Source organism: Impatiens glandulifera, unplaced genomic scaffold (assembly GCF_907164915.1).
Source record: "Impatiens glandulifera unplaced genomic scaffold, dImpGla2.1, whole genome shotgun sequence".
Taxonomy (NCBI): domain Eukaryota; kingdom Viridiplantae; phylum Streptophyta; class Magnoliopsida; order Ericales; family Balsaminaceae; genus Impatiens; species Impatiens glandulifera.
In genome coordinates this window covers 24,681-96,769 of record NW_025919311.1, presented here as the reverse complement: position 1 = coordinate 96,769, position 72,089 = coordinate 24,681, and the positions used below count along the sequence as shown (strand labels likewise).

The 72,089-nt window shown below is 33.0% G+C and overlaps 1 protein-coding gene, 5 non-coding genes and 1 pseudogene across 6 annotated transcripts; 1 reads left to right on the top strand and 6 right to left on the bottom strand.

The window, feature by feature from the left end:
* Positions 1-49,126: 49,126 nt before the first annotated feature.
* LOC124917776 lies at positions 49,127-49,212 on the bottom strand. Its single transcript, XR_007097233.1, has one exon. It is a non-coding gene; the product is annotated as a small nucleolar RNA Z102/R77 (small nucleolar RNA).
* Positions 49,213-49,347: 135 nt separating this feature from the next.
* LOC124917781 lies at positions 49,348-49,432 on the bottom strand. Its single transcript, XR_007097237.1, has one exon. It is a non-coding gene; the product is annotated as a small nucleolar RNA Z102/R77 (small nucleolar RNA).
* Positions 49,433-49,609: 177 nt separating this feature from the next.
* Positions 49,610-49,694, bottom strand: LOC124917778. The gene has a single exon (XR_007097235.1). It is a non-coding gene; the product is annotated as a small nucleolar RNA Z102/R77 (small nucleolar RNA).
* Positions 49,695-49,853: 159 nt separating this feature from the next.
* On the bottom strand, positions 49,854-49,947 carry LOC124917784. The gene has a single exon (XR_007097240.1). It is a non-coding gene; the product is annotated as a small nucleolar RNA SNORD96 family (small nucleolar RNA).
* A 310-nt stretch (positions 49,948-50,257) lies between these two features.
* Positions 50,258-50,350, bottom strand: LOC124917775. The gene has a single exon (XR_007097232.1). It is a non-coding gene; the product is annotated as a small nucleolar RNA SNORD96 family (small nucleolar RNA).
* A 1,413-nt stretch (positions 50,351-51,763) lies between these two features.
* On the top strand, positions 51,764-52,324 carry LOC124917772 (peroxygenase-like). Its single transcript, XM_047458092.1, has 2 exons — positions 51,764-52,085; positions 52,165-52,324. Exons 1-2 carry the CDS (start codon positions 51,856-51,858, stop codon positions 52,322-52,324), a joined length of 390 nt encoding a protein of 129 aa, XP_047314048.1. The 5' UTR covers positions 51,764-51,855.
* A 311-nt stretch (positions 52,325-52,635) lies between these two features.
* Positions 52,636-53,761, bottom strand: LOC124917773 (annotated as a pseudogene).
* Between the last annotated feature and the right edge of the window lie 18,328 nt (positions 53,762-72,089).

The following is a 72,089-nucleotide window of genomic DNA, read 5'->3' as shown; positions in this document are numbered from 1 at the left end:
TTTTTAAATAATATAAATTATTAATTATTTTAAATATATAGTTATAAATATTTACAAAATTTGTACGCTAATATTTTCAAATATTAAATAATTAATGATAGTAAAAAAGAAAAGTTAGGTAATTAACCCTATACAACTATCAAAGCAATCCGGATCTTCTGCTACCGATTCCCGTGTTCCCCTGTTGCGAACCAATCAAATTGCAGCATTATTATTATATTAATAAATCAATCTGGGTAGGAGACGGAGGGAGGGAGAATCCGGAATCCGGGTTTCATTCCGGGTTAACACTAGACGCCGTTAACGGAAGAGCAAGCTAACGTCAGGAAATAATATAATATTCATATGATCCGGATAAAATATCTTCGCTCCGGGCACCATGTCATAGGGAAGGGTGAGAAGCGAAGGGAGCGAAGATTTCCACGCCTAGGAGCCCTGACCCTCATGTAAACCCCCCAACCCACCCATGAGAAGACCGCTTGCCTGTCATGGAAATACACTTACCCGTGTATGTAAAGACCAAAATGAACATGGATTTTATATTTCCGTTTATTAAATATTAATTCAATTTAATAAAAATCACATGCAGCGAATAAAACTTCGCTTCAAGTACTTCACTCTTTATTTTTTTTGTTTTTTAATTTTTTAACATGGATTTTATATTTCCGTTTATTAAATTTTAATTCAATTAATTAAAAATGACATCCCGGAAACGAACAAATATTCGCTCAAATTACTTCATTCTTATTTTATTTTTTTAAAATTAACATGAATTTTATATTTCCATTTATTAAATATTAATTCAATTATTTAAAGATGACATGCAGCGAACAAATACTCGCTCAAATTACTTCATTCTTATTTTATTGTTTTATTAATTTTTTTTTGCTGGGAGACGCTCAGGAGCGAAGACTTATTCGCTTCAATTAATTTTAATAAAAAGCTCATGTAAATCCCCCAACTTACCCATGAGAAGACCGCTTGCCTATCATGAAAATACACTTACATATGTATGTAAAGACCAAAATTAACATTGAATTTTATATTTCGGTTTATTAAATATTAATTCAATTTATTAAAGATCTCTTGCAGAAACCGAACAAATCTTCGCTTCAATTACTTCACTCTTATTTTTTTTTAATAATAATTTTTTTTAAGAAGAGACGAATGAAAGCGAAAAAATCTTCGCTTGATTTATTTTTAACCTGATCTGCATGTAAACCCCCCAACTCACCAATGAGAAGACCGCTTGCCTGTCATGTAAATACACTTACCCTTGTATGTAAAGACCAAAATTAACATGAATTTTATATTTCCATTTATTAAATATTAATTCAATTTATTAAAAATGACATGCATCGAACAAATATTCGCTCAAATTACTTGAAATTTATTTTTTATTTTTTTATTTAGTATTTTTTACGAGGAGACGATTGAAAACGAATACTTATTCGCTTCAATTAATTAATTTTCATAGAGAATACCCCTTCGCCCAGATTCAATGGAATGAATAGACGCTTTGTAGGAGAATATTTGTTCGCCTAGACCATGTTCCATATAAAATGGAATGAATAGTCGCTTTTCGAGAGAACACTTATTCGCCCCTGGTCTAGGTGTCATGTGAAATGGAATGAATAGTCGCTTTTCGAGAGAAGACTTGTTCGCCCAGGTTCCATGAATATATATACACCATAATATGATTATTTTATAATCATTTCCGCCAGATTCACCTCTCTCTCTTCAAGCCTGCCTCCTTTCACGGCGATTCGCATCCGGCTCCCCGTCGACCAGACCAGAAGCAACATCTTCACTTTCCACAATGGTACGTACTCCTAAATAGTATACTTTTCATATTTAGGATTATGACTTGCACTAAACCCTAGATTATGTTATGAGATGTCGTTCTCTCGTTAATCTGTAGGGAAACCCTACTCTCCAAATGTCACGTTGAATGAAAATCCATCTTATTTAGGAAAACTTACATAGTGTTAGGGTTTAGGATATTATTTCCACGAAACCCTATTAAATACTAAGAAAGACTGTTTTTTTTCATGCATGTGCAGGCAACCGCAAATGCATCCGTCCAAAACTTTAGCAAAGACTGGATTTTATGCCCAAATCAATTAACAAGTGAAGATATAGTACTATTCTTGACATATATCCCTTTTTTTCCATATTGTTTAAGTTTTCATCCTGTTTATCTGAAATATTTATGATTGTTCTTAAATAGCACTTGATGCAACAATATGCTAACACATGTGGTGCCACAGTGACAATGAGGTGGCGAGACGATGTGACCCACGTCATAGCATCCACCGATGCTAATGGTGGATGTGGTCGCACTATCAAAGTATTGAAGGCAATATTGAACGGGAGTTGGGTCCTTACCATTGATTGTGAGACTCTGTTATTCTTAACTGTTTACTCAATATTCATTTTCACATATATGAAATTAAAAATACCAATTGCTTTTGTACAGGGATAAAATTTTCAATCAGATCTAAATGTTACGTCGACGAGGAACCGTACGAGGTGCAGCGAGATAATCATGGGACTGTGGGCAGTCCAAGAGCTGGCAGAATGCGGTATTTGAACAATGTAAGTTTTGTTTGTCTAATTCCTCCTCCTCCTCCATATGATATTCAATTCTCCATGATAACTAAAAATGTTTTGTATTTTCTTTCAGCTGTCGAAACTGTTCGACAGTTACACCTTTATATTTGTAGGGGAATTCATCCCTGCTTACAAACAGGATCTGATGGGGTTTGTAATTTCTGGAGGAGGTACTACTAAAGAAATGGAGAATGCATTTGTTGAGCCCGAGGACGACAAAACTATAGTTGTATACGACAAGTCTCGGCACGATGTTAATGAACTTGTTTAGGTATTTGAGGCAGTGAATCCTTTGACGACTTATTTGGATGTATTTGGTGTTCCTCACACAAGTTTGCTTGAATCCATTGCTGCTTGTGATTTGCAGCCTTTGTTGTTATAATAGACATGTTTTTGTTTTGTTACTGAATATTTGAATATTTTGCATTATTGAATTTGTTAATTTTATTTTTGATTTCAGATTTCTCTTTTTTGTTCTTAGAATTGTATTTTTTTTAAACAGCAACATTATCATAAACGAAATCTTTTAACATGAAATAATGTATAACTTAAAATATAAATTTGTATTGTTAATTTATTAATACATAGCAATATATGTAATAAGCGCCCCACATTAGTGATAAAATTAAATTTATATATGTTTTTCAATTGTCAAAATAATATTTTGAAGCAATCTTCGCTTTCTGATGAAGCGCTTGATTGATTAATATTAATTCATAATAATGTTATTCATTTATTTATGAAAATGAAATATTTTTTTATCAAGTCACCTCACCGCCACCTAACACCCCACCTTTTCATTAAATGCTGCCATGCAGCTATGCAGCCATGCTGCTAGAATTGTACTATTTTCTCTCTCACCTGTCTGAGAAAAAGTCGACCATTTCTTCGCCGGAGTGATACTCCATTGTCTACCATCGACCTTTCCTTCGCCGGAGAGTTCATTCTAATATCAATCCATCTTCCTAAATAAAAATGGTACATTTTTGAATGTCATCTTCCTTCTCTACTTTTCTTCACAGTTTTTTTATGTTTTTTGAATACTCGACATGAAATGTTCTGTTCTTGTTGATTATCAGGAAGGAATAGACATGAACGAGAATGATATTAATGATTTAAGGTATATTGTTTAACTTCTCAAATTTTTTTCGTTTATATTTAAACGAAGATCTCTTCACTTATATGATTTTATATAATAGCTTATAAAGCGAAACTCCCTTCGCTTAATGTATAAATTTGAATAATAGGGAAGTGATGCGCTCTTCGCTTAGATTTCCTTCATTTCACAATCATCTACAAGTTTTGTTGAGATGAAGATTTGTTTTCTACGTGTTCTAAAATTTAACAGCGAATCTGCTAGTTGTCGTCGTCAATTGAATTTCGATGAAAACGGTCAACCTTTGGAGGACATCGAAGCCAACTTAATTCCACATTTAGGTAGGGAGTTTGAGAGTGAAGAAGAAGGCTACGTATTCTATTTAGCATACGCTAAACTAATAGGATTTGGTATAAGGCGCAATTCAAAACATTTTGACAACGATGGTAAAATACTGGATAGATGTTTTTGTTGTAGTGCACCGGGTGAAGCGAAATTGAGGATAAAGAGGGTAGATAATGGAAAGTTCCAAGTGATAAATTTTATTAGTGAGCATTGTCATCCTCTTGCAAGTCCAAAGAAGACTCACATATGTAGATGCCATAGGAATATTTCTGTAGTTGCAGGCTTACATATCGAGATTGCCACTAACGTGGGAATTCCTCCTAAGGCATCACATGCTCTAATGTCTAAACAAATCGGTGGAAGGGAGAATCTTGGTTTTCTTCCCGAGGATTACAAAAATTACTTGCGCACGAAAAGAACCAGAGACTGTAATTTTGGGGAGACAGGGGGTGTATTAGAGTATTTGCAGAAAAAACAATCAAATGATCCAGGTTTTTATAATGTTTTTCAACTTGATGCGGACGATTTGATAACGAATATTTTTTGGTGTGATTCCAACATGCGGTCTGATTATTCATACTTCGGAGACGTTGTCAGTTTTGACACGACCTATAAGAAGAATAAGGAAGGTCGTCCAGTTGCGCTTTTTGTAGGTGTGAATCATCACAAACAATCAATTATTTTTGGTGCAGCTCTATTATACGATGAAACTGCAATGACTTTTGAATGGTTGTTTGATACTTTCACCAAAGCTATGCGTGGGAAAAAACCAAAAACCATTCTTACAGATCAAGACGCGGCCATGGCTAAGGCCTTGACGTCTACATGGCCCGAAATAAATCATCGTCTATGTATTTGGCACATATTTCAAAATGCAGCCATACATCTAAGCTCCGTGTTCCATAATTTCAGAGAATTTTCGAAGGATTTTTCTTCATGTATATATGATTTTGAAAAAGAGATAGAGTTTGTTGAAGCTTGGAATCAAATGTTGACAAACTACAGGCTTGAAAACAACGACTAGTTGAAACGTATGTTTCACATTAGGCGAAAGTGGGCATTAGTCTATGGACGACAAATGTTTTGTGCTGATATGACGACAACACAGAGAAGTGAGAGTATGAACAGTTTGTTGAAAATGTACTGCTCCTACAAACACAAGTTTTTAGAATTTTTCAAACACTTTGAAAGACTAATCGATGAAAGAAGATATGATGTGTTGAAGGCTGATTTCAAATCAATTACCAGCCAACCAAGTTTGAACTATCTAGTTTTGATCTTAAAGGATGCTTGCAAAGTTTACACACCCAAGGTATTTAAGTGTTTTGAACAACAATGGTTTATGTCGCATGATTGTGGTGTAGAAATGTTAGAGGATGTCGACACACACAGAAAATATAAGGTAACCCCCCACACTAGGAGATGCTCTCATACAGTTACAGTTCATAAGAATGATGATAAGAATATCAAGTGTAGCTGCTGTAAATTTGAATTTGGCGGGATTTTGTGTGCTCACATCCTAAAGATTTTCACTACGATTGACGTGTTGAAGATTCCTCCTGCATTAATATTGAAGAGGTGGACAAGAACAACAAAAGATGGATTATTTGGAACTGATCCAATCGTGGACAATAGTAATGTTGATCCGAGTGAGCTTCATAACATAAGATACAGAGATTTGTGTGGCTTGTCCATGCATTTATTTACAAAGGTAGCCGAAAGAGATGACACATATAGGCATGTCAAAGAAATTATGCTTAGCCAGTGTAAGTTTGTGGATAAAAAATTACAGGAGAGTATAAATATGCAAACTCCACCAACCGGTGTATCATGTTCTGCCGAGGGTGCCCCTGTTCAAGCGAAAGGAATCAAAACTAAGAAGCCAACAAAGTTTGGTAAGAGAAGGAAATGTGGACTAGAGAAGAACTCAAGAAAAAGAAAATCAACAAACAAGAATAACAAGCGAATCACAGAATCCGGTATGAATTTGCTTACTTAACTTCTTTACTAATAATTGGGTTATTACTATTCATTTATTAACATACTTTTAAATTGATATACCGTTCCATCCATCAAATGCAATGCCAACGACAACTCCTCAGTTCTCAACTCCTCAACAATGGGACGAAAGTTTCAGCATGGAAGCCGATACTCCGTTCACTGTTCTTTTGTCATCTCAACTATCTAATTCCAGTTTCATGTGAAATATGATATGTTTTTGTATGTATATTTGATTTGAAACCAGGAAGAATGTAGAATGTATGCATGCGATGTTTTATGTAATACCAAATGAATGACAACACTACTTTATTTCTAAAAATAAAACCACTTAAATCAAGCGAATAATTATTCGCCCCCAGTCGACTCCTATTAATTATCATTTTAATTAAAAATTGAGAATTTAAAACCTAAAACTGAAGGGAATATTTATTCGCTTCAATAAAAACAAGTATTTGAGGCGAATATTTATTCTCTTCATATTTCTTTCATGAAATTGATATTTTTGTAGAATTTGGTATTTACATGTTAGGGTAAGTGTAATTACATGTCAAGTAATCCGGCTTCTCATGGGTGGGGTGGGAGTTTTACATCAAAGTCAGATTTAAAATAGCATTAAGCGAAGAATTCTTCGCTCGAATTCGATTACTCTAAATTAAAAGTTTTCATATAATATTGTCAAACTAAAAACTAGTAATTGAAGTTAAAAATTATTCGCTCCAATTCGACTCCTCACATATAAATTTTATCATAATTTATGAAATAAACAAAAAGTATTTGAAGCGAATATTTATGCGCTTCCTGTTTCTTTCAATTAATTTCTTTATTTAATACATAAATGAACAAGTATTTGAAAATCAAATTTCATTAAAAACAATCTGTATATATACATCTTCATTATTGTAAAAATATGAAGTAAAATTTTTTGAAAATTTAAATTACTCAACATCTTCATTATTGTACAAATGTGAATTAAAATTATATGAATCGTTTAATTACCCAATCTGTATGCATCTTCATTATTGTACAAATTTCAACTAAAATTATTTGTAAACTTTAATTACACAATCTGTATACATTTCCAAATTCATTGACTAATCCATTTACTGCAGGAATTGTAAACCTTGCTCCTGGCTCTGTTGAGCTCCGAGCCAATGACACGCCAACAATATTATATCCTCAAGGTCTTTATTTGCTCCCGTACATTTTTTTTAACGCCAAAGCCACTTTTCCAACCCTTCACCTGACCTTCATACGTCTCCATGTGTCTCATGCAAAAAATGTCGCAGTCAGTGTAATTCATAGAATCCTGCCATGACAATTTCAAACATGTCTTCTCCAAACTGCCATATTTTGTAGCAAGAACGAGGTCTACGTCGTTCATATATTATTGAATGTAGTCATCCTGATACATCATTACAAACAACATGATGTAATGTAATTTAGTGCTAATAGAATTAAATCATTGAACTAGTTGAAAATCAAATTTTAGTGTCATACCAAGATTTGGGCATTCTTATATCTTCTGTCGAAGGGCGATTGCATAGGTGACTCCCTATTGTCGATTATTTGAAATTGCTTTTGTATGAAGTTATAGCAAACCAAGTAGAAATGTCTGTCATCAATGATTGGGAAAAACACATGTGAATAGAATTAAAACAAATTAGATTTTATAGAAGTGTACATGATATTATAAGATATCACAGCGAGAGATGTACTTACGAGGTCCACATCCAAGAGGTCCCTTTTCGAAATGTCGAAAGCCCGACCTTCACGACAGAACCTTTCATTGAATTGGTTTAGGGTAGTTATCCCACCTTCACAAAAAATCTGTTTACAACATAGTTTTTAGTCTCACACGAATAGCATAATTGATAAACAATAGTGCTAGTACAACTTACGGTGAGCGCGGTTGTGTAGAAAATCTTATTGTAACGACGTTTTACATTTCTCATACAAAGGTCGTTCAACATGTACGACCAAATGTCAATAATCATACTGTCTACCCAGGTTTTATCAGCCATTGTAAGCATGTCCCCGCACGTCACGTGTAGACTTAGTCTCTCCCCAAAAAATAGCATTTCACTGCATAAAACCAGAAAAACATGTTTCAGATTGGGGTACAAATTATATTTTTTAGGAATAAGTAAGTATGTCCATGAAACATTACCTTTGATCAAGTCCTGTAGCAAATATGAAACTCACAAAAATCTTCTGAATGTTTGTAATTTGTTTGACATCCATAAACATTTTACTGTAATATGGGGTTTTCAATACTGGAGGCAATTCCAATGCTTTAAGCCATTCTTTCAATTGCATTTGTGGACGAGAAGAGGCAGTTTGAAGTGGCGGTGGTAGACTAGAGATGCATTCTTCTGGTTCAATTTTTACTATCGCCAAAGAAGGGGAGTTGTTGTTGGTTTCGGTGTTGATGACATCGGTTAACCAATCCGTTTTCAAATTTCGGGGGACTTTTCTGCAGACATTTAAGGCCTTTGATGGTCCAGCTTCTTCTGTTTTTGGGATAATTTGGGTAGGAGGCAAAGCTGGGGTTGTTGGAGTGCTGGTGTTCGTGTTGGTTTCTGTTTTGGGAGGAATGGTGTTGGCTTTGGGTTGGGCGGTTGGAGTGATGGTGTTTGTGTTGGTTTCTGTTTTGGGAGAAATAGGGTTGGCTTTGGCTTGGGCGGTTGGACTGAGGGTGGTTTTGGTGTCTATTTCTGTTTTGGGAGGAATGGGGTTGGCTATGGCTTGGTCGGTTGGAGTGGTTGTGGTTTTGAGGTTGGTTTCCGTTTTTGGAGGAATGAGGTTGGCTTTGGCTTGTGCCATTGGAGGGGTTGTGGTTTTGGTGTTGGTTTCTATTTTGAGAGGAATGGGGTTGGCTTTGGCTTGTGCCATTGGAGGGGTTGTGGTTTTGGTGTTGGTTTCTGTTTTGAGAGGAATGGGGTTGGCTTTGCTTGTGCCATTGGAGGGGTTGTGGTTTTGGTGTTGGTTTCTGTTTTGAGGGGAATGGGGTTCTTGTGGGATTGGGCCGTTGGAGTGAGGGTGGTTTGTGTGTTGTCTTGGGTGTTTAGAGGAAAGGTGTTGGCTTTGGTGTTGGTTTCGGTGATGGGAGGAAGGGTGCTCTTGTTGGCTTGGGCTGTTGGAGTGGTGTTGGCTTGGGCTGTTGGAGTGGTGTTGGCTTTGGTGTTGGTTTCAGTGGTGGGGGTTAGGGTGTTCTTGTTGGCTGGGGCTGTTGGAGTGGTGTTGGATTTGGTGTTGGCATGGGTGTTGGGAGGAAGGGTGTTGGCTTTGTCTTGGGTGGTGGTTTCGGTGTTGGGGGTAATGCCTTTTCCTCTTGGCTGCTGATGTTTTGTTTTGTCCAAGCTCCTTTGTAAGCCTTCCCTCAGGATTGAATGGGAGTTTAGTATAGTGGCCAATGGCTCAAATGCAGATTGTACAAGTTCCATTGCGTTAATCTGATGCATCTCATTTAGATATTTAGCCCCTTGTGCCAATTCGTCTGCAGAGGCCGCAACCTTCCTCAAACATGATGCAAGATTTTTTGGAATTGGTGGCTGCTCAGTAAGATTGTCATCCCCAGATTGTGGTGGTGTTGGCTCCACATTTTTTTGAATCGGTGGTTGCTCATTCGGAATGGCTATGCGAGCAACCACCCTACCATGTCCAAACCCCCCCTGTGCAGCCTCATACTCAACCCTTTCGTACATCTTCTTCTCGTCCCAACATCCCAAAATAGGAAAATTCCTTGAGATCCGACTGTTTACCTTGAACTCAACCACACGGTCCAAGTAGCACAACTGATACATTAGCATAAACAAATATATGTTACGTTAAAATAAATGAAAAATTATGAAGGTACAACCTACACCAAATAGATTTCTACACTCACCAAAAGAAACGTTAATGGTCTATGGAAATAGGATGTCTTTTTTTTCTTTCCACTTATAAACACTGTCAACTAGTCCGTCTAACGTAAACTTGCACCAGTTGTAGTCTTTGATTTTAGATACATCCTGTAGGGATTTCAGTACTTTGAATCTGTAAATAAAAAATGAGTGACTCAAATCAGTTAAAATGACATTGAAGTTCTAAATGATATTACAGAATTACTACTAAGTTGTTTGGGTATACCTGCACTGTGGATTTTGGGATGTCCACAAAAAACTGGACACAACAAACACCACGAAGTCCATCTTGAAGTTACTGTCTCCGGCTGTATTTTGTAGAATTTTGTCCGGCATTTGGTAGGTCAAAGGACCTCCACTGTTCTCGAATCCCCATCTCCTTCTCCACGCCGTGAGATGGTCCTTGTACACCTTGTCGTCCGTGTGAATTCCTAAACACTCTGCCACTTCTAATTCCCCTCTAGGGATGTTCAATACACATTGAACATCCTCTTCATCAATCTGCATCTCCTCTCCACTGTGTAGGACGATGCTCCTCCTTCTGGGATTGAAGAGACTCACAATGCACCGTGAGAATTCAAGTGGGCATTTTGATATGCCTAGTGAAAGAAGGGAACCAAATCCTATGTCCCTCACAGCATCCTTCTGTTCTTCGGATAACCTGTTAATCAGGTAATGAAGGCGCGATGGAGAGGTTCTGCTCTTGAAATCAACATCAGGGTCACGAGTCTTTCTTCTTTTCTTCTTAACCTGGTTCTCATTAAGTGCTTCATTAGCAGCGTTGGCCAGAATATCCATTGGTGTCGTGGGCGTGCCTGATGCCTCGAGTTTTCTTTTCCTTTGTTGAACACTACATTAACATGGTGCCCACGTTTATTCCAAAAATTCGATGAACTACATAATCCAAAAAGAGGCAAATATGTACATTTTCTAACATTAGCGTAATTACCTCAGTGTGTTAACTTCCGTCGTCGATTCAGTATATGGAACTATTTGCTTATCGGAATCCTGATTCTGAAATGATAGAGTCACATTTAGATTCAAACGAACTCAAATAAGCAAACGAAAAAGACCCACGCATGTAACCGTAAACATTTCTTACCATTTTCGCAGCAGCAGAAGATACTAACCGGAAGAGAAATGGATTTGTAGTCGAACGAGCGGAGACGACAACGCTAGGTCAATTAACAGAGTAACCTGGGGGTATGACGGCCGGAGTCGGGCTTGAGATATTATATTTTCTTAATTCCTCTATTAGTGTGAATGTATTTTCATGAGGCCGTATCAGTTTTTACAAACATGAATAAGGAGTTTTTCATGAACTTCATATGAGTCGAAGCATTATTCGCTCATGACATGTAACATATAATTCTGCATTATGAAAATAAAACATACTAGAATAGGCGAAGATTTATTCGTATTGAATGCCAGATTGTACGAATATATCTTCGCTCAGGAAATCTTTTACACGATTCAACATTATAAAAAAAATAAATTCCAAAAGGTGAGCAACTATTCACTTCTAAATGCGGAAGAAGCGAAGAAATCTTCGATCAGCAAATCTAACGTATCGTATATAATCTGAAGGATTGACATTTGATTGGATGGTAGCAGTGGAAATGACTTGCCGTAGTCACAATGCCTGAGACTATGTGACAGGTGAATTGACATGACAAAAATGTTTTGGCCCTTCATTTTATTTATTTAATTTAATATAATTTACATGTTAATTATATTTAATATATTTTTCTTTAGATATAAATAATAATATATTTATTCTAATTTTACACGGATGTAATAAATATAATGTTTTTTATATATGAATAATTTAATATTTAATATAATGTTAATTAGAATATGGAATTATTTGATTTATGATTAGAAGATTGAGCGTGTATTTGGAGAAAATTTTGGTTTTTATACAAAAACACACCAAGATCAAACAACACCTAATTTTTGTTTTTACTTTTTCATTAAAAATTTATAAATTATGATTGATGTTTCCTGTCAAAAAGGCTGTAGACTGGTCCGATTTGATATTTCATGATTACTTTAAGATATGATATATAGTAAAAAAACATTTCATTAGTGAATTAAAAATACGAATGAAGTGTGAATAAAAAAAGAGTTTAAAGTGATTTAAGCGAAGATTTATTCGCTGCATGTCTTTTCCAATAAATTTCATTAATAAATGGAAAAATAACTTTCATGCTAATTTTGGTCATTACATAAATGCGTCGGTGTACTTACATCAGAGGTAAACGGTCTTCTCATGGAAGGGTAGGGGTTTTACATGAACGTCAGGTTAGAAATAATTGAAGCGAAGATTTATTCGCTTTAAATATGCTCCTCATAAATTACAATTTTCATTAAAAATGAATAAATATATTTCAAGTAATTTGAGCGAATATTTGTTCGCTGCATTTCATCTTTAATTATTTGAATTCATATTTAATAAATGTGAATATAAGATTCATGTTCATTTTGGCCTTTACATACAAGGGTAAATGTATTTCCATGACAGGCAAACGGTCTTCTCATGGTTGTGTTGGGAGGTTTACATGTAGGACATGTGAAAAATAATGAAGCGAAGATTTCTTCGCTTCCGAACGACTCCCCTTAAAAAAAATGTTTGGAAAAATTAAAACGAAAACATTAGGTAATTTTAGCGAAGATTTCTTCGCTGCATGTCATTTCCAATTAATTTATTTAGCATTTGATACACGGAACTTCAAAATTCAAAATTCATGTTAATTTTGGTAATTTGTGGGTTATTAAATTGTTTTGACGCCATAATTGAATTTTATGAATTTTTTTAATTAAATATATTTTAAATCTTATTTATATTCGATATAATTTTGTTCATATAGAAATAATATTATATTTAATATAAATTTATACTTATTTATTAAAATAATTTTATCAATATAGAAACAATTTATTATTTAATATAATGTTAATTACAATATTGAATTATTTGTTGTAATGGATAAAATTATTTATATATAGGGTTTTATACAAAAACACATAAATGTTATTGTAGTAATACTTTATCAATAATGAAATATAATTTATGTGATGTGACCAAAGGATTGCATACTGTTCCGATTTGATATTTGATCACGGGCTGATTACTTTTTCTGAATCCATAGATATGAAATAATTTCTACATAGGGTTTTATACAAAAACAGAAATGCTATTGTTATTACTTTTTCAATAATGAAATATAATTTATTAATGATGTGACTAAACAAAGGACTGCATACTGTTCCGATTTAATATTTGAGCACGGGTAAATTACTTTTTCTGAATCCATAGATATTAAAAAAAATTTAAGAAACCATATTTTTTCTGTTTGCTATAAATGTAGGGATTACATAAACAATCTTGGTCGACATGAAATATTTCGTGAGCATGAACATTTCTGTTGAGAGTGTGTGTTTTTTTAAGAGATTTTGTTTGGATTTATCCTTTGGGAGATTCTATGTGGTGGAAAACTTCTTCAATGAAGATCAACTGGTGGAAAACATATTGAGTTACTACAAATTCTTCATACTTCAAGTAGAAACTACTGATGAAATGAAGATCATTCGTGTCCACTGCTGGTGGGAAGCGCCAGCTGTGGGAGATTCCCTGGGATGGAAAACATTTCAAGAGATAACTCAACAGGTGTATGACCCCAGTTATGCGTGAGAGATCCGCTGTGGTCGCTTCAATGGAGATGCATTGAAGCTGGAGATGCAGATGAATATTGTTATAATGTACAAATGTTTATGAAACGTAGAAATGTTTATGAAACGTTGTAATGAAATTTTGATCATCGAATTATAAAAAATATTTGTTATATATATTTTCATTCAGATTTCATTAAACATATTTAAAATAACGAATTTTTTATAAATAATAAAGTATTATAATATGTACTTCTGGCTAAGTATACGTTTCCCATAATTGTAATCATTGCCATAATTGTAATCTGAAGTGACATGTAATGTAAAATGTTTTGACGCTTCTTCACAATCATTTAACCATGGATGGGATTTAATATACAAGCGAATCCATATTCGTTCAATTTTGTCGTTTTCAAATATCATTATCAAGCGAATTGTATTTCGTTTCCTAACACGGGTTGGTTTAATGAAGAAACTAACAAGTGAATGAATCTTCATTAAAAAAATATTTATAGTTTTACATGAACATTTCACAAATACATTATTATTTAAATAAAATTATCAGGCGAATTAATCTTCGTTTTCAAGCACATGGTTTAAGGTAATACACTAACAAAGAAACGAAGATATGTCCGTTCGATTTACTGATTAGATACGGTGTTATGAAGTGAACAACGCTTCGATATATCATTGTAAGGGGTTTACATGAACACATTAGTTGTTTTACATTATACTTTGAATTGAAAATGACATCCAAATTGCAATCAAACAATCAAACATAACGACAATAATTCGATTTATATAACTCCAGAATACAATTACTGTACAAGTATAATTCCTATTTCAAACATAAGAAGATATCTCTAAAATCTTGATCTAATTGTATTCTTTAACTTAAACCTATTGACATTGTGCTCAGACATAAGAATTCTGTATAAATATTTGATCCTCAATGTACTCAAAGCTTCTTGGGCCTTCAAAAGAACAAGAGAAAGTATAAGAACATCTAAAATTGTTAAATGTCATAGACTAACATATGGTATAACACTTACATTATTTTCGTTGATATCAATACCCCAATCCTTCAACGCTCCTCTATATGTTTCCATATGTCTCATTAAATATACACCACAGTCTTTCTTATTTGAATTGTCTTGGCAGTCAAGCTTTGGGGCCGTTATCCTGTATTTTTTAACCTTTGAAGCAATTTTTTCTAGGCCTTGCCTTTCCAAGAAAGTCACAAAACTATCGAGTTGTTTCCTTAAATTGACATACTTGTCCAGAATTTTTATTCTATGCGGACGACCGGAGTTGTCTAGTACATTGATTTTGGAGGCTTTAATATTCACACATACAAGAAAGAAATGTCTGGAAAAGACGACATGTAGGAATATCTGTAAAAAGAACACAAATATTTATTATTTTATTGCATACTCGTTACTTGGAATTGAGGGATATGTACATACCAGGTCAGCGAAGATGAGGTCTTCTTTTGTGACATGGTAGTTTCTCATGTCTTCTTCAAGGGATTGGCAAAATAAGGTGGAATCATACTGAAGACTAACCTGCAAAATAAGGGTAGAGTATCAAAGTCATGAACATTGAAGGATACATAGCACAAAACAAGAGAAGCACTTACATGTGATATTGATGGAAAACAAATTATTCGTGGTTCATGCCTTGGCAACCTACGACATTTGTCGTGCACAATTATGGACCAAGCGTCCACCACTTCGCTCGCAATTTCTTCACCCAGTTTCATTGTTTGAAATAGTTGACGGGTGATATTACCCGGTGGACCTTCGTACAGAACGTCCCTACAAAATAGATTCATTTAGAACAACATAACTAACTAATTTCATATTTCAAATTTCTAAAAGCATGCAAAGTAACTTACCTTGCAACCAGGTCTTCAGCAAACACAAAATCGGCTAATCTTTGTTCCTTGTTGGTTATTTTGTGGTCCAACATATCCGCAACCTCTTTCATGTAAGGGGATCGAAGGTGCACAGGAATTTTTGTGATCTTCATCTTAGGATAGTCTCTAATGTTGATGCGTCCCCCCTCATCATCTTCATCTTCATCTTCAGAAGATTCAACGGCTTTAGAAGCCTCAAACTGTTCCTTCCCTTCACCCTGATCATTTGGTTCAACAGTGAGTGACTGAGCTTTGTGTTGCTCAACCTCTTCCTTCCCTTCACCCTGATCATCGTCTTTAACAGTGGGTGACTGAACTTTGTGTACCTCAGCCTGTTCATTCCCTTCACCCTGATCAGTTGGTTCAACAGTGGGTGAGTCAGCTTTGTTGGGAAGAACTGCATCCTCAAGTTCTTCCTGTTGAAAAGGGGGTGACTGAGCTTCAATGTGCAGAAATGCGGCCTCAACATCTTCCTGTTCAACAAGGAGTGATTGATCTTCAATGTCCTGACCTACATCCTCAAGATCTTTCTGTTGAACAGGGAGTGACTGAGCTTTATTGTGCAGAACTGCATCATCGAGATCATTCGGTTCAACGTGATCTGAGCGATTTTCTTAATTTTGCAGAACTGCATCCTCAAAATCATTCCGTTCAACCCGTGCTGATGGATTGTCTTCATTGTCCCTAACTGCATCCTCAAAGGTGTATTCAACCGGGGGACTATTGATTTTCAAGACCTCACTCTCTAAAGTGTCCCCAAGTGCCTCACTTGGAGGATCTTCCACACCTACACGAACCTCACCATCATTCACCACCTTCAAGTGTTTCATGAACCCTTCAGACTCTCTTAGGTTCAGGAAACCGGCCTCAAAAAGAGGCTTCGGATTGATATGTTGCGTTTCTCCAACTCCCCTGATAGGTAAATAAGCTGTTGGGTTGTATCTTTAAAAGTTTGCAGGATTTTGGATGTCAAAATCTGTAGATTATGAAAAACAGATTTCATTAGTCTTGAAAACAGGAAAATATAGACAAATGTGAGTCAATTTCTTGTTTCCACATACCTCATCATCGTCTTCTTTTACTTCAACTGAGTCAACTGGATGCTCAGGTTCTTTAGCTGCTAAGCGCGCCCTTGCCCGACCCAGCCCAAAACCACCGGCACGACCTTCTAAGGTGGTAAACTCTAACACTATGACGTCATCCCAACAAGAGATTATTGGAAATTTCCTTTCGTAAGGCAGACGTACACCTTCCACAAAAACACCATCTATGTAGCAAATTTGGAGTAAAGGAATGGGAAACATGTTAGTAAATATTGGATACCTATAAAGCATATACAAGAGAGGAATTATTTACCAATAAAAAGGTTATAGGTCCATCAAAATATGAATTTTTATCTTTACTTGCTTTTTCTTTCCAACTTCAACCAATCGTTGTAGTGTGAAGTGGCACTAGTTCGGCTCCTTTATGTTATCAACATCCATTAAGGATTTCAGAATTTTGAACCTGAAATGAATAAAATACATGTGTGAGTAATCACAAATACAATTAGATATATAATAGGTTTGAATACATGTTTACATGGCTCGTGAATTTTGAACTGGACATAAAAAACTTGAGACGACAAAGACAACAAAGTCGATTTTGAAATTGTTGTCTGCACTTATGTTACTTAATATATTGGGTATCATAGAAAGTGTTTCAGGAGCTTTTGAGTCTTCCCCGGTCCATCTGGTCTTCCAATCCCTCAAGAAATTAAAAAAATTAGGGTCCTTAGACTCAACTACGTTCATTGCCCCTCTAGGGAGGTTCATCACGAGCTGTACGAGATCTTCATCGATAAGGATCTCCTCACCATTTGCCAATACCAGAGAATTCTTATCCGGGTCAAAAGATTCGATTACGTGTCTCGAAAAATGCCCCGGGCACTTGGAGACACCCATTGTAAGAAGAGAACCAAACCCGATTTGCTTCACGGCTTCCCTCTGTTCTACGCTCAATTTAGGAATCAGTTGAGCGAGGCCATGAGATGATGATCTTGTTAGAAATGCTACTTTCCTTTTTTTTGATGGTTTTGGTTTTTTGGGGAGATGGTGGTAAATCTTCATCGAATGGTGTAGTACACGGAGAAACATTAGTGGTTTCTGGGGGTGGTGCTGGTAACTCTTCATCGACTTGTGGAGTGGATGTAGGAATAACATTGGTTTTTTTGGGGGGAAAAGGTGGTGGTAAAATCTCATCAAAATGTGTAGTACCTGCAGCAATATCAGTAGCTTCGACAGCAACTATGGAAACTGATTCAGCAGTCGATGACTTCGTATTCGTCTTCGTATTTCTCTTCCTCTTCCTTTCACATGTAACCAAGTTATTAAACCTCGAAGTCATTATTTTCGGTGGGATAGCATAAATTAGTATTCAACTAAATAAATGGAATAAACATGTGTAAAATTAGTAGAAAATATATAAACACAATAAGATTAACCTACCTCTCTGGTTTATTGCGGGGATTGACGTTGAATGCAGGATTGGGGGCAGTTTCGTTTTCGTTTATGCTCTTACAAACTGACAAGACGACCTCTCAGGAGTCGATGGTATCCACTTCCATGTTATTGCCTTGGTTTTCTGACATTTTCAGAAGAAATCCTTGTAGAATAGAAGAAATCTCTAGGGTTTCAACGTTGAATATTTGATGATCGCCGGGAGATAGAGAGAGAAGAATATGAACAGTTGCTTATGAAAATGAAAATGATGTAGAGTGGGATTGTACCGGGAAATTGAAATTATATCAATAAGTAATTGAAGCGAAGAAATATTCGTTCTATATCGTATCCTCGTAAAAAAATTCATAAATTATTTTAAATATCAAAATAATTATTTGAAGTGAAGATTTATGCGCTGCATGTAAATTCCCTCATTAAGTGTATTTACATGAGAGGTAATCGGTCTTCTCATGTGAGGGAAGGGGGTTTTACATGAACGTCTGGTTAAAAATAATTGAAACGAAGATTTATTCTCTTTAAAAGTATCCTCGTAAATTTAATATTGAATATTTTTAAAATAATAAATTATGTAATTTAAGCGAATATTTCTTCGATACAAATCATCTCCTGTTAAATAAATTTTTTAAAAAAATTAAAACTAAAATGAGGTAATCGAAGCGAATATTTATTCGCTTCATATTATTTGAAATAAATTTAATTGATATTTAATAATGTCAATCGTTGGCTCGTAACATTTAATAAAAAAAAAGTGAAGTAATTGAAGCGAAGATTTGTTCGGTTGATCCATGTAATTTTGGTCTTTACATGCACAGGTAAGTGTATTTACATGACATAGGTCTTCTCATGGGTGGGTTGGGGGTTTACATGAGGTTTTTATTAAAATTAATTGAAGCGAATAAGTCTTCGCTCCTGAGCGTCTCTCTGCAAAAAAAATTAATAAAAAAAATATAAAAAATAAGAATGAAGTAATTGAAGCGAATATTTGTTCGCTGCATGTGATTTTTATTAAATTGAATTAATATTTAATAAATAAAATATAAATTCAATGTAATTTTGGTCTTCACATACACGGGTAAATGTATTTCCATGACAAACAAGCGGTCTTCTCATGGGTGGGTTGGGGGGTTTACATGAGGGCCAGGGCTCCTGGGCGTGGAAATCTTCGCTCCTTCGCTTCTCACCCTTCCCTCTGACATGGTGCCCGGAGCGAAGATATCTTATCCGGATCATACGAATATTATATTATTTCTTGACGTTAACTGGCCATTCCGTTAACGGCGTCTGGTGTGAACCCGGAATGAAACCCGGATTCCGGATTCTCCCTCCCTCCATCTCCTATCCAGATTGATTTATTAATATAATAATAATGCTGTAATTTGATTGGTCCACAACAGGGGAACACGGGAATCAGTAGCAGAAGATCCGGATTGTTGACTATCAAAGGATGGTATTATAGTGATTTGATATTTTATCTTTTGAATGTGCACTAATAAAATAATGGTACTCTCTTCTTAATTTTTTTTATTAAACAATTTGATTTCTTTATTAACAAAATAATCAATTTTTATTATTATTAAATAATAACTTGAATTATGTATTTTTAAAAATTACAAATAATAATCATTTTAAATATTTATAAAATTTGTACACTAATATTTATAAATATTTACAAAATTTGTACACTAATATTATTAAATAAGTAATGAAAGAAGATGGAAAGCTAAGTAACACTATACAATTATAAAATAATCATGTTATTAGATTATTTAATAATATATCTTTTACAACACAATAAAAATGTTACTCTCTTTTCAATTTTTTATTATTAAATGATTTTATTTTCTATACTAATAAAAATAATTACTTTTTTCAATTTTTTATTATTATATAATAAATTTAATTATGTATTTTTAAAATTTATAAATTATTAATCATTTTAAATATATAATTATAATTATCTACTATAAAATAATATTTTTAAATAATAGGAAAGAGAAAGTTAGGTGACTATAAATATATAAAATAATGGTATTATTAAATTAGTTGATGTTCAAACTTTTATTGAACAATAAATAATTTAATAGTTTATATTAAAAATATAACTACTATTTTCTCTTTTTAATTTTTCTCATTAAATAATAAATTTTATTATCTATTTTTAAAAATTATAAATTACTAATCATTTTAAATATATATTTATAAATAAACTAATGATATATGTAGCGACTTCACAAACTACTCCCCACGTGTCAAGCAACTTGAAAAAAAAAATCAATATTTTTTTTTACAAAACATCCGTCTTTCTCACCCTCTTCTCCCTTTCCCACAAACCATAGTACTTTTCCACTTTCTCTCTATCGTCACTAGTAAAAAAACGTTTCAATGCTAACTTGTTTTTCGATCGGTAATAGAGAAACATCGATTGAATTTAATACAGTCATCACTAGTGGCTAGAAGCTCTCTAAAAATACGAATTCAAAGCATGTTGATTGGACTTTAACCAATTGGTATAGGGAAACAACCAATCGACATAAGAAAACACCGATTAGACTTTAACCAATCGGTATAGGGAAAATGAAAACACCGATTGAACTTTAACCAATCAGTATATATATTTTTAAATAGAAATGTACTTAAAAATATATCTTTTTTTAATTAAAATACAAATTTTAAAATAGATATATAATTAAATTATAAATCAAAATAAAATATAAAATTGAACCAAAATTAAACCATATTAAAAATCATATAAACATATTTGTTCAATACTACACAAAATTTGAATTTGAATTATACACAACAAATATTCTTAAACAAACACAAAATAATAATCATAATTACCTTATTTAATGTGCGTATTTTTCCCAAAATCATCGTCGTCCCTGCTATTGTTGTTGGGGCTGCACGGCTGGAATTTTCGTGGTGAACATTGGCCCAATGATTGATCGTCATTAATAAACTATGCAAATACTACATGATTGATTGATGAACGCCACACATAAATTGTGACATAATTCGCATCATCTCGACCCTCTTATCCCTCATCTTGTCATCCACATATGCCCGTTCTTTCCTCATCTAGTCTTCCATTTCTGTCTTCAGCTGGTTTATTTTTAACGTCCTTTGTTGATCACTCATTCAGTCATTCAAATCCTCGAGTCTTCATTGCATTGTCAAATTATTCCAATGGAATTGTTTTTTGGACTGTGCTGGCCCTCGAACTTGGGAAGCTAAAAATGATCCCATCCCAAGAATTGTTCCCTTGTCTTGAGGACCAAAAACTCCTTCAACCAAATCCATATTAAAAATGTCAGGACATTCAGCCCGCATATGTCTCAGCTCATGCTACAACAAAATATGTTAATGTCAATAATAGATCAAATGTAAAGTAAACATATTTTATACTATGAATCGGGAAGATTGGAATTGGCCGGTAATATTTATTAATTTAATAACTTTAACATGTTAAATGAAGAATTTATACATTTCCCAATATTTTTGAGGTGGAGTAATTTTAATAATGTTGATGCATTTGAAATTCTAAAGCCTTCATATAACGCTTCATTAGATTCATTTAAGAGCCTATAGAATTTTTTAGCATCCTCATTTGAATCAATATTACCCGTAAGACACACATTTAATGCATTAACACAATGTGGATAGAAATTATTTATGATATTTCTCATACAATCATCCCCATCAAAATCCTTACGCTCCATGTTTACATCCAATGTAGCATCAATATGAAGTTGTCCTCAATTATCTTCTTCAATTTGTACATTAGTACTAGTATCAATCTATACATCAATACTATCATTACGTTGTCATTTTTCCCTATGACAATTCCAAAATGTATAGATTATCCTTATTCCATACAAAATTAAATATTTTCTTACGTCTTGTTTGTCAAAATATTTTATGTTGCCACATTTAACGCATGGACATGCAATATTGGTAATTTAGTCAGAGCTCACATTAAAGCTAAGAAAAGAATCGACTCCTTGAATATATTCTGGAAGATATTGATCTTATTCCGTATAGATCATCAATTTTTATCAGAGATATTCATTATATCTATTGAAAAAAATACAAGATCTATAATGACAATCTAATACAATATATATATATATATTCATTTCTATAATCAAAATCTATATCAAAACCTAAACCTAATTCATACTAAAAAGCAATATTAAAACCTAAACCTAAGCATATATCAATTTTGGGCTCTACTACATAAATATAAGAGGTTGTATGATCTTACCTGGAGAAAGATCATCAAAGTGAACAAAATGAAGTTAGACGACGGTGACGGAGACTACGAGTGAACGAATCATTCATTGTAGCAGTAGGGACATCGGTCAACGTATCAGTAGGGGTCGGCGGTCGTAACTCGTAAGAGATTTTGTAAATGGGGAAAGAGCAGGAGCTCTCAGGTTTGTTAATTAATTGAACAATACCGATTGGTGTTTCTACCAATCGATACTATAACTTAATAAATGCGTCAAGATTGCCGTCCATTTTCCCTAGAAAATTTTAGGGTCTATGCCGATTTGTTATAATACCAATCACTAATTTCTTGGGCTATACCGATTGGAATTATAATCAATTGGTATTAAGCTAATAATATCGATTGATATTATAACCAATCGTAATTATTAGCTTAATACCGATTGGTTATAATACTAATCGGTATTATTATCTTAACATCGATTAGTATCACGATTAGTATCATAACCAATCACTAGATATGGTTGACATTTACCTTTTTTTACTAGTGCGTGCGATTCTTCAAAACTCATTACAAGTTCAAACACTCAATCCTTAGCCCCTTTTCATCGACTGTGATTTCCGATCTTTAATCTCCCTTCAAAAACTCCCTATATCATTATTTCCTTGATTTACAGTTCAAAAACTCAGCTATATTTTTGCTTTGTGATAGGAAACATAAATGAAACTATTAGAAACTAAGCAACTAATTACTTCAGAACTAGTAATCTTTTACTTTTAACTTTTCCTTTTATATTTAAAGGTTTTAAGTTTATACTTGATATATGAGCTATTAAGACTGTAAAGATGATATGTAATGTTTATAGCATGGTTAAGAAGTTAATTATGTATATTCAATAGAGTCTTTTAAACATTTTTTTTTTCTCATCTATAAAGAATTATTCTTTTTTTTACTATTATACTTTTATTATAAACTCTATTGGATAAGAAAAATCTTGTTTATCTTGATGACCTAGTTTTAATATTATATATGTTATAAATATTGTGAATATTGTAAATGTTAAAATATTAGATAGTAAAAAACATATTATGTCAAACTTTAAGGTTAAAGTTCAGTTTTAAAAATATTACAGGTTAACGTATTTAGTATTTGAAGTTCCTCTATCTTCTTCGCGGTCGTCTTCTTCACTGATTGTCGTCTTCTTCGATTTGAGATTTTTATATAGAGAGAGAAATGTCTATAACTTGATTATGCGAGCTATTTATATACAGAGAAATCTATAACTTCGATAGAAGAATGTTATGATTTGAACAAAATCGAAGAAGAGCTCGCGGTAAATGAATTTTTTTTTTCACCTTAACTTATTTTTACGCGCGGATTCCAAGTGAGAGAGTCCTTCGGGGCAATAGTTAGGACAGGGCAGTCTCTCCCTTTCATCAATTATAAATATTTACAAAATTTGTACATTAATACTTTTTAAAATATTAAATAAATAATGATAAAAGAAAAAGAAAGTCAAGTAGCACTATAAAACAATAAAATAATAATATTATTAAATTATTTGATATTTTATCTTTTATAAATAACGGTACTCTTCTATCAGTTTATTAATATTAAATAATTTGATTTCTATATTAAAAAATAATCACATTTTTTTTAATTATTATATAATAAATTTAATTATGTAATTTTAAATATTATAAATAATAATCATTTTAAATATATATTTATAAATATTTACAAAATTGATACATTAATTTTTTAAATGAGGAATGAAATTTAGGTAAAACTATAAAACAACATACTTGTTTTTTTAGTTTTGATCGTTCAATGATTTAATGTTTTACATTAAAAAATAACAACTTTTTCTTTTTTCTAATTTTTTATTATTAAATAATAAATTTAACTATATGTTTAAAAAAATTAACATATATAATTCAAAATAATTTATGTATAAATTATATAATTTTAAAATATATTTATTATTTTATAATGTAGATATTATATAATGAATATATATATATATAGTTTATAAATATTTTTTTTAAAATTATAAATTAATAAATCATCTTAAATATATATTTATAAATATTTATAAATAAATAATGATAATGATAATGATAAGAGGATGGTAAAATATATTCAATATTTTTTCCATGTTTTTTATTATTTATTATTAGATAGGAGGAGTGATAGGTGAAAAAATTTGAGAGAAATAATTACGTGTCACTACATAAAATGGTAATAGTGAGAATGATTGAAAAAAAAAATAAAGGGTGAGAAGAGAGAGAAAATTTGTTTTTTTAATAAATAGATTGAGACAAGCATTCCCTCTTCCAATAAGATAATGATAGGGGAACGAAAAATTTGTAACAAATGGGCTTCATGACTCAATATTTTTTTTTATATTCATTAATAATTTTCTCTGGTTTCTAATTACTTATAATTTTTCTCTCTTCTCATTACTTACATTTTCTCTCATTATCTTAAATATGACGCATTAAATAAAAAAATTCTATTTTTATTATTAAAAAACATTTAATAATTTATCTCTTTAATTTTTATTATTATAAATATATATTTTTTAAATTATTGTACATGCAATTGTAAACCTATAAACCGCATTTTAATTATTTCTCTCTTTCAATCATTTGTTTTCTTTTATTTATTAAAAAAATAAAATTTATTTTCAATAATAAAAATGACTCAAATTAAAATAAATAATAATTAATTAGGAGAATAATAACATGGTGTTGTGATAGTTGAATGTTATTGTAGTTGATTGACCTTTATGTAATTTATATAGTTGATTGAGCTTCAATAGTTGATTGAGTTTCTAGTAAATCCCAGAAAGATAAACGGAAATTAAAAGAAAGAGATTTTTAAGGAGAGAAAAGAGAGAAACAACACTTAGACCATCTCCAACCCTCAACACCATTTTCAACTCCAAAATGCAGTAAACATCACATCAAACAGTAATTCATCTCCAACCTAAAAACTCATTTCCAAACTCAAAAGAATATTCTCAGAATATTTTTTTTTATACCAACTTTTTAACTTTACTAATATTATCTATATATTTATCAACTTTATAAATTTAACCCCAATCTTTTCTTATTTGTTTATGAAACAAAATTTAATTATAAATTAACAATTCATACACATAAATATAATTTAAATAAATAAATTATTAAATAATTAAATAAATTATATATAAATATAAAAAGATTATATATTAAAGATTATAAATATATAAAATTAGAGAAATGTTTAATATAAAAATAAATAAAGAAATCCTTAATTAAAAGAAACACAAAAGTTGGAGGACATGATTACATTTTATGCCTAATTGCAGTGATGAATAGTAGTACGCCAAATTTGCCGGCTTCTCTCTCCATATTTGCCGCAAAATGCCGCTGGGAATGCCCTAGGAATGCCGCAGGGTTGGAGCAAAATGGGCTACTGCAAACCCATTTTGCAGTAGGGTTGGAGATGCCCTTAGAGTTTAAAAAATAGAGAATCAATCTGATGAGTAAATGATTAATAATTTTTATTTTTAATATTATTAGTATATGTATTATTAAATTAATAAATGATATAATTAATTAATTGAATTAAAATATTTTTTTATTCTCTTATATATAAATTTTAGTTAATATAATTAATTATTATTTATTTAATTTGAGTCATTTTTTATTATTAAAAAATAATCTTTTTTTAATAAATAAAATGAAACAAATTATTGAAAGAGAGAAATAATTAAAATGAGTTTAGAGTGACATGTATAATAATTTTAAAAAGAATATTTATAATAATAAAAATTAAAAAAATAAATTATTATGTGTTTTTTAAATAAAAATTGAATTTTTATTGAATGAGTAGTGAGAAAAAATTATTAATAAATATAAAAGAGAAAAATAAATAAATACTGAGTCAATCAGCATCCACATCTGCTCCATTAACTACAAATCTTTCGTTCCCTCTATCCATTAAAAATAATGGTATTAATTTTTTTTTTATTATTATTTATGTTCTATTTAAAAAAATAATCACATTTTCTAATTTTTTATTATTAAATAATAAATTTAATTATGTATTTTTTATAGTTCAATAACATAGACATATCATATATTAATAGTTCAATCCATGCCATCTCATTATTGGGATGCTAATTGTTTCACTATTGATTATCTCATCTCCGACTACCAAGCCCGTTTTGGGAAAGAAATTTTCATATGAATGTTTGTATAAACGAACTCTTGATTAGGCATATATGAATGTTTTTGGATTTACATGTTATAATCTAACGAGATCATACAATCAACACAAAATGGACTTTAAATACATTTGTCGCACCTTCATTGGATATAGTCCCCGTCATAAAAGATATTGATGTCTACATATTCCTACTAGTCATATATATTTTTCACAACATGTTACTTTCGATAAACACAATGACGAATCTATTATTTATTTTTTCCTTGGGCTAAAAAGATTATAGGTATTACACTTAATAATATTAATTTAATTCCACGGATACCCTTACTAAAATAAAATAAATATACAAGATCTAAAACGTGATGAGAATACCGGATTTAAACATCAAATTTATATATTTAAAAAATTTATTTCATATTATTGAAAATTTAAAAATAAGACAAAAAAAAATTTATGAAATTTAAAAATCTTTGACATATTATTTAAGTTACAACCTTCTATTCTTTGTAAAATAAAATTTATCTAGTATAGAATCAGAACTAACATCTTCAACAAACAATCGTTCAACATAAATTATAATAGTACCTACTAAAAAAATCTTTTTCCATCATATTCTTTTGAACAATTTTCACATGTTTCATTGCTGAAAATAATATTTTTGTAGTGGCGATAGAAATTGACAAAGTCAAAATAAATCGAATCAATCTACCAATCAAATTATAATTTATGACTAGTTTATTTCAAATAATCTGTGACATAGTTCAATAATGGAAAACATATTTTTAAAATTCCCATTACGAGAAACATAAATTTTATAATGTTGGAGTTAAGATCTCAAATAATGCATTTTTGTTCACTGAAATCTTCTAAATAATTCTTTTCAGCCAACTTGCAAATATCTCTACCTTTAAATAATTTAAAGATATTTTTTGGGTTTAAAGTAAACTAAGTATAAGGAGCTCTATTGCTTTATCACTAAATTAAGAATTCAACTATTTCGTTAAAAATCTATCACTGAATTGAAGATATTAAAATGTTAGTGTTGATGAATTGTCAATTAATCTTTTTATTGGTCGGGGCTAAAACCCTTAATCTTGAGATCCCAAACCTCGGTCCTGGTTTGGGATTCTCGGTCGTGCTGCTGAAGTGTCATAGTCTTAAGGCTAAAATCCTCGGTCTGGTGCAGATGTCCCTTAGTCAGGTGCGGAAGCCTCCCGGTCCTAAGAATAGAATCCTCGGTCGGGTGCGAAAGTCTCCTAGTCCTGAGGCTAGAATCTTCAGTCAGGTGCGGAAACCTCATAGTCCTGAGGCTAGAATCATCAGTCGAGTGCCAAAATTCTCGGTCGAACCTCCTGGGTCCTAGGTTCGAAGATTCTTGGTCGGATGTCGAAAATTCCCGATCCTAATCGAACCTAAGCTAGGTTCCTTGGTTCTCGAGAACATCAAAATTGTATGTTTTGTAGTTTTGATTAAGGCCTCGATTCTTTGATCCAATGGTATGGGAAGCTTCACAAAGCTCTCAAGATCATTATGAACATCATCTTGAGGTGTCATTCGATCTGGATGATGTTCCATTTAATCAAAACAATTTTGATGTAAAAATAGGGTTTTTGGTTTTTTAAGCTTTAATGAAGTGTAAGTAGTTTGCCAATAGCTTCATTATATTTCAGATGATTGATTGTAATCAAAACATGAACAATACATGTTCGTTTTTGATAAATTCAAGAACTTGATATTTTCATTTTTTATGAAAAATTTGATTTTGATCAAACATGATTGGGATGGATTGGAACTAGTCCAAATAGGTTCCCACCATCATTAGAAACTTGTTCGGAAGCTTTTTGGGTTGTTGTTCTTGAGCAATAACTCAAGAACATGAAATCCGATTTTAATTTTTCAAATCCAAATTTGTGTTTTTTATTTAGATCAATTGATCGTCTTTGGCCTCAGCAGAAAGCTCACAAATGATCCTAAATCGTTTCTCAATCAAAAAATCGAATAACCATACGGTATACAAAATTGTCCAAACTAAAATGTAAAAATTCCAATTTAAACTGGTAATTCAATATAAATGATGATTGGAAATTTACTAAATATTGGAGAACACTCAACCTTAGGAAACCTTTGGGGATGCATGAATCTAAGCTTTGATGCATTACATAGAATTTCTGAAAATTCAGAAGTTTTAAGTTTTAGTGGAGAATTTCTGAATTTTTTTAATTGGAGACTTGATATTGGATCTCTTACTTTCGGATTGATCAAGGGAGAGTATTTATAGCCTCCCAAGATCAGTTTGAGAATCAAGTGGGCTTCATTAAGGAAAATGACCATAATTGTGTTTTGGCTGTTTTCCAGCCAGTCACCGGTGTAGGCCATGATTACGATCATAGGCTTAAGGGAAATAATCACCGAAGTAGGATTATCATTTCACCTTTTGAACGAGGTCAAAAGATGGAAAAATAACAGAGTTCTATCTTTGAAAAATCAAAGATGGTTGTTGTTCTTATCCGTCCGACGTCACGAGGAAGACAAAGACGTAGTGTGAAACGACGTCATTTTGGGCTTCCGCGTTTTCCCGTAGAAGGAGAGCCAAAATGACATCGTTTATGGACATAGTTAGTTAGCGTTCCGTCCATGGTATGTTAGCGCATAGGCGTTCCGCTTGCATGACCTTAAAGCAATAGTTTGGTGATTCGCTACTTCGCGCACGTGTTTTTGCTCCGTTGCAGCGAGCGACGCGGTGGCTCTTAGGCATTTGATGATTTCCAATGCCTATCCGAAGGTTGTGACTTATGATGTACCAATTCTTCTGAGCTTCGACTGCACTTGATTACAAATATATATTTTTTATTTAGCCTTAAGGGTTTGTTTGAAATTGGTTTTTCTTTATCCCTTTTGACTTTGTTTTTAAATCTTTAAAAATTATACAAAATATTTAAAATAAATATGACATATATTTTGTCAATTTATTTTATTTTTGTATATATTTTGATTGAATAAATAATTTATTTGGGATAAAATGGATATAACATTTATCTTAAATTATTTATTTTAATCCCTTTGTTTTTTCTAAAATTAATTTGAGATAAAATGAGTATAATATTTATACTAAATTATTTTATTTATTTTGGCCATTATCTTTAATTAAAGATAACTTAATTATCACAATAATTATTCCAAATAATCATTTAATTAGGTTTTAGACTTGGTTTTAATTATTTTGATTTTATTTATTTAAAAATAATCAAAATAATTATTTTTAAATTTATAAAATTGGTTTGTATGTTTTTAGTGCTTACAGAGTGCTCTCTCGAATCAAATTTGATTATAACAAACTAGTTTTGAAAACACAAATTCAAGTATGATATTTTAACACTGAGTTTTTCTCATCTAATTTATATTATTGAGGGTGATGGAAAGATAGAGCATGTAGTGAGCTTATGTTGGAGTGACCTAATGTTGTTGTATGTAGCATTCGTCAAGGTGTTTCCAAACATTGATCAGGGATCTTTCCTTGGTGACTATCCTAACAAGAATAGTTTCTTAAAACCTGTTTCACAGATCTCAACAAAGTATTCGTAAAATGCATAGGATAGAGATAATCACATACTTTTGAAAAATCAACTCCTATTAAGCGTGAATATTAACAAATTATATAAATAGTTATGTATAAACGATTAAGGTTAATGTCACTTAATGAGACATAAAAGAGGACATGAAATGTTTAGTGACTTTTCACGTGGGTTACTAACAAGTAACGTTTTAGCAATGATCATATGTACATAATCATAAGGCTTTCCACAAATAGATCTTTAGTGAAATCTGATGAACTTCGTCACTATGCTTATTAACAAGTAGTACTTAGGGAGATCATATACAAATGATCGTGATACTATCAACATATAAGTTTATTATGGGAGTTAACAAACTTTACATCAAGGTTAATAATAGGTAATTCTTAAGGCCATCATATATAAATGATCGTGGTACTATAAATATCAATAGAAAGGTTTTTTTGTTTGTGAATTAAGAGAAGTACCTATTTCAGAAATATGATTTCGATTGAATACCTATCGAGATATAGAGTTTTGGTATCTATCTAAAGATAAGTTTTGGTTACCTATTGAGATATAGGATTTTGGTACCTATCGAGAGATAGGGTTTGGATACATATCGAAAGACAGGGTTTGGGTACCTATCAAGAGATAAGGTTTTAGTACCTATCGAGAGATAGAGTTTGTATACCTATCGAGAGATAGAGTTTTGGTACCTATCGAGAGATAGGGTTTGGGTACCTATCGAGAAATAGGGTTTTGGTACCAATCGAGAGATAGGGTTTGAGTACCTATCGAGAGATAGGGTTTGGGTACCTATCGAGAGCTAGGGTTTGGGTACCTATCGAGAGATAGGGTTTTGGTAGATCATGTACGAATAATCTCGTTAATTATCGACATATAAGGTTTTGGATCATGTATGTATGATCGTAATGCTTATTGAAAGATAAGGTTTTGACCGAATCGTGTACGAACGATATCTCGTACCTATCGAAAGATAGAGTTTTAGTGGATTATGTACGAATGATCTCAGATGCTTATTGACAAATAAGGCTAAAGATATGTTGACAATTAGAGTTTTTATGGAGGATCATGTACAAATGATCTCGGGTGCTTATTGATAGATAAGGCTGAAGACCTATAGGCTATCGACATATAGGGTTTTTGTGGTGGATCGTGTACAAATGATCTTGGTACTTATCGATAGATAAGGCTTTTGGATTTATTGACAAATAGGAGTTTTAATGGAATTGTGTTAAAACAATGTCTCACACCTATCAACAAATAGGGTTTAAGTGGATAATGTATGAATGATCTGTGTGTTTGTCGATAGATAAGGTTTGGATACCTATTAACAAATAAGGTTTTTAGACGAAATAGTGTAAAAATGATTTTTCGTACCTATCAACAGATAGGGTTTTAGTGGATCATGTATGAATGATCTCGGTACTTGTCGATGGACAATGTTTGGATACCTATTAACAAATAAGGTTTTTAGACGGAATCGTGTAAATACGATGTCTCGTATCTATCGACAGATAGCGTTTGAAAGGATCATGTACGAATAATCACGGTAATTATTGATAGATAAGGTTTGATTATCTATTAATATTTTTTTCTGCGAACATAAAGAGATGATTTTTTAATTGGAATATGTCTCATCACGACATGAAGCAACTCACATTCTCGTAAAGTTATACTAAGAGTCAATTTCCAAGTTCCTTGCAATAAATTGGTCATGTACAACGCAAAATATCCAACTCTTATGACCTTCTTTAAATAGAATTAAAAGTAAGACAGTATCTCATTTGTTGATAGAATATCAAATAGAGATTTGCCAACAAGAATATTTTCTTATTTGTCATAAGATGTATCCTTGTAAAATCATTTAGTTCATTCAATTATACCATATTTTGAAAATAAGTTTGCTTGGATACCATATCAAAATTGTATCATATTTGTGAATAGATAAATTACTACTTCAAAAGGTTGGACCAACATTTTATGTGATATTTGTGAATAGATAAATTACTACTTCAAAAGGTTGGACCAACATTTTATGTGATTTTCTTGTCAGGGAGCTCTCGTAAATGTGGAAGTTAAACTAGCTAGCAATGTTATCCCCAATTACCAACTATCATTACTTGTGCATATTCAAGTAAAGGAATGTGACGTTCAAACACTTGCAGATCTTACTCGTAATCTGACAAAAAAGGTTTTGACAACATTTTACTCTTTAGGGGTTTCATTATGCATTGCAAACGATTATTTGGAAGCATCATTTTTTTTAGAAGTTTGCTAACAAGTCAGTTTGAAACTTGCAGGAGGCACTGGTATCTGAATTGAGGCACATAAATGATGACCATGGTAGAAAACAGAAGCAATTTGGAGACCTCGGAACCTTTTAAGAAGCAATATGCTACTATAATAGTTTAACTAAATGAAATTAATGAGCAGGTATGTACAAAAGTGATTGTGTTTCCTTGAAAGAAATATCAAAATAATTGTGTAATACTTAAAACATGTTTCAACATTACTTCAGGTTTCTTCATCTCTTTTCTGCTTAAGGCAATGAAATGAGTATCAAGGGAACTCTATATTAGCTTTGCCACAACCTGCAGCCAATTTAGGGGCACTTATTTCTCCTTAAGCTTGTGTGATCATCCTATGAACCCTATACAGGACTCCGAATTTCATGTTAAGGACGTTGTTGAAAGATCTAGAGCAAAAGCTAGGACGTTGGTAGATGTCGCTATGTAGGTGAGGAGATTCATTGTCGTATATTTTTTTGGCTGTCTGCACCTAAATTGAGCTTATTTGAAAACTGGTAAAAGATGACCATATTATTCTTTAGATCATGATCCATATTATAATATGTGGATTTTATTGCTTCATTTGTTATACAAATTAATTTTTTTGAATCTAACATGAAAAATGATATAACAAAAAAAAATTATTATACCCAGTTTTAACTGATTTACCGGATTGGTTCTTTAATATTGTCAGGCAATGTTATCAATGAATCAAGGTGAGAATATTCCGGAGAGGATTCAAGAAAATAAATTTAACCAATATAATATATTTTAGATATAATATAAAGATAATATATATATATATATATATAATATTATCACAATATGATAAATTGTGATAATATCGATATTATATTAGTTTTTTTATAAGTTTAATTTAATGTCTATATAAAAGACATTCCCTATATAATTGAGAGAGGATCCAATACAATCTCCTTCTATATTCTAACATGGTATTAGAGCCAAAAATATAGTCTTCCACTGCCTCCATCAATAGTTACTTTAAGTCATTGATGTATGGCTCAAATAAAACTCTACTACCTCTGTTCATTTCTTTTTATTCTTCCTCCTCTTCGCTATTCTTCTTTGCGTCGTCCACTACCTCATTTTATTTTGTCGTTCGGTTTATCATTTCCTATGTCTTTTTCAAACCCTAACTCTAGCGTCATTAGCTTTCGCTAGTTCATTTGGTTTGGAGCAAGTGGTGCCACTACCTTCGGATTCGAAACAACTGGTGCCTTGACTTTAGTCGCTTCCACACCTTCCTTTGGAACATTTGGTGTCTCGGCTTCAGACGCTTCCACACATTCCTTTGGATTTGGCGCAACTGGAGCTTCTACTCTTTTCAGATCTGGATTAACCAAAACAACGACTTCCACAACCTCCATTCCTTTATTAAGATTAGGATCAACGGTCGCTAGTTCTTTTCCCTATCCTCTTTTTGGGATGACAACTAGTGCATCGTCGTCTCCTTTTGGTGCATCTACTTTCGGATCATTTGCGACCTCAGTAGCGCTTGAATCTTCATTTGCTTCTACTATGACTGGGAACCTTCTTCGCCTTTGGCTGCTACACCATCGTTGTTTGGGGTTTCTTCGAGTTCTTTTTGAAGAGTTTCGATCAAATCTCAGCATACATCGTTCACCTGCTTCGATTGCGGGGGTGTAATAAATATAATTAATATAATATATTTGAGAAATAATATAAAGATAATATATATGTAAGATATTATCATAATATAATAAATTATGATGATATCGATATTATATTATATTAGTTTTCTTATAAGTTTAATTTAATATCTATATAAGAGACCTACCTTATGTAATTGAGAGATGATCCAATACAATCTCCTTCTATATATTTACCTAAGAGACTATAAATTATGTAAGCAATATGCTTCTTCTAGATGACTGGTTTGCTATCTATCCGGCCATTTATCACCCCTCTAGATACTAGAGTTTCCAGTGTGATGGATTCATTAAATGAAGATAAGTTAAAGAGGAATATGGCAGACAAGAATGATTCTCAAATTCCATCAGAACTCATCAGTCATTGTGTGGCAACTCTTCTCATGATCTAGGTAAAATCTTGAATAATAAATGAAATTATTATTATGCAAATAAAGTTTGATATGTATATATACTTGTTGTTAACAAATGTATAAGTGCATTAGTTTCCACCAATCGGATGTAGCTCATATACTGGATTCGGCAGTTACTAGTTTGCAGCCATGCTGTTCTCAAAACCTCCCTCTATATGCGGAGATCCAAAAGTGCATGGAAATCATTAGAAATCAAATATTAGCTCTGATACCTACTTAACTTCTTGATTATTATTTCTTCTTTGGTTCATTTTGTTGGTTAATTAGATGTTCGCAGCGGAATAATTTATAGATCTAATCTGAACATCTAATCATATGATCATGCATAATTGATAGAATCATGATATATAGTTTATAGAAATATACCTTTGATGCGTGAACCAGATCAGATCTGGTAGTAATGAATAATCGAGAGCCCCACGTGTTGCTCCTCTACTTGGTCCACACGAGCCCGACTAGATCTCTTTACTTTCGACTGCTAGGACGAAAAAGACAAAGGGGAAGCAATCCAATTGTTAGATTAAAAGATGATTTCTTCCTCTTGGAGTTCTCATCGTAATATAGCAAAATCTGTTTTAAAAGAGGAACAATTCTCTCTCTATTCACTTTCGTTTTCTTGCAAATAAGTGAATCCTTTTGTATTAAAATAAAATTCCATAATTAACCATTAATTATATATTATTTTATTTCACAAATAAATAACATTTCCTATTATTAATAATATCTAATATGTATTAATTATATATTATTTTATTTCACAATCTTAACTCCATAATTAACCATTAATTATATATTATTTTATTTCACAATCTTAACTCCATAATTAACCATTAATTATATATTATTTTATTTCACAAATAAATAATATTTCTTATTATTAATAGTATCTAATATGTATTAATTATATATTATTTTATTTCACAAATAAATAATATTTCTTATTATTAATAATATCTAATATGTATTAATAATTAACCATCTTTCTCGTTTATCTAGTCGGTCAACTCTAAGTGTGTGACCTCATAGGACCTGATTATAATAGTTATAGGTTTAACCCATTAATCGTAGTTGGCTTCTAGCAAAGCACTACGATTCCTAACATAACCGGATTAAATTATATCTGTTAATTTGTCCTATCCAAGTTTAGTCATTGCACATTAAATTAAAGGACACAATTTCTTCAATCTCCCATTTGTCCTTTAACAAGTGTGCAATATAAGATACCTTTGTCTCTTAATGTCTTATTTGATGATATGGTAACATTCATACCTTTCTATCAAATATGTTTCTTGAACTCTGAGTTTGAACTGTCAATTAAACGGATGATTCATATTAATCCATCCGAGCATGGCCATGCATTTTCAGTTCTCGCTCTTCAAGTGGCCGAGACACCATTCATGTTCAATGTATCACATTATACATGAAGTAGGAGGACTTCTCCATTCTTATATGACTATGGCTCCCACTCAATTTTTAGCAATCCCAACTACTACCTTTATAACTCCCTTTTACGGAAATCGTTTAAAAGTGTCTAAGAAATACCAATCATCAAGTGAGGCCACAACATACTCATGTTTGAGGAATCTACTAAACATGGTTTAACTTAAAACTCTACAATCTCTTTTGGAGAGTCTTAAGGTGGGTCAGTCTTACATGTATCATCCATACACATATATGTAATTGACTAGACATCTCCATGTCCTTATAGCCCATGAAACCTGACGCTATCAGTCAGCTTACAATATAGTAACTTATAAAATCATCTATGTCCATTTGATGATTTCAAACTATAGACTTTTAATAATTCAAAACTTCATTTCACTTAATGGGGTTTCATTCACCAGAACACTTAAGGTGATCACATTTGTTAATAATGAATTATTTGGACATATTATTCAATATCGATAAAAACAATATAAATAAGGATGAAATATCATATATCATAAAATCATCAAGTCAAACATAAAACTGGTGTCTAACACTCATAAATACATAATGTAATACAAAAGCAAACTCAAAGTCATTCTCCAATGTGCTTGAGACCCTTAGCCCTAGTGTGACTCTCATGCTTGGGCCTAGGCATAGGTTTGGTTAATGGATCTGCAATGTTATCATCAGTATGCACCTTACACATCCTAATATCACCCATAGTGATTATGTGTCGAATAAGGTGATACTTTCTCATAACATGTCTGGATTTGGAGTTCGAACTCGGTTCCTTTGCCTGAGCTATGGCACCATTGTTGTCACAATAGATGTCGATAGGCATTGAAATGCTAGGAACAACACTAAGTTCATCTAGGAACTTCCTCATCCAAACGGCCTCCTTTGCTGCTTCACTAGCAGTAATGTACTCAGCCTCTGTTGTAGAATCTGTTATAGTACCTTGCTTAGAGCTCTTCCAGCTCACAGCTCCTCCGTTAAGGATAAAGACATAACCCGATTGAGACTCAAAGCCATCTCGGTCATTCTGAAAGCTTGCATCAGTATAGCCTTGTACAATCAATTTTTCATCTCCCCCATATACTAAGAAATCATCCTTTGTTCTTCTTAAGTACTTCAGGATATTCTTAGCTGCACTCCAGTGTGCTTCTCCAGGACTTGATTGGTATCTGCTACACATGCTCAAAGCATATGCAACATCTGGACGTGTACATACCATGGCATACATGATAGATCCTATAGCAGGAGCATATGAGATCTTGTTCATCTTCTCAAGCTCAGCAGGTGTTTTAGAACACTACGTCTTGCTGAGATATACACCTTGTTGAATGGGTAAAAATCCCTTCTTGGAATCTTGCATCTTGAATCTAGTAAGAATATTATCAATATAAGTTCCTTGACTTAATCCAAGAAGCCTCTTAGATCTATCTCTATAGATCTTAATTCCAAGTATGTACTCGGCCTTTCCTAAGTCTTTCATTGAGAAACATTTCTTCAACCATTCTTTTACGGACTCTAGCATCGGAATGTCATTCCCAATAAGTAGTATGTCATCCACATACAAGACTAAGAAGGCTGCCTTACTCCCACTAAACTTCTTGTAAACACAAGGATCCTCTTTGCATCTAATGAATTCAAACTCTTTGATCTTTTCATCAAATCGAAAGTTCCAACTCCTGGATGCTTGCTTAAGTCCATAAATGGACTTCTTAAGCTTGCATACCTTCCCAGCATGATTTGGATCTTCAAAACCTTCAGGTTGTGTCATGTACACATCCTCTTCCAAAAAACCATTTAGAAAAGCGGTTTTGACATCCATTTGCCATATCTCATAGTCATAATATGCAGCAATAGCTAGGATTATCCCAATGGATCTAATCATGACAACTGGTGAAAATGTCTCGTCATAGTCTATACAATGAATTTGTCTAAAACCTTTGGCAACTAGTCTTTCCTTGTAAACATATGCATTTCCATCCTTGTCATTTTTTAGTTTGAAAATCCATTTGCTTTCTATGGGTTTTACCCCATCTGGCAAATCTATCAAGTCCCATACTTGATTTTCAAACATTGAATCCATTTCAGACCTCATGGCATCAAGCCATTTATTGGAGTCTGGACCCGTCACTGCTTGCTTATAGGTCGAAGGCTCACTATGTTCTAGCATAAGAACATCAAGGCTTACATTTAAGATGAAATCATCATAACGTCTTGGTTGTACCCTTGGCCTTTTCGATCTACGAGTGAGTTTAACTTGTTCAACAACTAAATCCGGAACATGATCTACAACTGTTTGTAGATCCTCTTGTTCTGGTTCTTGGATGTTCTGAGGCCCTGAGCCTTCAAAAGTAATCATCTCTGCATCGACATCATCCATGTCATTTTGTTGTTGAGTTTGTTGCTTTTCATCATCTTGAACTGTTTCAAGATGAATATTTCTCCCACTTGACTTGTTGGAAAGGAACTCTCTTTCCAAAAAGACACAATCTATTGCAACAAACACCTTTTGCTGAGTTGGATTGTAGAAGTAATATCCAAAACTTCCTTTTGGATACCCTATAAAAAAGCATTTATCTGATTTTAGGGCAAGCTTCTCTGTTTGTAAACGCTTTACATAAGCTTCACATCCCCATATTTTCAGAAAAGACAACTTTGGAACCTTTCCAGTCCATATCTCATATGGAGTTTTGTTTACAGTTCTTGACGGAGTCCTATTTAGTGTAAGTACAGCGGTAGTGAGGGCATATCCCCAGAAGGATACCGGAAGATTAACAAAACTCATCATTGATCGGACCATGTCTAACAAAGTCTTGTTTCTCCTTTCAGACACACCATTTAGCTGAGGTGTTCCTGGGGTAGACAACTGTGTGACTATCCCACAGTTTTCAAATGATGATCAAATTCGTGGCTCAAGTACTCACCACCACGATCAGATCGAAGTGCTTTTATTTTCTTGCCACTTTGAGTGTCTACTTCGTTTTGAAATTCCTTGAACTTTTCAAAGGACTCTGATTTATGTGACATAAGGTAAATATACTCATATCTACTCATGTCATCAGTAAATGTGATGAAGTATCTATAGCCACCTCTAGCTTCAGTGCTCATTGGACCACATACATCAGTATGTATTACACCCAGTAGTTCAGTAGCCCTTTCAAACGTTCCTTTGAAAGGTGACCTTGTCATCTTGCCCATCAGACATGATTCACATGTATCAATGGATTCAAAATCCATGTCTTTTAGAAGCCCATCTTTGTGGATCTTTTTCATGCGTTTCGCACTAATGTGACCCAATCGACAATGCCATAGGTAGGCCTCACTCAAACTATTCAATTTTTGTCTTTTGTTATTTATGTTATACAATTCTGATTTGAGATCCAATACAAAGAGTCCATTACTCATTGGAGTAGTCGCATAGAAAATATCATTCTTAAAAACAGAAATATTTCCATTTTTAATGCTAAATTCAAAACCTTCAGAATGTAATACAGCAACCGAAACAAGGTTCTTAGTAATGCAAGGAACATAATAACAATTATTCAGTTCTAATATTAAACAAGAAGGTAAAGATATACTTAAATCTCCTACGGTAAGTGCAGCAACACTTGCTCCATTTCCAATGCGCAGGTCTATCTCTCCTTTCTTCACTTGTCTTTTATTTCTAAGTCCCTGCATATATGAAATAATGTGAGCACCACATGCAGTATCTAATACCCAAGTAGGACCATTATTTAATGTGAGAACATCGGTTGTCATAATCTCAATAACATAAATACCTGAAGTGGAACTCACAGTCCCGTTCTTCTTGTCTTCTAGGTACTTGGGACAATTTCTTTTCCAGTGTCCCTTGGCCTTGCAGTAAAAACAATCATGATCAGCAGCCATCTTTGCCTTCTCACCACCCTTGGGTTTGGCAACTTGCTTGCCTTTCCCTTGGTTATTGTTCTTTTTCTTAGCCATCTTCTTAAATCCCTTCCCATTGTTGACATTTAGAACTTCCTTCTTCTTGTCATCAATAATATTGCCTTCAGCATTTTTAAGCATGTTATGGAGCTCATTTAAATCATGCTTTAGACCATTCGTATGGTATTGCATTCTAAATGGTGCAAAACCATCATGTAAGGATCTAAGAACAATATCAGTGGCCAACTCTTGGTCATATGGGGTCCCCAGATTTTCCATCCTCTTGAAAAGCCTAGTCAGGCTAATCACATGAGGACTCACTGGTTTTCCCTTCACAAGCTTGCTATCAAGTATAGCCTTGTGAGTCTCATATCGCTCTATCCTTGCCTGATCCTGAAACAACATTTTTAGTTCAGTTATGATAGTATAAGCATCAGAATGCAAAAACCTCTTTTACAATTCAGGCTCCATTGCAGCTAGCATGAGGCAAGTAACAGGTAATGCTTCAGTTTTCACCCGAGTTGATGTTGCCTTCTCCTCATCTGATGAGGTTCCAGTCACAGTAGGGATAGGGGTAGTTAGGACGTCATCACATCCCTCAGACCTGAGAATAATTCTCAGATTCCTTTCCCAATCAAGGAAGTTCGTTTCATTGAGCTTGTTTTTCTCAACAATTGAGCGCAGAGAGAATTTCAAATTATCGTTCGATATATTCTACAGAATATAAATGACATACAAATCAGTTTATGTTTTGAAATTTGAAAAATACTTATAATTGAACAATTTAAAATAAGTGAATGCACATTTTATTCAAGTTTTTATAGTCCCTTATGAATAAAATGATTCCAAGATCCCATTACAGACAATCTTCAACGTACTTTTGCACTGCCTTAGGTCTTGTGTGTTCAAGTTAAGTAACAATTACTAATTATAACTTCTTATAATTCTTGGTTGATGATCCACATCCAATGTAGGATTCATCCCCATGCCTCAAGATCCAAAACTTTGCATTTTGGTTTCTTGTTGGGTACAACCGTATCAAGGTTTATGAATCCCCGTATAGATTCATCCTCAGGAGCCTAAGGTTGAGTAAAGACACCCTCGCTTTTGCGAAACCTATCCAACCAAAACCATAAACTTCATGGGTCATGACACGGAAAGACATTGCCCCAATTTTCTTTAGGAACTTAAGTTTTGATTGTCTTTTATTTATTAGTGAAAATTATTATAAATAAAAACAATGCAATGAAAATTGTGATCCTAGTATGGCCCCTAAGATGCAAAAAAATATATAAAGAACTAAACTTCTTTGGTCTCCATGCTTGCACCCTTAATGGATCTCCATCCTTGAACTTCATGGTTCTTATTTGTATTACATAGTTATTTATAATAATCTAATTATCAAAATAAATTACAAAATACATAACGATACATATATCGTGTTATAAGAAAACATAACGATGCTCAAATCGTATTTCTGGGCCATACTAGAAAAATAGTAATCTTTAATAAGTGGAATTTCCTAACTTTTAGAAAACAAATATATCATATTTATTTGATCCAAATATTTATATAATTCAATTAAAATAAATATTTCTTTTATTTTCTTAAATATAGTTTTACATCTTAATCTATGTAAATTTATATCATCGATATAGATCCGTATCAAAATTAACAGTTAATTTATCGATTCTTTCAATATATGCAACCTTGCGCTCTGATAGCACTGTTGGTTAATTAGATGTTCGCAGCGGAATAATTTATAGATCTAATCTGAACATCTAATAATATTATCATGCATAATTGATAGAATCATGATATATAGTTTATAGAAATATACCTTTGATGCGTGAACCAGATCAGATCTGGTAGTAATGAATAATCGAGAGCCCCACGTGTTGCTCCTCTACTTGGTCCACACGAGTCCGACTAGATCTCTTTACTTTCGACTGCTAGGACGAAAAAGACAAAGGGGAAGCAATCCAATTGCTAGATTAAAAGATGATTTCTTCCTCTTGGAGTTCTCACCGTAATATAGCAAAAGCCGTTTTAAAAGAGGATCAATTCTCTCTCTATTCACTTTCGTTTTCTTGAAAACAAGTGAATCCTTTTGTATTAAAATAAAATTCCATAATTAACCATTAATTATATATTATTTTATTTCAAAAATAAATAATATTTCTTATTATTAATAATATCTAATATGTATTAATTATATATTATTTTATTTCACAATCTTAACTCTATAATTAACCATTAATTATATATTATTTTATTTCACAATCTTAACTCCATAATTAACCATTAATTATATATTATTTTATTTCACAAATAAATAATATTTCTTATTATTACTAATATCTAATATGTATTAATTATATATTATTTTATTTCACAAATAAATAATATTTCTTATTATTAATAATATCTAATATGTATTAATAATTAACCATCTTTCTCGTTTATCTAGTCGGTCAACTCTAAGTGTGTGACCTCATAGGACCCGATTATAATAATTATAGGTTTAACCCCATTAATCGTAGTTGGTTTCTAGCAAAATACTACGACTCCTAACATAATCGGATTAAATTATATCTGTTAATTTGTCCTATCCAAGTTTAGTCATTGCACATTAAATTAAAGGACACAATTACTTCACATTTAAATAATAATCGATAACGCATGCAGTAGAGATGGTGTTTCTAACAGCTTGTGCGTTTTCTTGCAGTTTTTTTTTTCAAGTTGCTTATATTTGAATTGATCTGTCATTTTGAGGATCGATGTTTTTTTTTCTTTCTATTAAGGATATGGGGATCTTCCATTTGAGTATTTGGATTCAGAAATTTAAACACTATATTGACGATGTTTCTATTTATGAACTGTGTAAAATTTTGCCTTGGGAAATTCATAAATATTTTAAATTAAAAAACATACTTAATAAATAAATAGAAAGGTTGAGAATGCTGTGAGAAATATCTTTGATAGACTTTTTGTTCTTTCAATCCATAAATTAATGGTTATTGGAGATCTAGCTATTGGATCAAGTTATATAGATAACAATGAATGCTATTTGTTTTTTAAAACTAAATTTGAAACTTTCTTCTGTTCAAAATCATACATTTGATGAACTTACTAACTTAGTTGATTTTGAGAATAAAAAATGGCTTGGAATCCTACTTTGGGGTGTTGTACGTAGTTGAATTTTAAAAAACAAAGTGCAATAGAAGATATGTTCAACAATTTGTTTAAAAAACTGCAAAATGATGGACAACAAAAATCCTTTCACAAGTTATAAAAGAAATTTAATTAAATTTGTAGTTCCTACCTACTTACCACGGTAATGTTTATAAATTCTCACAATACATGGTTAAGAAAATCAATTTTATGGTTCTTTTGAACATTCAATGAGTTTAAGGCTATCAAAATCGAGAGTTTACGTAAAATCGTTGTCCAGTTGTAAACTCGTAAAATCTAGAGTTACTTGAAATCGTAATAGTTTAATTTTAAAAAATAATAGATATATATTATTATTATTTATATATATTTAAATATTTTATACTTAACTAATTTTAAAATTTTATATATTTAAATAAAAAATTAAATAAAAATAATAATGAGTAAATAATAATACTACTAAAAATTTATACTTAAAAAATTATTTATATTAATTAATTTATTTGAATAAAAAATAATTTTATTTTTTATTTTTTAATTTTTAAATATAAATTTATTTTTTTAAACGTAAAATCGTATAGAATTGTATCGTAAAATCGAAATTATTTATAAGCTCGTAAAATTGTAAAATCTTATTATCGTAAATTTAAAATCGTAAGAGTTTATCTATTTAAGAGTTTATTTAAAACTAAACTCGTTAACTTAACGTGAAATTTAAAAATTATAAAATTTTAAGAGTCAACTCGAGATTTTAACCACCTTAATTGAGTTAACTAAAAAAAATGAAAAAAAAAAAATCTCTAAAAAAGTATAAATTTTATAAAACCATCAAATAAATTTTATAAATATTAAAAGGTCTATCATGTTTGTTTATTTTCTGCAATAAAACCATCAAATAACAAACTCCCATTTATGGGGAAAATGCAAAATTAGTATGTTTCCCATTCTTACTTCTGGGCCCAAAATCAAGCCTGTTGTATTTTGGCCCAAAACTGCCATTCTACAAAGAATCAAGCCCGGCAATGGACTAAAAATACAAAAAGAAAAGAAAGAATGGCAGACTAAAACATAAATCATATAAAAGAAGATTATCTTGTATAACTATCCATTCAAATAAATGAAAATTAATTCTTAAGAAAATTAAGTTTGAGTGATATGTAATAATTTATAATAATTCTCTCTACCAGATTAACAATTGTCAGTTTGATTTAATAAACAGTTTGAGAATAGTGGGCATCAACATTTAAGGCCCATTAAGTTATTAAAATAAATAAAACATAAATGTCTCCGCCCATGTAGCTGTTGTAGCTCAAACAAGGTAGGGTTACATGTCCGACTTTTTGACTAACTGTGGTTTAATGTCGTTCAGTGTATCAATATTTACATCAATTTTGTTTACAAATCATGAATTCAATAGATTATAAGTATCATTTTTTATATATTCTAAATTTGGGTTGCAGCCCAAAAAACAAATTGTTGCGGAATTCAAGATACAGTTCACATTACAATTTATTCCGCTGAACCTAATAGGATACCGTTAATTAATCGTATTAGTATATTAGTATTTATCTTCTTGGTAATAATGTTTATTAAAGTTTTTTTTTTCATCCTTAATAATTTATCCATTAAACTAACAATTAAATAATACTATATTAAAATTATTTTTATAAATATTAAAGACAAACTGGTCAGAGAAACCTAGACAATACAAAAATGATATTAAGAACCAGGAACATAACACTTAAGGAGTTTTGTTCAAGTCCGGGAGAATCCACCTCCTCCCCCCAAACTCTCCCTCCCCATCACCACCACCAGCCGCCACCTCCCCACCACCATCCGTTGCCGCCCCATTTTCTTCTTCTCCTTGTTCTTCTGGATCATTCAATAGTTCTCTAACATCTGCAAAATCCTCTACTGTAAATATTGGTGTAAATATTGGAGGTGGATACATTCCGCGCCAAGGTCTTTCGCAATGTGCCAAGATAAACTTTTGTCAGAGTCAAATCCCAAACTACATATACAGCAGGTGAATACAGCCAGGGTGGATCCAAGTACAAGGCTACCCGGGCTGTAACCCGGGTAACCCAAAATATTTTGTATATATTTGACAATAACGATGGTAAATTACCATCATTGATGATTTCTCGTCGCTAAAAGGTACTAGTGATAGTAAATTTGGTTTATTTTGTTTGTTTACTTAATATTATCATGAAACTAGCTCGTATAGATTTTTTTGATAAAAAATTAGCGAAGATAGATTTCAAATCCTAACTCCGCCCTGGAATACAGCCGCCAAAATCGCCATCGCCGGGCTGCCGAAGGAACTGCCGCCCTCAGTTGAGGTGGCATAGAGGGCCCGGCTCCCATATCTCCCCCATTCCTCATCCTCTTTATGGGGATTGTTTCAAGACTTGGAACATTTCTTTCAAGGTGTAAGACCCTCCAATTCTTATCTGGAGAGACAACCTCCGGCGGCGGCGGAGGTGCACTAGGAGAATTGGCCGGAGGCACGTCGCCGGATGGGAAGGAGAAGGGATCATAGGGGAAACATTCTAGATGCACAAATCCAAGTTTGAAGTCCTTAAACAAAAAATTCGAAAATCCGAAATTTTGAAGCTTTAATGACGGATTTTGGTTTTTCTTGATTTGAGGCTTTTGTGTTTGTAGGTTGTTTAAAAGTCAATTGGGATGGATGGTTAAAATATTATGAAATTGGTGGCTGGGTAATTGATATCCATGATATGGAAGGAGATGGTTTGTTGTTTATTGATTTGACCGAAGTGAAAGTGTAAGGTTACAATAATAAAGATCAATTGAGGTGGATAAAAATATGGAATGAGATGGTTGGTTAGTCGATGAGAGGTCGATTGGGGATTGATGGACCAAAGTGAAGGTAAAAGAGATTGGTAATGTATTAAAGTGAAAGTTTAAGGTCACAGTATGAGATGTCCGATTAAGATGGATAAATGTGAAATAAGATGGGCTAGTCAATCGAAGTGAGGATAAGTAAGTCGAGTTATTTATTGTAAAATATTTAAGAAGATGGAAAATGAAAGTAATGTCTCGAGATGAGAGGTCGATTGAGATTAGTGGGATAAATATATGAAATGAAATGGTTGGTTATTCGATGAGAGGTCGATTAGGGATTGGTGGACCAAAGTGAGGGTACAGAGATTGATAATGTACCAAAATGAAAGTTTAAGGTCACATTATGAGATGTCCGATTAGGGTGGATAAATATGAAATGAAATGGACTGACATGGTTAGTCGAAGTGGGGATCAGTAAGTTGTGTTATTTATTGTAAAATATGTGAGGAGATGGATTGTTTGATCAAAATGAAAGTAAGTCTCGAGATGAGAGGTCGATTGGGATTAGTGGGATAAAAATATGTAATGAGATGGTTGGTTAGTCGGTGAGAGCTCGATTGGGGATTGGTGGGCCAACATGAGGGTAAAAGAGAGTTTAAGGTCACTATATGAGATGTCTGATTATGATGGATAAATGTGAAATGAGATGGGCTAGTCAGGTGAAGTGAGGATAAGTAAGTCGGATTGTTTATTGTAAAATTTGTGAGGAGATGGATTGTTTGACCGAAATAAAAGTAAGTCTCGAGATGAGAGGTCGATTGAGATTAGTAAAATAAAAATGTGGAATGAGATGGTTTTGACTAGTTGATGTAAGTAAGGTCGCGCTATGAGAGGTCGATTGGAGAATTGATGAGTTAAAGTGAGGGTAAAAGAGATTGTTAACGTTGAACATGGTTGATTTGACCAAAATGAAATTGTGTAAGGTCACACAATATGAGAGGTTGATTAAGGTGTGGATAAATGTGGAATGAGATGGTTAGTTATCCGAATTGAGGATAATAAATGTCAAGTTGTATACTGTAAAATATGTGAGGAGATGGGCACGAGATAAGAGGTTGGTTGGGAATTGGTGACCAAAGTGAAGAGTAAAAGAGATTGGTGATGTTGGAGATGGTTGATTTGATCGAATTAAAAGTGTAAGGTCACATATGAGAGGTCGATTATTAAGGTGGATAAATGTGGATTGGTTAAAAGAATTAAGGATAAAAAGGTCGGGTTGTATATTGTAAAATATGTTAGGAGATGAGTTGTTTGACGAAGTGAAAGCAAAGTCTCGAGATGAGAGGTCGATTGTAAATTAATGAATAAATGTGGAATAAGATGGTTAATTAGTCAAAGTGAAAGTAAGGTAAAGAGACGTAAGGTCAATTAGGGTGGATAAATAATGTGGAATGAGATTTATGGTTAGCCGATGTGAGGATAAGAATGTTGTGTTGTATATTATAAAATATGTGAAATGATGAGTTATTTGATGAAGTGAAAGTAAAGTCTTCGAGAGAATAAATGTCAATTGTGATTGGTGGATAAATATGGAATGAGATGATTTTGATTTGTTGAAATAAAAGTATGGTAAGGAGATAGAGGTTGATTGAGAAATAAATTGATATTTGTGGTTAAAATATGCGAAAAGATTAATTGTTTGACCAAAGTGAATGTTAAGATCACGAAAAAGAAGTTCAATTTGAATTGAATTGGTAGATAAATGTGGAATGAGATGGTTGTCAGTCTCAGTGTTTTAAAGTCACGAGATAAGAGGTCGATTAAGCATTGATGGACTAAATTGAGGATAAAAAATAGATTAATAATGTTTGAGATTTTTTATTTGACCATAGTAAAAAGATAAGAGATTAATTGAGAAAAAATATGTAATAAAATATATACGTGAAAAAAATGAATTGTTTTACCAAAGTGAATATTATTATTATTTTTTTATTATTAAATTTATTTTATTTATATTTCTCTATAAATCTTTCTAATAATAACAAATAATAAATAAAGAGAGATAATTTGAGAGAGAAAATAATATCACCACACATTAGTTAAAAAAGTGTGAAGAAAAAAAAAATTTTATTTTTTCAATCCCTCCCCAAATCTCTTACTAATATTTACTAAATTGAATGTCAAAGTAATTACTATTAATATTTACTAAATTGAATGTCAAAGTAATTACTATTTTTTCCTTCTTGAAACAAGATTTAAGTTGTTTGTGATAGAATAACTCAAATATCTTCTTTTGACTGTTATTTTGACGAGCCTTCTAGATTCTTGATTATCTATATATATATATAATGATGCTTAATTTTTAAAGTGTCAAGATTGCCGGGTCGAGAGCTGTGGTTAATTTGGATATATATGAGAGTAAATAGATACGTGAGTCGGATTGTGGGTTGACCCATCCATAAACTTAAAACGGTTAAAAATAAAATTAAAAATGATATAGGTATAGTTCGAACTTTCAACCTAACAAAAACAAGTACAAACTTTTAACCAACTAAGTTAATAATACTTTATATCAGAAATTCGATAAACGCGTGATATTTTAACAATATAAATTCAACTTTTTAACTAACTAATCAATATATATATATAATGATGCTTAATTTTTAAAGTGTCCGGATTGCCGGATCGAGAACTGTGATTAATTTGGATATATGTGAAAATAAATGGATACTTGGGTCGGATTGTGGGTTGACCCGCCCATAAAAATTTTACCGTAATATTTTTTTACAGTTTTTTATATTATTACTCGTACAAATGCACAAGATACATGCTAGTTTATTTAATAAATCTTTCATTCACAAGCACTTTAACTTCTTCTAATGACTTTAGAGGCATCCAGTAGTAGTCCAGTAGTAGTCCATAATGTACTCACAATTACTAGCAAATCAATTATAGTATCTAAAGGTAAAGCTCCATAGCTCCATGATCAAAATTTCCTCAGAATGTTCCAAACGAAATCAATGATTAGAATTAAAGGTATATTTAATTCTTCATATTTAAGATGAGTAAAATATAAGTCCACAATCAGAGTATCTTCTCTCTATCACAAAAAAGAGAGGATTTAAAGATAACAGTGGACTACATACAAACAATTTAGCACAAATATTGAGCTCGAGTCTTAAAATTGAATACAGAAAGAAGCCTTCGATATGTGCATCTAGCTACTACTACATTTGACAGATTACAAATTAAATTCGTGAAACGTTTCACAAAGAAAAATTATGAAACAGTGATAGTATTAAATGAAGATACCAATAATATGGATGAAAGAGAATGATCAGATAGAGCTAATACAATAGACACCATCATCCCGGTGATCAAACCAATAGGGAAATTAACCAAATCATCACATCATCCCCTTAACTCCATATTTCATAAAAGAATATCAAGTATCTACCAAGTAAATGAAAGCAAGATTATAGAAAAAATGTGTTCTTTTGTATGAGATCTTAAAACATTATCAGATTTCTTGAGAAGAAGATATTGAATGGAGAACGATCAGATAGAGCTAATACGTGATTTGCCATCATGCCGGCAATCAAACCAATAGGGAAACCTATTAATCATCAATTCATTCTCACTTATCCAATTCAGAGGGAAATAAATATCATGGAAATTCTGAATGACTAGATCTATCATCTCACTCTAAAGATCAGTCTGTAGAGGGAACACAAGATTAGCAATTTCACAGTAAACATAAACCCTAACATTAGTTTCGGAAAACAATTCAATGTAGATGAAGACAATGACTAAAGAATGATCAGATAGAGCTAATACGTGATTTGCCATCATACCGACAATCAAACCAATAGGGAAACCTATTAATCATCACTTCATTCTCAATTAACAATATGCCATAGAGAGTAAGAGCATGGAAATTCTGAATCAATAGATTTATCGTCTAACAGACTATTGGCCATTCCAATACACATAAATGTAAACAGAGTAAGAAAAAAACTAACACTACAAATCAATACACGTAATATACCAAAAACAAATAGCCTCAGAATTGCAGAATTTATAACATCAAGGCCAGAAGGCCATTCAGTCCCGAAAGATGGTGTTATTTTTAACTGATATCCTCATAAACTCAAATCCAACAGTTTGAAATCAACAACAAATGAATTCAATACTCAAAATGAAATGTTATTCTCATGGCAAATCCCAAAAGGTAATGGCAGAATCTGCTACTCAAGGCAATAGGATATGAGATCGCACTCCGAGTGAAGAACAGGAAATTCTCTCTCGTAAGAGAAAGACTCTCAACCATCCATATATCAGATCAGAGGCTCAATCTACGACGATTATAAATGGAATATACGAACACTATCAAATCCGCTCCAAATATATATATATATAATCGTCGATACAAAACAAATGAATTCAATCGTCGATTGTAAATAAGCCTCAGAATTGCAGAATTAATAACATCAAGGCCAAAAGGCTATTCAGTCCCGAAAGATGGTGTTATTTTAACTGATATCCTCATAGGCAAAAATCATGTTATTCAGAATAAGAATGTAATTCAAAGAAATGTAATTCTCATGGCAAATCCCAAAAGGTAATGGCAGAACCTGCTACTCAAGGCTATAGGATATGAGATCGCGCTCCTTACGAAGAACAGGAAACTCCCTCTCCTAAGAGAGAGAATCTCAACCATTCATGAATCGAAAGGAGGCTCAATCTGCGACGATTATGTATGGAATTTACGAACACTAAAGAAATCCGCTCCAATTAAAGCATAGTCGTCAGAATTAAACAACACTCATAAACAACAAATTGATAGTTTAAAGAAGAAGAAGTGAAACCGTAATGCGATTGCAGCAAGATGTAAGCGGCCGCCATTGAAACGTTAAAACCCTAGAGTGAGAGAGAAATAATATGAATGATTTGAAATGAGGCCTTGGCAATACTTCTTATAGGCTTGCTAATCACTTTACAGCCCGTTGATGCAAACAGCGCGGTTGTATCACTTTACCATTTAGGTTATTCATGTTAACGAAACTGGTAAGTATATAATTTTAATTGATGAAATAATTATCCAAAATCAAAATTTGAAAATTGTAACGGAAATAATCGTCTTGAATTCAATACATACCTTTGTCATCGATGATAAAATTTTATGTCCACATAGCTAGGCATGGTAAATTTCTTTTTCTCGGAAACCCGAACCAAATCGGACAAGAAGTTGCCCCGAAAAATGGGAAATTTGATAAAATGGCCCTGATAAGAGGTCTAATTCCAAAAAAGGTCCATGTTTGATAAAGTTGGCAAAAATGGCATTTTTGCTTTGTGAAAAGTCTGTAATACCATCTCGCGCCTGTTTTATTGCTCAATTACGAGAAATGTATTTCTCGCATTTGGTATTTCTCGCATTTGGTATTTCTCGCATTTGGTATTTCTCGCATTTGATATTTATCGCATTTTGTATTTCTCGCATTTGGTATATTTGAGTATATATTGAGATTCAGACATTTTGTAAAATATATGAAAATAGCTAAATATATGTAAAACCACGACAAGGAACAATAGGGCACCCTCAATATGGCATGAGTGTCCTCCAGCAACATGCTTCCTTCTTTGATCAAGATGACAATGGAATAGTCATCTTTTGACGCTAGGGCTTGCGTTGTCTAACAATGACAGCAGGCTCAATTACGAGAAATGTATTTCTCGCATTTGGTATTTCTCGCATTTTGTATTTCTCACATTTGGTAAATATTCTCCGGCCACGAACCCTAAATTTAGGGTTCTCATATAAATACTCTATAATTTAGATTTTCAAATGAAATTGTCAATTTTGAAATATGGGTTCTTCAGATTTTGATGATATTGTTTGAGATGCAGGTTTGTGTCAGCTAGGTTTCAATATTATTGTATCTCTTGTAATGTGTATGTTTATAAATGGAGCTATGCGTTATCCTTCTCTTCCTGTCAATATTTTTTACTTTTAAATCAACCAATCTTGTGAAATTGTATTCATTTCTAACATATTTTGTGATGGAGGAAGGGATGGATACCTTCTCCATTCCTCCTATATACATAGCCAACATCCATAAAGCCAAACATGGAAGTGATTCTAGAACTTATGATACAAAAGGAAGGTACATGTCGGTGAACTTTGAGAACATGTTTAGCAAGTATGCACTCACTATACCTGATAGGCTCACTTTTGGGGAGATGTGGGCGATGACTGAAGCAAATCGAGTAGCATTGGACTTCTTTGGATGGTATATATGAACTATGAACTAGAAAGAAGAGATTTTTGTTTTCCTTTGGTATTATTGTAATATTGAATTCGTTAAACAGGTTTGCGGCTAAGGTGGAGTGGATAATGTTGTATGTTCTAGCTCGGGATAGTGAAGGAATGTTGTCTAAAGAGGAAGTAAAGTGTTTTGATGGGAGTTTGTTTGATTACATTGCAAAGATGTGGATGAGTGAAAGGGAAGATTTACTAAGAAGAAGATGAAGAACTTTTTAGTCTTGTTTGGTGATAATAATAATGATAATAAAGTGTACTACAAGACAAGAGGAAAACAAAGTTTTTTCTACATTGTGTTTCAATATATTATATGTTGTAGCAATATATCTTGTTACCACCATTATCTCAAATCTTAAAGAGGAATGATCCAACTTGTAATGAGCAAAGCATATGCATAAAACCAAAACCAAATCAATAAATTTCACAAGAATTGAAAGGGTATATGATTCCAATCTCGGTTGTGAATCAAAAAACAAAATTGACAAGTTTTTTAAAAGCAAAAGAGTCCCCCGACTTTATCAGACAATAGCATTGGCACCACTTGCAATTCTGGCCATAAATCAGCACATTCCTTCCCAATTGGACCAGTAATGGCAGAACCAGGTTTTTTTACCATCAAACAATTAATTGTGAGTGAATGAATGAGGCCTAAAGATGATATAGTAATTTAACACATCTTGAGACATTTTTTACCTTTCATTTCTCCTTTAGGATTCACTATCACACCAGCATTATCTGCATAGTAACAACATATTTATCAACCAAGATATTTACATATTACAATCAACAATTTTCATATATAAAAAAGACCAAGAAGTAGGTAAGACTTAGAACGCAAATAAGTGAGTATAGTGTTTCTAAATACATCATTCATCATACCATAAACTCTATTCATTATCCCTAATACTCTTTCTTTAATATCTTAGTGGGTATATACAATACCCAAATACCCTTGAAAACCAATACTAAAGAAAAACTATTTCTAAATCCTCAACATTGAGAGTTTGTCATACAAAAGGCAATTGCAGTGAAGAAGGGGGTTAAAGGCATTGTGATGATGAAGGAGACATGACAATCAATCAAAAAGTCAAATTGTACACTAACTAAATGATACTTTGATTGTCAAAACAGATATCGGATTATGATGAGCTTTGTTTGGTTAAGTTAGTTACTTTTGGAAATGGGCATGCTTTTCAAATTGTTTAATTTGCCCTAGTTGTAATCAAATAAGGGATTGTATCAATCAGATCGTGAAAAGAGTGGGTTCTTGTCTAACTATTCTAGTAAAGAATAACAAAGAATTGGTTAAGCAAGTAACAAGTTATAACACAAAACAAAATCAGAATCTACTAAATCACCTTCAAAATACATGAACACTCCATCCTTTCGGCGCCAGGGCTAGCGTTGTCTAACAATGACAACAGGCATGACATTCTTTCTCAAATCAGGTTTTCCTTTCTTCACCGTCGCCATAACCATATCTCCCACACAAGCATACGACAATCGATTTAAACGACCATTGATCCCCTTCACTAGTATGATGTAGAGATTCTTCGCGTCGGTATTGTCGGCACAGTTGACCGTAGCTGCCACAGGAAGACCCAGTGACATGCGGAACTTGTTTCCCGCCGATCCTCCGCGACCTGAAACGCGTTGTTTTTCAACATTGAATTACTATCAAGTATAAAGCATTTAGCTAACAGAGAATTGTATAGAAGATGAAAACACTAACCTCGCTTCGACATTTTGGCAGCTTCAGAATGCAAGGACAATGTGAAATTAGGGTTTTAGAGTATTTATATAAGAACCCTAAATTTAGGATTCGTGGCGGAGAATATTACCAAATGCGAGAAATACCAAATGCGAGAAATACATTTCTCGTAATTGAGTCTGTTGTCATTGTTAGACAACGCAAGCCCTGGCGTCGAAAGATGACTATTCCATTGTCATCTTGATCAAAGAAGGAAGCATGTTGTTGGAGGACACTCACGCCATATTGAGGGTGCCCTATTGTTCCTTGTCGTGGTCCATATCAGGAGCAGTCGACCCTCTAGCCAAGTCTGCATATTTGATGAAAAAAGACCCAATCTCAAAGATCTAATAATTTGAAAGAACAAGATCTAACTAGAGAATACATACAAGGCTTTGGAAGTGTGGTGTCGAGGTCGGAGCGAACATTGCGTTCGACGGTGATGGAGGCAAGTGGAGCCTCCGATGATAAGGCGTTCTTGTCTTGAGTCGTCGTCATGTATGTGTGTTGATATGATATCCAGAGATGAATGCATCGCGATCGCGTCCTCCATTGGAGATTATTCTTTCGTAGATCGATTCGAAACCCTAACCGTTTTCATATATTTTACAAATGTCTGAATCTCATTATATACTCAGATATACCAAATGCGAGAAATAGCAAATGCGAGAAATACCAAATATGAGAAATACCAAAAACGAGAATTACCAAATACGAGAAATACATTTCTCGTAATTGAGCGGTAAAACAGGCGCGTGAGGGTATGACAGACTTTTCACAGGGCGAAAAGGCCATTTTTGCCAACTTTATCATCTGTGGGCCTTTTTTGGAATTAGACCTCTTATGAGGGTCATTTCATCAAATTTCCCCAAAAATTCGGGTCTATGTTTGACCCGAACTTGATCAGTTCCGACCCGACTCGGACCCGATTTTTAGATTAGAAGTTCATAATTTTTTTTAGTCTATCTAGTTTTTTTTATTTGATTAATAATTTAATATTGATTTTTATCTTTTAAAGTTTACCTCTTTTAAAATAAGATAAATAAAAATTAATTTTAAATAATTTTATACACAAATATATATATATATATATATATAATGATGCTTAATTTTTAAAGTGTCCGGATTGTCGGGTCCCATAAACTTAAAACGGTTAAAAATAAAATTAAAAATGTTATAGGTATAATTTGAACTTGCAATCTAACAAAAACAAGTACAACCTTTAACCAACTATATACTAATAACACTTTATATTTTAAATTTAACACCAAATTTGATGAACGTGGTGGTTCATCAATAGTTTTTAATCAGTCATAATTCACTTTTGACTCTGCGCTATAGATTTCACTATTATTAGTAAGAAATAATGGAAGAATTTCGTCATATTTATAGAGATGAGAGACATAATTCATATGGATATAGTAAGTCTCGTACGGGTTACTTTAATGGTAGTCTTTACATTTTCCCTTTCACCTGTAGTATGAAAAAGAAATAGACTCTAGAGGTCAAACTAATTGAGTTGAGGAATCAAAATGTATCAATTGTTTTAAAAATTGTTCTGCAATGTGAGAGTAAATTGATACTTAAATTAGATTGTGGGTTGACCCGCCCATAAACTTAAAACGGTTAAAAATAAAATTAAAAATGTTATCACATTTTTATCATAATATTTTTTTAACGATTTTTTATATTATAATTCGTGTAAATGCACGGGATAAATGCTAGTTTAAAGAAAATTAATACATGTTACATCTATATCTATTGGTTCTAGTCAACTAGAATTCATAATTTCAGTACATAATAATAAACTAGTTGCTTAACACTTATAGAATTTATTTTTTTTATAATTTTTTTAGAAAAGTCCAGTAATAACATAAAAAAAATATGTTTCCACTATTTTGGCACAAAATTACATATCTATCTAATATAGTAATATAACATACAATTTAAGTCCATTTTTTTCACACTAATAGATCCAAATTTAATTTTAGAAAACAAAATACTAAATCTAACCCAAACAAAATATAGATCTCCAAAATATATCAAATTCAAAATACTATATCTAACCCAAACAAAATAATAGATCTCCAAAATATATCAAATTCAAAATACTAGATCTAACCCAAGCAAAATAATATATTTCCAAAATATATCAAATTCAAAATACATTTTCTCAAAAATATATCCAATTCTTGAAATCTTCATTCTACAATCCTCTCCTCAACGTTATCTATATCTGTAAAAATTCAAAAATAATTAGTTAAAAACATTTACAAATTATGATTGCAAATGATAAAACTATACCTAAATCTTTATCGCAATCTAAGTCCAAATCTATATCTTTGTCCATGAACGATGTTTCATTTGGAGGTTCACATATACATTATTAACAAAAAAAATTAAATAATAATAAGAAAAGAGAATAAAAACTTTATTGTTTTTTTCAAAATATTATTAACAATACCTGATAACTAACCTTTTGCACACATAAGAGCCTCCACCATCTCCACATTAAGCCTACTCTAATGAGGACCAACAATTCTACCACTTGTAATAAACGCAGACTCTAAAGCAACTATTGACAATGGAATCGCCAACTAATCTCATACAATTGCTCGTAACGTGGGATATTTAAAGTTACTATTCCAATAAGCGAGAACATCAATATTCATGGTTGTTGGGAGCAATTTTTCCTCCAAATACATATCTAGCTCAGATTTTATTTGTGTGCTCATATATTCGTCGCTCTCACAAAAGCTAGTAAAGTCTGCAGGATAGATATTACTCATTAACTGGAGAATATTTGTGTCACTCGTGGTTAGTGGGGCATTGGAAATATCATTTGTGTATTTCTTCAACAAATGATAAAACTTTTGATGCACTTCATCTAACTTTGTTGTTCATTCACTTGGATAGAAACGTGTAAAATAATATTGAACCAACTTCAATTTACTCATCGGATCCAGAATACAAGCAACAACCATCAAGATATGTGTGTATCTAACCAATATTTGTCAAACTTTGACATCATTAAAATTGTCGTATCTTGAATCTTTTCAATGGGAGACTCTATCCAAGTAGCGAAAGTCAGTTTAATCTCACATATTTTAACAAAACATATATTCGACGTAGGATATTTTGTTTAAGAAAACAGCTCAGCCGCATTGAAAAATATATCAAGTCTTTTATATACTTCTTGGGAAAGATCACATTCATTATCGTTTGGCTCGTGTTTGCATTGTTTATCCCGAAGAGAGCATCGACAAAAAACAAACTTATATTGCAAAGCAGTTCTTAAAATGAAAAAAGTTGAATTCCATCGACTTGGACAATCAAGAGACAATTTATTACCCATGTGAATTCCAAGTGTCCTTGCATTATCTCCAAATTCATCTATCCTTCTAGGCGAAGCCAACCAATACACGACACTATCACGCACTTTCTCAATTGACGACTTAATCCCATCTAACCCATCTTTCACAATCAAATTCAAAATGTGTGCACAACAACGCATATGAACATATTCAGCGTTAGATAATAACTACTCCCTGATCACTTATACTACCCCAAACATCTGACTATATTTTCCAACTGAAAATGACTTTTGTGCAACCTACGCACCACATCTTGAATCATTACATCATTTGTAGAGAAATTGTCAACGGTGATGGTTGACAATTTCAATTCCAAATTACATTCCAACAATGTATTCGTTAACACATTGGCCAAATTTTCACTTTTATGTGGACATGATATGTAGATAAATCTCAATAAAAGACTTTACAACACCCATTTATCGTCGATAAAATGTGATGTCATAACCATATACCATTTTCGTTGGTATTTGCAAGTCCACATATCAGTGGTGATAGCGATTTTTTATTAATTTCTTTCTAGCAAAAGCTTCACTCTAGTTTTTTCAGTCTCATAAATCTTTAACACGTCTTTTTGTGGTGTTTTTCTTGAAGGAAATCGCATCGATTTTTGACGAACATATTCAAGTAAATCTCTAATCTTGATGTGTTCTACCATAGAAAGTGGATAGTCGTGGAAAAGGATCATCATTGCAACATGTCTTCAAAATTCTTCATTAGTAAATGAATCAGCCTCAACAACTTGTTTTTCCTTCAACAAATCTACGTTTTGCACTTTCTTGCATCTTCCATGATGTTTAAACAGATGAGAAGTTCCATTGATCGAATAACCACCCAAATATTTACTACAATAATTACATTTGGCTTTAGGAATCCTTTTAATTCTCTCTTTAGTAAAATGCTCCTAAATTGTACTTCTATATTTTTTTTGGAGTAGCATTTTCACTAATCTCTTCTCTTTCATTTTCAACACGATTCAAGTAATCCCTGACATATTCGGTTGTGTTATCAAAACAATCTAGGAACTCTTTCGTAGTGGCTGCCCATATAGTTTTTTCAGTCTTGATCATAAATCTAATTATTCAAAAATATAATACTAATTTAAAATTACAAGCCTACAAGTACAGAAAAAAAAAAGTTTGGATGCATATTAAAATCACAAATATATGTGATTCCATTCTACTCTCTTACTCTCAAACTCACAAAGTTTAGAATGAACTGTCATGAACTTTGGCTATAAATACTAGAAATTCCATGATCATCAACAACATCTGGCTATGAATTGTCAACCTCTATCAAATCGTCAACATAAATTATCTACTCACATTAGCGCTTCTTCTCTTGAGGTAATCTATGAAGGTAGACAAGCAACCAACACGCTAAGAACTTCGCATTTAAGAAATAAATTATTAGTGTAGAAGACAATGTGGAGATGATAGAAACAATATCATTAAGTTGTAACTTAGGACAAAGTGAAAATTTTAGATATTTTCTAGCTTAAACCGCATTTGAAAACCTAGGAGAGTTCAAGTTCTTTCTAGTTTCTATACTTAATGATCGATATTGTGATTCAAGGGAAAAAATCAAATCTACCCAAATAAAATAATTAATCCTAAACCTCATAATTTACAAATAGTTTAGTTTAGTTTAATCCAAACAAGGGCTTTGTAGATAGCCAAAGTCCAACTTGCAAGCAAAGGGAATCAAAGCTTAGGTTTATTCCTCTCTTAAAAAACATGGAACAAGACAAAGCCCTGTATCTGTTTAAATGATTGAAGAGCTGTCCTGAATCTTTAATTATGCTCTTCTCTTGCTTTGTGGTCCTTCATCATCATGTTTATTATAAGTTTATTTGAAAATGACTTTATGGATAAAATATACAATATTTATAGGTGTGAATCTATCAATTGTTTTGGTTATGGTTAGGTTACCTATAGTCTATAGTTGGAAGAGCTGCAATTGGAACTCGAGTCTACTGTTGTGGAAATCAAGTGCAATTTGAATCATCTCTTAAACTCTATCAGATGTCAAAAGACATGACTGAAGAAGATCTAACCAAGACATTAGCATAAGGACTAATTCTAGAATTCATTATATACCTTCATTTGATATAGTTCAACCAAATCAACACTTAAAAAAGGTGACAAATGTTTCATAATTTGGCAAATTTACCTACAGATCTCAAACACGTAACAGGTTCAAACAACACATTGACAGCATAAACGTAACTAGTTTATGCATCCCTAAATAGAGTGAGTTTCATTAGCCATTTAGATTTTCTATTCTAAACAGGTTTAATCTTCAGAAATTATAAGTTGAGACTATGGATTGTCAACCTCTATCAAATCATCAACATAAATTATCCACTCACATTAGCTCATCACTTGTTTATTTAAACCGTGACCTTTGACCAAAACTAGGATTCCCATCAAGCTCATCATTTTCATCATCATTCTGATCTCTGGATACAAAACAAGGAAGTGTTTTCAAATAAGCCCTAATCACAACTAGATTATCAAGGCCACATAATGATTTTTAGATCATTTAGCAAAACATCATCCTATTCTTTATGTAGAGCAAGATGAAAATAGATTTTATATAATACAATCAGCTTGTTTCATTTCTAAAGTCATATTTATGAAACAAACCAATCTCTAGAACAAGATGTGACTATACCCAATAGCTATTAAGAAAAAAATAGATGCACTTACTTAGATTAGAGATAGATATAGTCATTGGAGGCCTGAACTGGGTTTTAAGATTAAAGATAGCGATATTCGTCGGAGGCCTGAACTGAGTTTCAAGATTAGAAATATTCGTCGGAGGTCAATATATTGACAGTTAACGGGGAAAGCCACAGTTGGAGGTTAACTCTTTAGGAAGAGGTTCAGACTACTTCTTTGGCGGTAGACGGAGGGAACCAAAGTTTCAAACAACTTCTTTGGGCGGCAGACGGAGGGCGGCAGACAAAGGGAACCAAAGGAGACAACAAAAGTTTAAAAGAGGAAAGTAAATCTACAAATTTATTTTTAGTTCAGTTCTGGACTCGATTTATTCATTGGATACCTGAACCGATCGGTTCTACCCTAATTTTGACCCGGAACTGAAAATCAAATAAACTACCCGAATCGATCTTTTTGATTCCTTCGGGTACCCGAACCGTCGGTTCCATTTTTCTATGCCTATACATAGCATTATGAATAAGGGTATTCAATATTTAGTTTGAACCGAATATTCGATCGAATTAAAATAAATTTAATTCAAATTCTATTTTGGTTTTCGAATCAAATTCTAAACTGATTTTTCAAATTTAAATACAATTTTTGGTTCGGTTTTCGAGTTTTGTTTTCAACTCGATAACTATGATTTATTACATATTATTAGATATTAAATTACTATGGGTCTTCTATTATATTCTACATTCCTGGTCTTTTTAGTCGCTCACTTCATCTCTAATTATAAGATTCTCTAAAACTCTTCATATATCTAGTTATCTCACTAGTAAATTTTGGTAGTCGTCAACATTATTTTACATCCGATGTTCAACCGCAAAACATTGAAGATCAGCTATAAATCTAAGAATAGTTTGAGTGATTTTTATTCATTTTTATATAGTTTTAGAATTTTAGTAGATAAGATCTCTAATTTGAATCTAAATTTTGTTTAAATTCAAATTATTCAAAATTATTTGGCAATAAAACTTTAAAATAATTGAATTCGGTTAGAATTTGAATTATTCGAATTAAAACCGAAAATTCGAATTCGAATTCATTTTAGTTTTAATAGAATTAATTCAATTTTGGTTTGGTTTTCGAATTGACTTAAAAAAAATAATTTTAAGAATCTGAACCGAGGAACTCGAGCAACTCGAAAATCAAACTGATTAACACCCCTCGTGATGACATCAAAAATAATCATCTCCGAACCCGCTTGTCATGCTGATTTTGGTGCATTAGATCGTATTACTATTAATCTAAAAATTCTTCAAACTCATTCCCTTATCAATGTAATGAAAAGTATAATTATTGGTAATGGTAAGTCTTTTGTTAACTTATAATATTGACAACTCTAAGATTAACTAAACCCCAAACTATTAAATCTATGAAATATTTTGCATTTACCTAACTAATCGAAAAATCCTTTGAGCATTGCTTGTTGTTACGATATATAATAATGTCTTCTTTGAATTTCATTCATCGTATTGTCCAGTAAAGGATCGCACTACAAAGATAGAGGTACTTCGGGGAAAACTTAAAGAAGGATTATAATATTTTTTTCCGTCACCTACAAATAACAACTCATATTTGCACTCAATCTTGAACAACAATATGATATCATTTTTGGGATATTCATCCGATTATATCACATCGTCTCTTATTTCATGTTTTATGTTACATACAGTTCGAAATAAAAATGTTCAATTTTGTGAAGCTTGTTAATTATGGAAAGCACATAAACTCCCTTTTAATGTCTTCACGTTACAAATTCATGTTTGTTTGATTTAATTCACTCTAATGTATGAGATCCATCCCCAATTTTTTCAAACTCTAGTTGTCATTACTTTGTACATTTTGTTGATTACTTTAGCTTCTTCACATGAGTTTATTAGATATAAAAGAAATCTAATGTCTTACTTACCTTTAATAAATTCAAAGTCTTGGTAGAAAATCAATTTAACAAGAAATTAAAATTCTTCAAATTGATTGGGATAGTAAATACCGCAATCTTGGATCCTTAATGAAGCTCAATGTAGTTCAGCATCATCTTTCTTGTCCATACATAAGTAAACAAAACAATATTGCTGAACAGAAAATTCTTTATCTAACTAAGACATATAAGATATTAAAAGCTTAATCATCTATGCCATCTAAATATTGGGATGTTGTTTATCTCATCAACCGAATTCCCACACATACTTTGGACAATAAATCTCCATATGAATGTTTGTATAAATGAACACTTGATAATGCATCTATGAATATTTTCAAATGTGCATGCTATCATCTAACAAGAGCATATCATCAATATAAAATGAACTTTAAATCTTCATTGGATATAGTCCTCATCACAAATGATATATGTGTCTATATATTCCCACTCATTGTATCTACATTTCAAGACATATTACTTTCGATGAACAAACATTCATTTTTTTAAATTCTATCTAACCAAACCATTCCTCCCTCTCAACCACCACCACCAATATCATTCATAAATATATCAAACCCCACATACCAAACAATCATGTTATCATCTCCATTATCTTCTTCTACTCCTCTACAAATCACCTTTTTCGATTCAACACTTAATGAAACCTCCTCATCATTGTCACATTCCCCATCATATGAACCCCACCATCATCAACCACCAATCATATATATTCACCCAACAACTCACATAATCTACCCACTCGTATATGTGGACTCTCCACCATCATCCATGCTCTATAATGATCTTCGCACCCTATGATCACATTTGCTAAAACTCGTGAAAATCTACATCTCTCCACCCATCTATTTTTTTATTGCCAACAAAGATCATCAAAAACGTTTTGTCATGGTCAATGAGTTTATGCTCTCATTCAAAATAAGACGTGGTCTCTTATTTCTCAATCCTTTAACAATATTGTGTAATGTAAATGAGTTTTTAAAGTTAAATAAAAAAATTTAGTTCCAATGAATGTCATAAAGCCTAATTAGTTACAAAAAGGTTTTAATCAATAAGAAGAGGTTGACTACCAAGAAAATTTTAGCCTAGTTGTGAAACATACTACCATATGAACTATCTTATATCTTGTTGTCACTCATCAATGGTCTATCCATCAACTTGATGTCATTAATGCCTTTTTACAGAGGAGGAAGATTTTATGTTTCAACCCCTTAGTTTCATTAATCTTGACTATCCTAACCATGTGTGCAAACTTCATAAAGCTATCTATTGTCTCAAATAAGCTACTTGTAAATATCATACAACTTAAAAAAAAAAATCTTCTCTCCCTTAGTTTCATGATTCCAAAAATGATACATCTTTATTTATGTATCACTCTTCCCATATTATATCATTTTTTTCGTTTATGTGAATGATATCATCTTTATAATCAACTCCTCCTCTCACATATTCTCCATCATCTCTCAACTAAACTACCTTTTCCCCCATCAAAGATTTAGGACCACTACACTATTTTTTGGTTTAAAAGTTTATCATTCTGCGTCTAGTATTTTTCTCTCTCAATCAAAATATATCAATAACATTTTTTTCGAGTCAACATTAGTGAAAAATTATAGATTATTAATTAATTTAAATATATATTTATAATTATTTACAAAATTTGTACACTAATATTAAAAAAACGTTAAATAAGTAATGATAGGAGCATGAAAAGTTAGGTATCAATGTAAAACTATAAAATAATAGTATTATTAACAAGGTTTTAAAATACGCGGTTGGACCGCCGGTTCAACCGGTCCGACCGCGAAACGGTTGAAGGGACGGTCCGATTTTTGACTTTAATGCGGTCACCTTTTGAACCGGTCAAAATCTGGTCCGACCGGACGGTTCAACCGAAAAAACAAACCGGAAATATCCGGTCCGAAAGGTCATTATTTTAAATAGTAAAACTCTGGACCTCTTCTCTCTCTCTCAAGACTGATCTATCTCTTCTCTCCTCTCTCTCAAGACTGATCTACCTCTTCTCCTCTCTCTCTCTCCTCTCTCTCAAGACTGATCTACCTCTTTTCCTCTCTCTCAAAACTGGATCATCGGCCTTCAAGAAGAAGACATCAGTGGGAGTCTGGCGGTGAGTTAACTGGAGGTGGTGGTGATAAAACTTGAACAACCGTCTCAAATCTCAAATAACAACTCAAATTAATAACTCTACCCCCTATTTTCCCATTACAAAAATCGTAGATCTGAGGGATTCTTTCACTTAAGAAATTACTACATTCCTGCTCTGTCAAATCTGGAGTGCACTGCATCATCGCATATAGGGTCCTGAAATCTAGTCCTTCCTTATTTCCCACCGCAAATTTCCGACGCGAGCCGCCAGCCCCCGCCTTAACCATCAGATCGTTGAGCAACGACCGTAAGTCCTGGTTGAAGTGGGAGATGTAGCACCACCAATAAAGTAGCAGGTCATCGAAGACATCTGCAACATTCGATGAAATCTTGAAGGAGACCCACCGATAAGGACAACATTGTGGATGGTGTTCTTGTCCATCTTAGCATCCCTCAAACACTTCTCAATTGGCTCCATACACTTTCTAAACAAATCCATTTTCATGTCCTCAAATCTTGCACTAGTGATGGTTGAATATAAATCAATACCCTCAAACAATGAATTAATCAGACCTGGGGTTGGGGTTTCCGCTGATGTCCTTCTTGCATAGACACTCACCTTGACGTCCTTCTTATAGAGACACCATCTTGGGTGTAGAGTTTATTCACCAAGTGGTGACCTGGGATTTTCGTTGATCTACATTACATCCAACTGCTATATTATATATTCTAATCAATAGAGATGGAAGAAGGCGGAGAAAGGAGAACTTAAATTTAATTAATTTAAAATTCGGTTCAACTAGTGGTTGGACCGGTTGGACCGGTTAAACCGGAGTTCGTCCAGAAAACCGGGCTGATAACCGGAACGGTTTTCAAAACCTTGATTATTAGGCCTTCTCTAGCCCAACACTAAACGAAAACTCAAATTACCTTCTCTCCTCCAACTCAACTGCAAACCTAAACCATTTTGAGTATTCCATCAAATTCTTTTTCTTCGAAAACTCAAATTTGGGTTGATACTATTCATCATACTCAAAAGTATTTTAATTATGTAAATCAGTCCTTATATTTAAGTTAGGTATAATTTATATATTAAATTTATTTATATAATTTATTATTTAAATTTTAATTTATTTATATATTATATTTATATTTTAATTTATTTATATAATTTATTTATATAATTTGTTTATATTTTAATAAGTGAATAAGTTATTGTAAAGTTATGGGGTTTAATTGTAATGTGACAAATATATAAGTATTATTGAAAAAATTAAAAAGTTTGTGTAAAAAATGAATATTTTGAAAATAGTTTTTGTGTTTCAGAATGAGTTTTTTGGTTGGATGATTTTTGATGTAACATTCATTGGATTTTATATTTGAAAATGGGTTTATGGGTTAGAGATAACTTTAAGTTATTTGATATTTTATTTTTGACAAACAATAAACCATAGTAGACTCCTCTCAGTTTTTTATTATTAAATGATTTGATTTTTATATTAGAAAAATAACCACATTTTTTTATTATTAAATAATAAATTGAATATGTATTTTTGAAAAATATAAATAATAATTATTTTAAATATATATTTATAAATATTTATAAAATTTGTACACTAATATTTTTGAATAAATAATGATAGAAGGAGGAAAAGTTAGAGGATAAATGACCAATTTAGTATCGTTTGTCAAATGTAGGACTCTCCTAATATTTTGTCACTACATTACTTATTTAATGTTATTTTTTTTTCTTTATTATATATTTTAATAAATAAAATCATAATTACTTCATTTCTTCATCAATGCTTTTCATTTCTTCATCAATGCTTTTTCATCTAACGCGGCTAATTAGATCTAAAATATTATTGAGACCAGTTCCCATTTCATTAAATTAAATGGCAAGGGGCTCTGATGATCTTGGTTATCATTAATCCTTGTCCCCGTCTTCTTCTATTTATTATTAATAATTGTGAAGAGTAGAGAAAATAAATTCTCCAATGGGAGGCAAAAAAGTAATGAAGCTAATTGTCCCCAGTCTCCATTTAAATTATGGATGCCACTGCCTCTAAAATCAAGGGAAGTGATCGAAAACTCATGCGAGTTGATGCAATCAGAACTCGTGTTCTTAATCGAAGAGGGGAGAGGTTCAAATTGGACGATCTTTTGGAGGCAACAACGAACTTGAAGAGCCATACCTTGTGGAGCAGCCTTTATAGGGTGAATCTTAAATTAATGGTTCGGTTTTCGTGGTTAAGAGACTTAAGAAACTACATGTTTCTATAGAGGATTTTTTTTTTGGAAAACAGCTTAGTGCAATTTCATTAAAAAAACCCAAAAGAGGGAAAAAAATACAAAAGTTTAAGATCAGTTCTAAACAATTTCTAGATTTGACAATGAAACAAAAATTGAATTACAGACAATAACAATAATCAATTAGAGCCTACAGCATTTTTACTTGTATTCTACTTGTGACATTCTCAAACGAAATATCCCATATCTAGCAGAGCTTTCTATTCTCTTCATTCCTTTCGATTCCTCTCTAGGATTGAATGAGTGCATTTCCATCTGAAGTTATATCTCTCCAAACATCTTCAGCGAATCTACTTCTTCCACTGTGAGTTCTTGAATTTTTTTCTTTCCAGATATTGTAGATTACTGCTCCAAAATAGCATTTCAACATACTTACATATAAGGATCTTTCTTTTGATTTATTCTTCATCCACTCTTGGATTTCTTCCCATATTCCTGGAAAGTGGATGATGTTCATGTTTGCAACATACATCTTCCAGATTTGTATTACAAAAGAGTATTCCCCAAATAAATGGTTTATACTTTCCTCAACTCCCGAACATAGAACACAGTTGATATGAGGAATGTTCATGTATTTTCGAATTCTGTCTTTTGTTGTCAACATTTTCCTGTATACCAGCTAGAGAATAAATTAGTGACGAGGAATAATCTTTGGAGACCATACCACATTATGCCAATCTACCTCCTGTCCTCTTGTTCTAACAATTTCTCATGTCTTTCCTGTAATAAACTTCTCATTGCTTTCTATTTTTCAGCATATTTCATCATTACTTTCATTGAGTTGCTTCTGCCTCATTAGGTTTAGGATTCTATCACCTTCTGGAATACGCCTCAAAAGTGAATCACATTTACCTTCATAGACGTCTCTAAATGAGTACTTGATGTATTCTCTTCTAACTCTGTTTCCTTGCATTTCTTCTTTGAATATAATGGGAATTTTATTCAGCCAAGGATCATGCCAGAATAGTACCCCTCTTCCACTTCCAATTGTGGTTTTCACCATTTGAAAGACATCTTTTCTTGTTTGTAGGATTTTCTTCAATGACCATGTCCTTTTTTCATTGATGCTTCGTGTCCAGATACTCTGCTCTTCTTTCATAAATCTTGTATGCACCCATTTGACCCATAGGGAGTCCGATTTTTGCTCCAACTCTCATAAGCTCTTGATGGTGAGGGCTTTGTTCCATTCAACACAACTTTTTATTCTTAGTCCGCCTTCTTCTATGGGAGTGCAAACATCCTCCCATGTGACTTTTTTTCCACCTTTGCCTTGTGTTCCCCAGATGTAGTCTCTCATGATTATATCGAGTTCAGCCATTACTTTCTTTGGGATGACTATCTGTTGTGCCCAATAGCTAATAATTCCAAAGATGACTCTTTTAACGAGCTCGATTCTACCTGCATAAGACAGTTTTTTCGTAGCCCAACCCAAGACAGAATTTCTAACATTTTTTACGAGTTGTCTGAAGTGATTGTATCGGAGTTGTTTTGATGACAGGGGTACTCCAAGGTATTTCACTAGTAGTTCACCTTCCTTGATTCCCATAATATTGAATATGTTTTCTTTCCTTTCTTCATTAACCCCTCCATAGAAAGCCTGACTTTTGTCCTCATTGATGTATAAACCTATAATACTCGAAAAGATTATTAGAGCTTCTTTGATTATACTAATAGATTCAACATCTGCATAAGCCACAAAAATAGATCATTTGCAAAACATATATGGGTTATTGCTTCTTCTTTGCAGTACGAGTGAAATTTGAAATGATGACTTCTCAAAACCATTTTTAAAATGCAGTCAAAAATTTACATTATTAAGACGAATAGGTAAGGAGATATAGGGTCTCTTTGCCTTACTCCCCTTTCACCCTTGAAAAAGCCTCCATGAATACCATTCACGCTCACAACAAAGTGAGGAGTGGATACACATTGCATAATTCAATCAATGAAAATAATTGGAAAACCTGCAGCAAGGAGGAATTCGTGGATTGATCCCCATCTAATCGAGTCAAAAGCTTTTTTAATGTCAATTTTGAAAGCCACACGTGACGAATATGGGGCAAAGAATTTAAAAATGTGGCAACGGATTAAGTATGTAGCCCGCAAACACACTTAATCATTTAACCAGGCGCAGAACTTGCCGCCTGATGGGCTCGAACCCATGACCTTAAGGTTAATATCCAACTCTTGTTACCGCTAGCCTAGAAGAGGGGATGTTTCTATAGAGGATTTGATCGAACAATGAAGGAGAATATCAATTTGAAGCATCCTAACCTTCTTCCGCTTGTGGGTTTTAATAATTCTACCGAAAAAAACCTTTTATCTATTTGTTAGATAAAATCAGACCGGTTCAAACATACCTAAATTAAATAAACTTTCCATGCAGGAACAAGGAACCGAACCGGAACCGGCTAAAGAAAACTAACCGGTCAAGCTAGTAAACCGATCAAGAGTATTCGGAACGTGACCGCACAAAGAAAGGATCGGCCAAAGCTTAAAACCGGAATCATCAAACAGTCGATCATCCAAAAGGCAGAGAAATAACCGGAAGAAGTCCGGTTACATCACTCATACCAAAAGCCTTTCGGTTAGGTCAAATGACCGACCAGCACAAGAAGACAATTCGGGTATCTGTTGAGAACGATATCAAAGGAACAGACTGAACACTTCCATATTCATGCAAGTCTGAGGAAAGACTGTAGGCTGCAGAAGACAGTACTACCGGATCTTTCCACTTCGGGATAAAACAGAAAGGAAATCTTCCAAGTACAGACAACTGTCCAACAGACAGTGCCTACATCAAGTAAAAGACAAACCCGGCAGGTTTGTCTTACACACCGGAAGAACAGACCGACAGGTCTGAGACAGAATACCAGGTCTGAGGTTGACCATCAGGTCTGAGGAAATGACCGCAGGTCTGAACCTCTGAAACACTGAATCACTGCACCTCTGCTCAGCCAATCAGATTCAAGGAAGTGAAATATGACCGTTGGCATATTTCACCTATAAAAGGAGGCAGTTGCAGAAGAGTAAATGCGGGACATACATTAGGATAACAAGCGCTAAGAGCATTTATTACAAGTGATAAGAGTGTGCTGTTTTAGAAAGCCTAAGTGTTGAAAGTTAAAGTGTGTTTTACAATTTCGGTGAAAACTGTAAGAGTGTTATCGAGTAGGAAATAAGTCTCGATCGGTTTGTACTTGTATTCCTTAGTGAATATCCTTCTCGCGGTTTCGAGAGGAAGGGGTGACGTAGGAGTTTTATCTCCGAACATCCATAAAAACTGTCGTGTTATTTATTGTCTGCCGGTTCCATTACTTAACCAATCTATACCACTATAGCCGACTTAATCCTATCCAAGCCGAAATTCCAGGATACCAAAGCCGACCCATCAAATTTCAAACATTCATTATACAATACTGTTTCTGCCTATTATACAAGCGTGCCGCTTCAACCTGAAAGCAAACCTCTTCCGCGCTTGAACCTAGTTCAAGGGTTTGTGACATGTTGTGTAGTATTGAAACCCCGGTGTTAATCTCTAACCGGATTAACCACCACCCTTCGAGTGTAAACCGCTAACCGGTCCAACCCCCGGTTCCCCAACGGCGATCTAGATCCTAACAATTGGTATCAGAGCAGTTAGTTTCAATACTCAAGCAAGCATGTACCAGGATAGGCCTCCAATGCTAGAAGGTGATAACTTTGCCAACTGGAAGGCACGCATGCACCTGCACTTAGTCACTTTGGATGATGAAATGGAGTCCATTCTGACCGAAGGACCAATATTCATTGATAAAGACAGAAAGGAATGGACGGCTGAAGATAGGAGAAGAAACAACCTTGATAATCATGCTAGAAACCGGATCTCCAACAGTGTGGACAAAAACACATACTGCAAGATTAGAGACTGCCAAACCGCGAAGGAGACATGGAACACGGTTATCCAGATCTTTGAAGGAAATGAAAGAACAAGGGAGAACAAAATAATGGTGGCCACACAGAAGTTTGAAAGCATCAAAATGAAACCAGGAGAAACTATGAAGGAATATAGTGACCGGTTCACTGGTGTGTTAGATGAACTAGCAACTCTAGGCAAGAAGTATGAGAACAAAGAGATAGTTATGAAGGCTTTGAGATCTCTTCCAAGTGCTTGGGACATAAAGACAATGGTAATGAGGGAATCAAAGAGCCTACGTAAGATGAAACTATACGATGTATTCGAAGATCTGAAGGCATACGAGTTCGAAATAAGATCTAGAACCGAAGAGGAAGTCTCGGCTTCAACATCAACCAGAGCACTAATCACATCTACAGAACCGGCTGCACCTGCTCCTGCACCTGCACCGATACCGGTTCCTGCACCCGCACCGATCAAAACCGCCGAACAGTTCACTGAGGATGCCATGGCAATGCTTGCACAGAAGTTTGGGAGATTCATGAAAAGGAGTCAACCGACAAACAACTACTATGGTGACAAATCCAATGTAAGATGCTATAACTGTAACTGTTTGGGACATTTTAAGTGGGAATGCAGGAAACCGAGGAGGGATACCCAGAAACCGGACTATCAGAATGACCGAAACAATTATCAACAAACTGGTGAAGGAAGTGAGGTACCGAAAGCACTGATAGCCGATGATGGAGGAAGTCTATGGGCTCACAGTGACAGTGATGATGAACTCACGTGTCTCATGGAAAATGAAGAACAGGTATTTGACTCTCCTTGTGAAGAATTTACTAAAGATGAATTATACAATGCATTGAATGACATGGTAGAAGAATATAAGAACCTACTAACCATGCTACCTAAGCACCTCAACATTAGAACCGATCCCATAGTACCCATTCCGACAGAACCAGAGGTACTCATCATAACTGAACCGGAAGTCATACAACCTGATGATACCCACACTTTAGAGACCGAATTAGATCCTAAGACCGAACAATCTAGTGAACCGACTAGAGAACTAACCGAGGAAGAAAATGCCCGACTTCAATATAAGATGGCCGCCTATAAGAGATCTAGTGATATAGTAAAGAACATGAATAAACACTACAGGCATCCTCGTTGTAAGCGTGGCCTGGGATACACAGAGGATAGCCTCAAAGACCGAAAACCCACAGAGAAAGCAAGGCTTACAAGAGGAAACCTTCCTTTTATAAAATTTCTTAAGAGCTCCTGGACCGCTGAAGAAGAGGAGACCGCATACTATAGGGAAGAAAAGCTAAAATACGACTATGTTGGTCCAACCGGATCATGGCTTGACCCTGTGAAAAGAAAAGCCGAAATCCTCAGACATAAGAAAGTCTTTCCTGAACCGTGTAGGTCAAACCATAGATCACCGATTCAAAGACCATCACCCTTTAAGACCTCTGTAGGAAAACCTAGATACACGAAACCGAGTGCCAAAAGGATAGTTAAAACACTAGCAAAGAAAACCGTCCGTCTTATCAAGGTCTGGATACCTAAGGGACTAATCGCATGTGGACCCAAGTAAATGTGGGTACCAAATAGTTGTAAATATATACATTTTGCAGGATACAAAGAAACGGCTAGGAAACTCTGAATGGTTCTTGGACAGCGGCTGTTCCAGGCACATGACCGGAAACAGTAATTTGCTAACCGACATCAGAACAGTAACCGGTGCTTTAATCACTTTTGGTGACAACTCAAAAGGTAAAACTGTGGGCAAGGGTAAGATTGTCCATGGTAACCTAACTATTGATAATGTACTTCTAGTTGAAAATCTACGTTTTAATCTGC

Bases quoted from the DNA above. Each gene is read 5' to 3' on its own strand.
- LOC124917772 (XM_047458092.1), top strand. From the start codon at position 51,856: ATGGAGGAAGGGATGGATACCTTCTCCATTCCTCCTATATACATAGCC. The intron at 52,086-52,164 runs GTATATATGAAC...TTCGTTAAACAG, and splicing joins GCATTGGACTTCTTTGGATG to GTTTGCGGCTAAGGTGGAGT.